At 36.7% G+C, this 72089-nt stretch overlaps 1 protein-coding gene and 1 pseudogene across 1 annotated transcript; one reads left to right on the plus strand and one right to left on the minus strand.

The window, feature by feature from the left end:
• Positions 1–34657: 34657 nt before the first annotated feature.
• LOC107807987 (uncharacterized) lies at positions 34658–41287 on the plus strand (annotated as a pseudogene).
• Positions 40282–41307, minus strand: LOC107832840 (glycine-rich protein 2). Its single transcript, XM_016660734.2, has one exon. It carries the CDS (start codon positions 41220–41222, stop codon positions 40578–40580), a length of 645 nt encoding a protein of 214 aa, XP_016516220.2. The 5' UTR covers positions 41223–41307; the 3' UTR covers positions 40282–40577.
• Between the last annotated feature and the right edge of the window lie 30782 nt (positions 41308–72089).

The following is a 72089-nucleotide window of genomic DNA, read 5'->3' on the forward strand; positions in this document are numbered from 1 at the left end:
TTTTCATGAGGGAATTGGGTGTTTTTGGGTAGTGTCGCACCTCCTTTTTACCGCGCCCGCGGGGCGCGTGGGGAGTTTTCTCCAATTGAAGGATAGTCGAAACAGGATTTATTTAATTACTTCAGAGTCGCCACCTGGGAATTTTAAGGCGTCCCAAGTCACCGGTTTTAATCCCTGAATCGAGGAGAATATGACTCTGTTATTTATTCTGCGAACCAGAAATCCGGAATAAGGAATTCTGTTAATCTGGAAGAAGGTGTTAGGCATTTCCGAATTCCGTGGTTTTAGCACGGTCGCTCAACTGTTTTTATTATTGGCTTAATTATCTTGATTTTACTAAATACGTTTTTATTGCATGATTTTACTACCGCTTTTACTTATTGTTTATGACGAATTACGCGTACGTATATTCGTATTATATATCTTTTAGAATTACAGAGGATCGTGCCACGCATACGTGTATACAATAAAATTGTCCATGTTATAGTTTTTATTAAAAAAAAAATATGTTCGAAATTTAAAATAAAATCAGGAACATCATCACCCTTGTATTTAGACAATGAACTGCACATCTCGGGTTATATGAAATTATTTTAACATCCTTGGAAAAATCCTTTTCTTAAATATTCGCTCGAAATTGCGCGTACGCATAATCCGAATTTGCTTTTAAAAATATAGTCAGGGTACGCGAACGCATCCCTAATTGCACAAAATTTTTGTAATAATATTATGGATTTTTCACAAAATTGTTTATTATATCTACACATTTTTATATGAAATTCCTGAAAAATTCACATTTTAGGGGATGTCTTTAAATTCTTTTAAAAGAATTCACAATATATTAAATATTGCCCTTCGACTATAATTTCCGAGTACAAATTATATTCATCCACACTATTCAAATTCGAAGAAAAAGAATAAAATATGATTTTTAGCAAATAGAAAAGAATAAAAATATGATTTTTATACAACATATATATATATATGCCAAAGAATGAATTGTATATGAAACTAACAAAATGATTTATGAAGGGAAGAAGTATTTTTTTTTTGAACAATTTTTCATTATTTATTTTAGTGCAAATTCTATTTCTAATTGCCATTGATATAAAGTGTTGCAATTTGTACTTGTACATCTCATCTTATTCTCATTATGCTTGCTTTTAATCTAATAGGCCTAATTATTTTGTTAATTCTGCTTATGGTTGAACGTAAGATATATATAATCTAACCGATTTGATTCTCAATTTATGTGAACCGTTGCTAAATACTAAACATTCACATTGTAAAATTCCTAGGCCATTTGTTATTAAGAGAGAGAGAGAGAGCAAATCTACATAATTGACTTAATAAGATGATATTGCATACAACATTATTCGTCATATTTTGGCATTTGCAAACATAGCAGAAGGTACTAATGCAACTTTTGACTATTGATTATAATCATAATCACTACTACGCCATATATGGACAAAATGCAACTAACATCATCTAACCTTACTCCACAACCAAACAATCGAAATACACTAACCATGCACTTTCTTGATATTTCAGAATGCTCTATACCTGACTAACAATGTCATAGGACTTAACTAATAGCCAACTCCATGCCATGTTTCATATCTTAACAATTCAATCATAACTATACTTTAATGAAAATTTAGAAATTAACCTTGTTACAACACTTATTCAGACTTCAATAAAGGACATTTAACTTACAGTCATCCTGTCAACATATACTGCTTATTTGATCAAAAAACAAAACTGAACTTTTAACTAAAGAGCTCAAATGAATAGAAGATAATATTACAACTCAAACTTTATTTATTGTCATGTTGAAACCCATCACAACATAAGTTTAAAAGATATGTACTTGGCAATGAAGGAAGAAGGAGTTAAATTTCAGCAGTAGCAACAGTAATCAAATCAGCAGAATAGCAGTATACAGCAAGTCTGACCAAGACCCGTTAACCCAGATGAACAGTGACAGAAACTTGAGGAAAAATTTCAGATTCAAACTGAACAATATCCACAAACAAACAACGGACAAATTCTAGAACAACATTTTTCAGATTTCAGTTTCTTTCCTATTTCAAATTCAGCTTCCTGATTTTCTGTTTCTGCATTTGTATCTGTGACAGATTGTGTACGTGTGTGAGTGTTCTATTTTCTGTTTCTTTTGCTATTTTTTCTTTCTTCTTCTCAGATTTCTGTTTCTCTCAAATGTATATGTGTTTCTGTGTGCATTTTCTATGCTTTAGAAATCAGCCTCTCTTAAAATTCTCTAAAAAAATGAACTCTAAAATCTCTATCTGAAAACTTATTTCTCTCTCTCAAATTCCTTCTTAAAAATCTGCTCAAAATCTTACTTTTCCCTCTTCTGATCTCTCTTTTCTTTCCGTCTGAAAGTCCTCCTTTTTTCTTCTTCTTTTTTCTTTCTCCTTCAAATCTGATGGTCTCTTGTACTTATACAGGTCTGGTCCTATCTTTTTAAGTGCTGCCTGGACCCCCTTTCTTCTTTAAAAATCAGAAAGTTCCATTAAAACTGCTTTTTAATACTTTAAGTGATCCTATCCTGATTTTAAGCAGCCCCATTATCCCTTGTTTCCCATTATCACTTTAAATAATAGCCAATAGCTTTCCACTTTCAGCCCATTGTGCTATCATATTGCCCTCACTATTCTGTCCCAGAAATACCCTCAGAAATCCTACTGTGATTACTATTATTACTGCTGTCAAACTTAAAATCTAACAATACAGATTTTTAAAATCTGTTCAAACCTGATTATTAATCTGATTTAAGACAGCTACAACCAATCCTAAAGTTTTGGACTGAATCCTAACTAAGAATGTAACCTTCTATCACAATTACATCTAATCAACATTTGTAAAATCACACTGAATTCAAAACTAACATCATAACAACATATCACTGAAATTATTATAACAATTCAGACTGGACTTCAACATTGAACCAAGATCAAACACACACATGAGCATTGTCAATATACTGACAATGCCTTGTTCAGAAAACAATATATACACAACATTCATTTGAATTTACTGATTTGCAAACAAACATGATTTAATTGACGAGTATTAATCAGTTGATTATTTACAACATTTGCCCATAATCAGTCTAAAACAAAAGAAACAGACTGTTTCAATCAGCATTTTCAGAAACAAGATTTATAACACAACTGATCGACGAACTTAATCGAGTCGATCACACACATTGTAATTAATCACAACCAACAGAAACAATTAATTTATTTGACTAATCATACGGGCATGAGACAAAGATGACAAAATTAATCAAATAAAAACATGAAAAATTAACAGGTTATTAAACAAACAATTATTCATGTAAGAAACAAAAAAGAAATAAGGAAAGTACCTCTAAATCTTTAACTTCAACAGGACTCGAACTCAACTTGGATTTGGACTTTGTTTGAAATAAAACAGACCTTAGTCGAAGTATTTTCCACTGAAAATACTTCGACTTAGGTCGATTAAACCTCAATCTTTATTTAATTCGGGCAGAATCCAAAAGTCTGGTATTTCTAGGGTTCCTGAAGATTCGATTTGGGACTTAACCATTTCTGGTCAGATTCGAGGGGAACCAACAATAACACAAGGGTGAGGGAACCCTAAGGGTGATTTGGTGTTGGTTTAGAACAAATCTGGGTAAGTTCTTGTTTGGTACGAACCTTCAAAAGAAGATTCGAAGAGTTCTGAAGGGATTCGAACCAAACCAAAACCAGATCCATAACGAGGCATGCTAGGGGGTACTATGGTGTTAACTAGGGGTTGTTTGGTTTAGATCTAAGCTCGGCTCGAATCTTCAAATGAAGATTCGAGAACCTTCAAGAAGATTCGAGCCAAGTGGCCAGCATATCTGGATAGAGGATGTTCAGGGGGTTCTAGGGTGTTATTTTGGTGACTGGCGGCGTTGTTGCCGCCGGGTTTCAGGCGATGGGATCCTAGGGCGGCTAGGGTTAGGGGTGGGTTTCGGAAGATAATGATGAACAGTGGAGAGGGGGGTGTTAAGTTAGGGGGCCGGGGTAGGGGTTTGGGCTTATATAGGGGTGGGGTGGATTGATCTCATCCGTTGGATCAATTAAGATGCACGGATGAGATCAATCCACTTATCCAAACGACATCGTTTGATTTAAGTTGGGGAAAGGGGTCAACCCGGGGTTGAAACGGATCGGGTTTGGGTGAGTTTTTAAGATCGTGGGATCAAGATGGATGAACGGTTCAGATCTAGTTGCCCTAAACGTCGTCGTTTCATTTATGCAGGGGCTGAACTGGACCGTTTGATTGCAATGAATCAACGGCCCAGATTAAAAATCCAGAAGCGACGTCGTTTGAGTCCTGTATGGGACTGGTTGACATGGACCGGGTCCTTTGAGTATTTGGGCCTATTTTTGTTTAAAAATTTTGGGCCCAGGTCCGTTTCTATCATTTCCCATTCTTTCATTTTCTAATTAAATTCCTAATTATTAAATTCCTAATTAAAATTATAAAAATAAAATTACCCTTACAAAGATAAATTACCTATTAATACATAGACAACACATTAATCATACATTGAAATATTAAAACTAGAACAGACACATATTTTTGTGATTTTATTTTTTGAATCAATTATTAAATGCATAATCAAATCCTAGATATGCATGCAACATATATTTTTATTTTTATTTTCATTTTGTTATGACAAAGTAAACATTTACGGATATAAGACAAATATTTAACAAACATCACGCAAATTCAAAAATTGCATAGTAAAAGAAATTTAATTTATTTTTTGATTTATTTTGGAGTAGTTTTTTCGTAAGGCAAAAATCACGTGCTCACAGGTAGAACTTAGGAATTTCAAAATTTGGGGATTTATACCTTAAATTGAGGTCGGATTCCAAAACCAATTGCATATCCGGGCTCGGGGGTGAATGAGTATTCGAGTTTTGGTCCGAATTTCGAGTTTAGACCAAGCGGGCCCGGGGTCGGGTTTTGACTTTTTGGGGAAAATGTTGGAAAACCTATAATTATGCATTGGAATTGATTTATCTAGCATTTATTGATGTTATTAAGTTAATTATGACTAGATACGAGTGAATTTGTTGTGGAATCGAGAGGTAAAAAGATGATTGAGCTTTGAAATACCCGTTGCGTTTAGGTAAGTGTTTGGTCTAACCTTGACTTGAGGGATTAGAAATTCCCGACTTATTTTCTATTTGAAATTCCATGTGTGTGTCATATAGGTGTGGTGACGAGTACCTATGCGTCACCAAATTATCATTTTTGCGTGTTCCCTTCCCCGTTTCCTAATATATTGTTTCTTGCCTTAATTACTACCTGCTCATAAATGTTTCCATTTCTAATTGCTTCATGTTAACTCTTGTATCCTCTATTGAAGTAATAATTGTTTCATAGTTTAGTTTTATTACCTTGTTGGTTGAAGTTGGTTTGTTGGTGCTTCATGGTACACTTTGGTTGGTCTCGCTATGTAGTATTAACTGTTGAACTTTCGTAATGGCATAGACCTCCCGTTGTTATATGTTGGGATCGGGTTGCGCACCACAACAAGAGGAATAGAGGTGAATGTGATTGTCTGGTGGGATCGGGTTGCATGCTGCAACAAGGAGTAATAAGGGTGGATAGGTGAAATCGGGTTGCATGTCGCAACAGGAGGAATACATGTGATATATTGAGGAGTAATAAGGGTGGACTGGTGGGATCGGGTGTCGCGCCCCCTTTTTCCTCGCGGAATTGAGTTTATGACATTTTGAGAGACAACTCATTCCTTTTGGGAACTGGGTTTGAATTTGAAGAGTCGCCACCTAATGATTAGGGTGAATTAGGACACCAAAAGAATTTGATTTGAACAACTAGAGACTGAGTAAGGCCTTGAAATTATTCCAAGGGGAAGGTGTTAGGCACCTCTCAGAATCCACTAGTGTGGTTCCTGGCCAGATAATTATTGTGAATTTGGTGCAATCAACATGTAGACAAATAAGGCTCAAATAATAGGGGATTTATATTTAAACACATAAAAGTTTGAAAGAACAATTAAAGGACGAGTTTTGCAAAGAAGTTTGCAAATAAAAGGGAAAAGGGGTCCTAGGTTTATTTATAATATGGATCACATCAATGCAATACCCGGTATGACACTCCTCAGAAGAGGGGATACACGTGGTATTAGTGCACCGGTCATCATATCCATATCTACCCTTCCCACCCCGTTGAGGTATTTAAAGTGCGGATTGGTCTCGATTACTATTGCATGCTATTATCTGCCCCAGTCTTATCAATCCCGAAGGCATTTAGGACTACTAATCCTAAAAGGGAGAGTATTAGGCTTATTTATAGTTTCAAAGGTAAAACTCTAAGGCGGCATACAAAAATACATCTTGCAAATTGGGGGAAATCATATAACAAACAGAGGCTCAGATATGCCTCCATAAACAAAGAAGCACGTAATTAGCATGACTTACACATACTGTTTTAGGTCCGATTTTAAAAGGTATTAAAGACGAGTGAGAGGAAATTGTTGAGACAGTTTCAGCTTATCACATAACTCAGATAAGAAGTCTGAATCAGGCCTGTTGGTTATAATTATTAACAGAAGCAGATTCAGTTTATAATTATTACCCTAAGGCTTGCCTAAGTGTTGGACAAGGATCTTATAGGCATGGTATCTACTGGATTCAGAAAACATTGAAACAACAAGGCTCGAAGTAAACTGTTTTGAATGCATACTCGTTAAACTTGCTAAGTGATAAAATCAGATTGTTAAAAGAGAGGCAGGATTTAACGAATTGATTAAAAGTCCTGCGGCTGATAGTAGCCATTATTACTGGGTGAATCGATTTTTTTATTAGAAACCCCTATAGGCATGCTTTCTATACATTATTTTTTTTTCAAACCTTATTGACATAGTATCTAGATGCAAAATTTGTTTTAAACCTATGAGCATGGTATCTAGATGTAATGGAATATGCAGAATTGAACAATCCTATAGGCATAATTTCTATATGAAGTTGAATATGCAGAATTCAGAATGGGCCTATAGGCATGATTTCTATATGCATTTGAATATGCAGAATTCAGAATAGGGATCAGTGCAGTGTAGAAGGGCCAACCCTCAAGTGTCTAAGTTCAGAGGGAGCTCAATGGATCCCAAAGCAAGGCTCACAAGAGGGGGGCAGAATTTAAAGGCTAAGAGATAGTGCAAGTGTAGAAACAGAACTTGAAGAAATGGGGGAGTAAAGGAAAAGGGAAAGGGGTGCTACAGAAATAATAACTTCACAGAAAGGGATTCAGGGGTTGGGAACTGATTGCAGAGAGCCCTTGTGCCTGGGCATTAATTGATTCTGGGCATACACAGCAATAGGGAATGCTTTTATGCTCACAAAACCAATAGAATATACAACATACAATGGTAGCATGAGGTTATGATCCTAGGGGATCAAGTTTGAGTCATAGACAGCAATACTTTAATGTTGTCATGCCTCAAACAACCATCATTGCCTAACACACTTAGAATACACAATAGCGGCAGAATAGGCAGAAGGAGAATGCTAAATAAGTATTGAACTAAACACAAGCAGTAGGCAGACAGGAGGAAAAAATGTTAAACAAACACATTGTTGTGGTGCTGAATCTTAATTAGAACATACCAGTTCAAAGAAAGAAAATAGGGAGAGAAGCAGGTAGCAAGATTTGCAATCAGGCCACAAGTAATAAGAGAGAATACTTTTAAGTGTGAGTATGAGTTTAGAAAACTACAAGTGTTGGTATAGAACTTCAATGGCCTTGGAAGCCATGGATTCTGGTAATTTTAGGGTGAAAGTGGAAGGAGGCGGTTGGGGTTTCTGAGAGAGAATTGGGATAGGGGAATCCAAAGGCAGCTATAGGTGAGAAGTGATTAGGGTTTGGGGGGTATTGGGGAATTAAAAAAGGAAAGGTTAAACATATGTCGTTGATCTAAGTTATCAACGGCTGGGATCAAAAAAGGGTTCGGGCGGATTATTTGAATGGGATGTGGGTCGGGTAGATTTAGGATTTGGGCTCGGTAATTGGATTTGAAATTGGGTTCAAATTGGGGTGCCAAATCTGGCTAAAATTGAAATGCAATGCGCTAACATTTAAATAGCCACTTTTCCCTTGTTTAATTTTATAAACAATAGTAAAATACTTTTTGAAAATAAATTAAAGGTAATAAAATGATTCATAATAAATAATTATCAAATAAAAAATGCTGGAGCAAATTTTATAAATATAATTACAATTAAATCTTAAAAGAGGCTAATATTGCAATTATATGCAATTTAGCTTAAAAATTCTAAATAAATTTGTAAAAATATGAAAAAATTATGTTAGCTATATTTTAGTATAAATATAAGGATACAATAAATTAATCACAAAAAATATAATTTTGGTGATAATTATTGGGTATTTCTTGATGAACTAGGGCAATAAATTGATTTAAAAACCTCTTAAAAATTGGGAAAAATAATGAAACCTTGGGAAATACTTATATATGCATATATATACTATTTTGAAAGTATTTTGCATAATAAAAATATACAGAAAAAAATTGAGTATCAACATCGGGTTGCAAGCCGCAATAAGGAGTAATAAGGGTGAATATTTATACCGTTACTGATTATATGGTGGGATCGGGATGCGCGCCACATCAATTATTGTTTATGTATTCATTTCTGCTGAGGTTAATTATTGTGGTGTTGAAACTCCCTTAAGAATTAGTTATAGTTGAGTATTAGTACAAGACTGGGTTCCGTATTTATTTAATGCAAGTTACTGTTATATTTCATTCTATATTTCATTTCTGTTTTAGTATCAACTGTTGCAGGTTATATATGTTGTTATGCTCTGTCGTAGCCTCGTCATTGCCTCATAGAGGTTAGGCTCGGCACTTACCAGTACATGGGGTCAGTTGTACTGGTACTGCACTCTGCACTTCCTGTGCAGATTTTGGAGCTAGTGGCTGATCGAGAGGTTAGTTGTTGTTACTGCATTCAAGAGACCCAATGTAGTCCTGTAGGTGTTCGTAGGACTTGGCGTCCCCTCCTATCTTTGCTTCATTTCTGTTTTTCTTTCTCCGAGACGGATGTATTTTCTTTCAGACCATTACTTGTAGTAGTCATAGACTGTTCGTAAGTTGTGACACCAGTTTCTGGGTGGCATTTACTTCTGTTTTCGTTAATAGTTTCGCGCCCCCTTTTCTCCCTCCGTGGAGAGAGGTCCAGGTTTCGACATTCATGGAGGTAATAACTCATTTCCTTTTGGTAATTGGGTATTTGAAGAGTCGTCGCCTAACTGATTATGGTGCGTTAGGGCACCTAGATGATTAAACTCTTAGATTGGATTGCATTACCGGAGATTAGGTTAAGGGCTCGAAATAACCTCGAGAGTAAGGTGTTAGGCACCCCTCTTGGTCCAGAACTATGGGTCCCAGCAGAACTTATATTTATGAATTAGTCCATTAACCAAATAAATAGTTGAATCAAATAGGTTGCAAGTAAAGCACGTTGGATAACTCAAATAAGATAAAGATTTTGAACAAGTTGTGTAAAACAAAGTTTTAAACAGAAAAAGGAATTTTGGAAAAGGAGGAGTCCTAGGTTGGTTAGCCTATAGGATCACCCCACACAATGTCCAATAAATACTCCTCAATGAGGAGCTACACGTGACATTAGCGCGTAGTCATTATATCCCACATCTACCCTTCTCATCCTCTTAGTGGTCATTTAAAGTGAGTGTTAGTCAGCGGCCTCTATTGCGTGCTGTTACCCGTCCCTTCTTAATGATCCTGGAGGGATTTAGGACATCTACCTATAGGTGGTTCTAGACAGACCCCTAAAGTTTTAAAGGTGAAAATACTAAGGCAACAAGCAATAACACATAGAACTTTTAGCAAACAAGAGCAGGAAGGAGCAAATAAGAGGCTCAGTTTACCTCCACAGAAAAGGCATATAAATAGCACGACTCAAGCACAAATAAGGGCCTTTGGTTAAACAGTATCCTAAGGTATGATGCCTAAGTGAATGTACAGAAAACAGGCAGTTTGTTTTATAAACTGAGAAGTAATGACCGTATCAGTTGCCTACTAATTTTAAAGCTTGTTTGAACCAGAACAACATTAAGTCACATAAACAATTTCAGAATTGCAAGTTTTGAAAATGCCCTACAGGCTTGCCTATACGCGAAATACTGATGACTACATTTTATATAGTGAAACAAGGAAGGTTTTGAAATGAACTCTTTAGTACCTATAAGCATGCTGTCTAATAATATATTGAGGCAGTTTTTGAAAGAACTCGTTTCAGGAAAATAAACCATTAATTAAACCAGTTTAGAAGTGAGCTAATCGTTAACCAGATTAATTTATTTAAAATCAAACTAGTTTAGATCAATAGGCAGAATTTCTGGTATTGTTCCTTATAAGCATGATATCTACTTGTTTAATACTGATTTTAAAGACTTGCAGGCATGATGACAAGTGAAAACACACATAAAAACTTGTTATAACAGAAGTCGGATTTGGATTATATCCTATAGGCATGGCATCTACTTGTGAAGCTGATTTTAAGACTTATAAACATGATTTCTATTATGGAATCCCTTGAAACCTATAGGCATGATTTCTAACATAGTGAGACAAATATGACAAGATGTAAAAGTCATATAGGCATGCTTTCTACCCGTATTACCTCACAAATATGTAGCTACCCCCTTTTCACTAATTACCCCAATATTCGTTTATAAGTTATTACAGACCATATGAATGAATTACATAAGTAAATAAGAAAATAAGAAGTTATTCTATAGGGAGCCTACAGATAGGCCCAGGTTTCCAAAGCCTCCAATAGCCTCAAATGCCTCAATTCCATAGACAATGTCATAGTCTAGGTACATAAAAATTCCCTAAGGATCTCAAGGATCCCGGGCAGTGCTTACACCTAGACTTAGTAACCAAATTGAATGAGTGTAGTGTGGAAGGGCCAGCCTCAGTATGCCAGAGTTCAGAGGGTTCTCAAGAGGATCCCAAGGCAGTACACATATTGGAGGGGGCAGAACCTATTGACTTAGGAGTAGAGTGAAAGTGCTTGACACAATTTGAAAGGTTTTAGTGGGAAAACATTATAAAAATGAGGTTTGTTTGAAATAATTTGTGGAGTAAAAGAGGGAGTCATGCAGTAAAACTACTTTGAAAATAGAGAGTTACATGATTAGACAACAGCAGATCAAACAGGGAGTCCAAAACCATATCAACAATACTCACAGGACCAAAACAAACTTACACACAGGGGTAATGGGTATTAGGGATACATAGAGCACATGATTGTAAGCACATAACAGACAAAGGTCTTAGGAATTGGTACAGACATGCTCAGCCACAACTGATCAGGCATAGTCACAGAACCAGCAATGCTCAAGGGGCTTTAGTAGGATCCATATGATTTAAGATCAATCCCAGAACCATACAAGTTCAGGAGTGTAGACTACTTTTATAGTTAGCCTTGGCTTACAGCCGGCTAACTCAAAATAGTAGCAAGTAGCACAAAAGAGAAAGAGAGCAGAAAGTTTAAGTGTGAGTGAGAGAGCTTTTGAACCAAAGTGTTCGTGTGTTTGTGTTAATGAGAGTGTGTGTATATATAGTAGTTCGAAATTAGATAAAAATAAGATAAGAATCATAGTAGCATAGTAATTATGGAACTCAGAATCAATTAGAGCAAAATTAGGACAAGTACTCCCTTAAGTTAAGGGAATTAATTCAAACAGTAGGAACAAGTAACATATAAGGAAAGAAATCAGTGTATGACTAATAAGGAAAGAATCAAATTCAGTAAGTATAGGGTAAACAATTAGGGCAAAATTCAGAATACTCTTAATTAAGGAAATAGTCGGTAAGAATAAAGTACCACAACAGACAAGGTAGGCGAATCAGTTAATTTGAATAGAAGAGGTAGAGATTGAGGGCTTAAAGGAAGGTCTTTCAATCAAACCATAAAATAAGATATCTAGAATCAATCAAAGGGGAAGTCATGATTCAGTATTCAGCATATAAATAGAATAAAAATAAGAATAACCAGTCATAGCAAACATGCAGGTTAAACAGTATCGATAGAAAGAGGCAAGTCTGAACAATCAAGATGAACATAAGCACATAGAGGTGATATAAATTAGGCTAAAACCTCAGTAAGAACACACATTCGGAGTGAAATAGTCACAGAAACTCAAACAAGAAAACGCTAGTCACAAAATCAAATGAAAAACCTAGAAAAATTAAGGCTTTCAACATAGGCAAGTTGAAGAGGTAGTAAAATCATAGAATCAGTCTAAATATGCAAGAAATAGAAGTTTAAACATAAAGAATCGGTTTAAACAAGGTTTTAGAAGAAGTTCTGAAAACCCTAATTTTAGAAGAAGGTAAAAACACTTTGAAATCGATGATTCTTGTAAAGAGTTATAAGGATAGTGTAAAACATCAAAGAAACAGACTCAAATCGCTTAAAAATCATACAAATCTAGGAGATATAAGCAAAAATTAGGGTTTCAGAAGAAACCCAAGTACAGATGAAAGAACCTGTCTAAAATCTCAAGGATCGTAATAAGCACATCATGATTTTGCTTGAAATTACACTGAAGTAGTCAAGAACAGACAAATAGCAAACCCTAGATTCAAGTCGGTGTGACCCAGGGCCCTTGAAGACCTTAGAGAAGGAGAGCATAGCATTAGAGGAGCCATTGGAGGCTTAGGAGTTGAAGGGAGATCACCGGAGAAGACCGGAGAAGAAGGTCGGTAGTTGAAGGATCTAGGGTTAGGTTGAGTGGTTGAGAGAGGAGAGGAGATGAGAGAATATAGAGGCGGCGGTATCTGAACAATGAGCTAGGGTTAGGGGTCGTTGGAATTAAAAATGGTAAGAAAGGACGAGGGCTATTGATCTTTTAGATTAACGGCCAGGATTTAATATCGCTTTGGGTCGGGTAGGTGGGTTTAGGCCTTGGGTCGGGTGTTTTTAATCTGAAATTGGGTTGGGGTTGGGTTTAAATTGGGCTACAATTGAAATGCAAATCTGGCTATATTTTAAATAGCCAATTTTTCCTATATAATTTATAATAAATGATAATTAATTTTATGTACTAAAATGATTTAAAATAGATATTTAATATTTTAAAAATATAGGAGATCAATTTCACGCATATAAATGTAATTATACATTAATACGACTAATATTACAATTATATGCAATTTAGCTTTAAAAATACAGAAAAAGCAATTATAAAAATGCATAAAAATATTATAACCATATTTTGGCATAAATATAGAAATTAAATGACTAAATTACCACAACAATAATTTGAGAGATATTATTGGAGATTTTATGAATAAAAGGGAAGGAAATAAATCAATTTAAATCCTTAAAATTATGGAAAAATTATAAAAACCTTGTGCATGCTTATATATGCATATATATGCTATTTTGAAGGTATTTATGCATATTAAAAATATTTAAGAAAAAATTGGGTATCAACAAATAGTATAAGAGTAATTAGTTAAATCATGCACTTTCGCGTTTATTTCCGCTGATTTAGTTTTATTAGACCTTAATTATAAAAGGTTAAAGGAAAGAGGTGTAATAATCTGTAACGTTGTCTTGCCTAGGGAGTACAATGTTAGGCGCCACCACGGTCCCGAAGGTGAAAAATTTGGATCGTGACAATAATATTGTTTACATGTCTATAATATACATCATGATATATATGTCCTACACAAATTAATGTATTGACCTCGACCAACTAAATTAATGATACATTTTGATATACATAGGAAAATACAACCTCTAATAAATTAAAACTTGTATATACAAGTGCAAATTTAAATAACTTGAGTGTACTTGAACATGAATAATATTTCAATCATTTAATGAATTTGATATATACATAAATCATTTATCTTTAAGGTCATTCAGTGGTGATTACGAATATTTCTACATGTTCTTCTATTGTGGCCCCCACGTGCACATTGTCCGCATGAACTCTTTGCCCTCTTAGCTTGTGATTCTGAAACCTTCTTGTATATTAGTTTCTTAGGTCTTCCAGGTATCTTATTCCCAACTGGTGGCAACACAACTTGTTCTAATACCTCTATAGGTATTGTCCATGTACTTTCATCTGGAAGAGAATAAATTGGAATGTCGTATGCTTTCAACATGTATTCATTGTTGTAGTACATAGAGTAGTAATCTTCACCCTCCAAGTTTTTTGACCTCAAAACCGCCCACGCGTGCGGACAAGGGATTTGATCTAACAGGAACCTTCTACAACTACATGTCCTTTCCCTAAGGCAAACAATGAACAACCTCCCATTGTCAATAATTGAATGTAAGTTTTCAGTTGATGGTCTCACCTATATTTTGTAGAAAAGCAAGATTAGTCAAGACTTTATGTAACTAATCCAAAAGACTAACCCTATTGAGTGTTTCTGTAGATAAACATGAATTTGAAATAAGGAACATGTTATATAATATAAACATACCATCATATGCTGTGATGCATCAAGATTTTCATCCAGTATAGCATTGTATTTACGGTATGCTTTGTAAATGTTGCTTGTGCAATGTTTCGTTTTGTGTAGTTTCACCTGTTGATCAACATTCGAATTTCTTCCAATAATTGTTGTATCGGAAGTTCCCTCGCTTTCTTAGTTGCTGAATTTAATGACTCTGCAATGTTGGAAGTTATTGTCATCGTCCTGTTGACTTTTGCATGCGCTCTACACCACATATGATACCCAATATCAAATAAGCAATCCTTCACTCTTCCATCTATTTGTTCCATCTCTGTCATATGGTGATTAAACTCTTGAATGGTATATGCTCTTGCTGTAGCAAAAAATATCTCTCTTAGCTCCTCTTATATCTGTCTTTTATGTTACTCCATAGATGTTATATACAAACACAATGAGAAACTTGAGGATACACTATTGAAGCTGCCTTTGTTATGCTCTCATTTATATCTGATAAAATGCACATGTCATCTCTGTCCCCGAATTCTTCTTTGAATCTTTCGAAGAATCACCCCCATGAGGCATCATTCTCCTTATCAATAATTTCATATGCAAGTGGTAAAATCTTGCCTGTTTACGATATACTAATTATATTTATTCAACAAAGTGCTTATTATAAATATATTCTATTTATTAAGTGTATAGTATATGCACACATCAAGATGGAATATTTTACAGTAATATACATGCGTTGGATGGGGTAGGGGTGGGGGAGATTAAATACCTATAGATGTTTAATCGATATGCACAAATTTAAATAAATATATAAGTATAAATGGCTATGCACAGAATATTTATACATATACGTATACTCTGATATACAAAGAGATACATGGATATACACAAATATGTTAATGAAATACAGTAGAGTTTTTCTAGAACAAACCTCTAGCATCTTGCGAGCAAGCTGTGAGTCACATTCCTATGTACGTTTCTTTAAGGAAGCTTCCATCAACCACAACAATAGGTTTGCAAAATTCTCATTCCCTTGGAATGCATCAACATATATAAGTAGATCGGCAACTTTGCATATGACTCACTTGGGTCTCCTCTCAAAACCTAAAGGGCCTTTTGCTTTGATCTATTTGCCTTCCAGTAGCTTAAGTCAATACCATGATGTTTTTTCATGTCTTTCATTATGTCCTTTGCAGTGTATATTGTTCTTGGATTATCATATTTATCACAAATAATTCTTCTAATAATAGGGCAGTAGCTACACGTTGTGTAAACAATCTATCCCTCACCGAACATGTGTGATCCTTACAGAATTTTCTAATCCTAAATATTTTTGACTTGTTTAGAGATGAAGACTTGAAACCACGTGCAACGGTCATTGAAACATACCAGGCAGTATCTAATAACATCCAAATTTACACAATAGTAAATAAATTAAGATAAACTATTGTGCATCATTACTATAAAAAAATTGACGATTATCTATAATTATTAAAGTTAGATATACATTCATACCTTGATGGACTTGATCGATCAACCTTAAACTGAAATATTTTCCGAATAGCATAGTTTTTAAACACCATTATCAGTGTGCCCTTGTCCTTGTAAAGTTGGCCTTCCGAAACAACACTATTTAGAGGATCATCTATTATTGGAGTTTCATCAAAATCTACAACTTCAGGATCATCTACTGTAACGACCCGGCCGGTTGTTTCCTGAGTTACCGCTCTGTTTCTCCCATTTCTGCTTCTTATTGTCTCGTCAACTGTATTATGTGATATCGGGTTGGTTGGTTCGGGTTCGGATATGTTTTGGAAAGGAATGAACTTAGTGAAAAAGGGCTCGGATATGAATTCCGATGGTTCGGATAGTTTTAGGAGGTGATTTGGGACTTAGGAATGTGCTCGGAAAGTGTTTTGGAGGCCCAGAGTAGATTTAGGCTTGAATTGGCGAAATTGGAATTTTGGCATTTTCCGGTTTATAGGTGAGATTTTGATATAGGGGACGGAATGGAATTTCGGAAGTCGGAGTAGGTCCGTTGTGTCATTTGTGACGTGTGTGAAAAATTCTAGGTCATTCGGACGCGGTTTGATAGACTTTTTGATCGAAAGGGAAATTTGGAAGTTTTGGAATTCTTTGGCTTGAATCCAATGATGATTTGGTGTTTTGATATTGTTTTGAGCATTCTGAGGCTTGGAACAAGTTTGAATGATGTTATGTGATATGTTGGTATGTTTGGTTGAGGTCCCGAGGGCTTCGGGTGAGTTTCGGGTGGTGAAACGGATCAAATCTTGTTGAGGGAAGTTGCAGATTTCTGCTGTTGGTGTTGCAGACATTTGGCCTTCGCGCTCGCGAGCTAGAGGTCGCGTTCGTGATGGGTTGAGGATCTGAAGCTTTGCATTTGCATTCAGGATGTCGCATTTGCGAAGAAGGATTAAGTGGTCAACAAATTTTGTGCTTTGCGAACGCGAGGCATTGACCGCGAACACGATGAAGGAATTTTAAATCGCTTGACAGAATGTTTAAAAGGCCATTTTCGCGATTTTGGCCATAGTTCACCATTGTTGAGTCGGTTTTGGAGCTTCTTGAGGGAGATTGAAGAGGGGATTCAAGAGAACTTCTAGGAGGTAAGATTTATGGACTTAATACTCGATCCTATTGTGATGTCTACCTAATTAAACATGAAATTTGGGGGATTTGAAGCCGAAAATTGAGGAGTTAGAGCTTGGAAATTGGAGACCTTAATTTAGGGATTTGAGGGGCCATTTATGGTCGAATTTTGGTATTTTTGGTATGTATGAACTCGTGGGAGGATAAGGATTCCATTGATGTGACTTTTATCGAATTTCGAGATGTGGGCCCGGGGGTCGGGTTGGACCAATTTCGGGATTTTTTATATAATTTGATTATTTTCGCATGTGCTTCGTTCCCTTAGCATATATTGATATTGTAATTCTGAATTTTGGATAGATTCGACGTGAGTTGAGGCCGATTCGAGAGGCAAGGGCATCGCGGAGTAGTATTTCATCCGGTTTGAGGTAAGTAACCATTGTAAATCTGGACATGAGGGTATGAAACCCCGGTATTTCTTATTGTTTTGATAAATGAGGTGGCGCACATGTTAGGTGACGAGCGTGTGAGCATGCACCGGTAGGAATTTGTGACTTAGTCCGCCCCGTAGCGGCTATTAAGCCGCGTACTTGATTTGAAATCTTATGATATCCTATATTTTAGAGATTGATACTATATTTTGGGATGTACGCCATGTTTGGGGCCTTGTGCCGACCTGTTTAGGCCCTTAGGGGTATTTTTATTACTTTCATCGCTCTATTTGTTTTGAAAGCATATCCTTAGTCATGTTTTACCTATTTATTGTTTAAATCTGATTTCATCGCTCTACTTCTTAATATATCAAAACTGTTTGGGCTGAGTTCCCTGATTTTCACTGATATGCCCGAGTGACTGTGAGGCTAATAACTGAGAGAGGTTGAGGACCTAATGGTGAGGATTACATATATATTATGGATCGAGCTTCACACCGCAACGATATATATATTATGGATCGGGTTGCACGCCGCAACGATACATATATGGATCGGGTTGCACGCCGCAACGATACATATATGGATCGGGCTGCACGCCGCAACAATATATATATTGGATCGGGCTACGCGCCGCAGCAATATGACGATTGGGTTGTAGGAGCCCGTCCGGAGTCTGTACACCCCCAACAAGTGTAGTCGATTATAAACTATGGATCGGGCTGTACGCAGCAACAGTTATTATGATTATTATTATTATTAGATATTATTGAGCCGGAGTGCTGAGTGTGAATATTGTTTGACGAGAGATGAGTCACGAGTGACTGAGAGGCTTGCCCGAGAGGCTACACTTATGAGTGATACCTTGCCCGAGGGGCCCGTTTATGATATTTTGCTGCTTTCACTCTTATTTTTATACAAAGATTGTTGAAAAATGTTGAATAAATGATTTCAAAGTATTTTAATTGAATTTGAAGTTTTACGAGATAACTGACTATGGCACTGTTGGTTTTGACTTGATATTTCTGTTGAAAACTCTTACTTCCTCCATTTCATATTAGATGAGGTTGTTTGACTCAGCATGAAGTTTAAAAAAAAAGACTTTTAAAACTTGTGGTCTTAAAAGCTTAAGAGGTAAAGTGTTTGTGGGGCCATGATATTTGTGTGGCTATAAAAAGATCTCATTAAGGGTAAATGGGTAAAATGAAAGAGTTTAAAGTTGAATTATTTCCAAATTTAAAATGTGTCATTTCTTTTGGAACAGACTAAAAAGGAAAGTACCTCATCTAATATGAAACAGAGGGAGTATACGGTTTTAAATTGCTCGTCACTGCACTCAGACCTTATTTACTGAGTTGGCGTACTCACGTTACTCCCTGCACCTTGTGTGCAGATCCAGGTACCCGAGCAGCAGAGTGAGAGCTTCTAGCATTCTCATAGCTTTACCGGAGACTGCAAGGTAAATTCATGGCGTTCACGGCCTTGCTTTCCTCCTTCCTATCTTAGTATTCTGCTATTTCAGACTTATGATGTATTATTCAGTCAGTTTGAGTTGTATTTAGAGGCTCTTGACTAGTGACACTGGATTGTTGGGCTGTGTTGGTATATTTTGTACTGATTTTCGCATATTCTATTTTATTAATCTATTTCACATGATGAATTTGAGACTTAATCAGTTCTAGAAAAATAATTTTTATAAAAGATTTCGTTGTGGTAAATATTTGGTTGGCTTACCTAGTACTGCGATAGACGCCATCACGAACGGAGTATTTGGGGTCGTGACATCTACGTTATCAAACCCAATCAACTACAGTGTATCACCATTATGTATATCATATGTAGTGGCAATTTGTAGGCATACAGATGAATTTTTCTCGTTTCGATTAAAAGCGTCCATATCTTTCTCTTTCACTATTAAACACAGTGGACATTCATTAAACGCATAATTTTTCTTCTTCAACTCGATATATACATGCAATCCCATATCATTGTGTATCATCATTGGTGGCGAATCATCATCGCATTTGTACTGGATTTCAAGCAAATTAATTGTGGTGTCAGCCATCAACTGTTTTAAAATTGTAGAAACAAAAACCACCAAATTTAGTTTCTGTACTAATTACCACGCCTTCAACTGGGTAATCCACAAGTCGATTGTTGCTATCCCAGTGTTCCTCGTGTTGTATCAAAAACGGCAAAGTAGCCATTGAATCTGTATTCTATATAGAGAGATTGAAACCCTTCTTCAGCTGATTTCTTAGAACTTCAAAAATAAAGAAATTGTTCTTCAAGAAAGCACTAATTATTGCATAAGAATTCTGAAATTTGATATTGAACTACACTTATTGCCGAAAAAACTTCGCACCTTTTTTGATTTGTGAAGGGAATATAGTTTCTGCATTTCTTTTATTTTGGTCGAGTGAGTAGTTACGCTTCTAAAGGAATACATCGTGCAAGTGTGGGGGGGGGGGGGGACAAAATCTTAAAAATCCCCCTAGTTTTGAGGGGTTATATAATCGTGTCTGTTGGGATTAGGCTATTTTACGCTAGTTTTTTGGGCCTACTAGTGCCAACCTAAATTTATGGCCAATAAAATGCCAATTATACTTAAGCATTGTTATACGATTTCAATTCCTCTATTAGCAAACCAACATTGGAAGAGAAAAACGAGCATCCCTTCCATCTATTTTTATTTGACAAAGTGTGATTGAAGACGAAGTTTAAGATGTTACTTTGGGTGTGTTTGATACGAAGGAAAATATTTTTATTTTTCTGTAAAATAAGTGGGTTTATCGCTTACTTTCTCTTGTTTGGTTGGTGAGTGAAAAACTTTTTCCGAAAAATATTTTTTAATATTTAGTTAGAGAGTATAAAATATTTTTAGGAGAATAATTTTTTATGCTATTCTCCTCAACCCATCTTTTGGAAGAAAGTACTCGTTTTGTGAAATAAAAGAAATTACTTTTTCTACATCATAAAAAAAAGGATTCATTTTTTGAGAAAAAATACCTTTTCTATTCCAAAAAAAAATACTTAGTTTGTTGAAATGAAAGGAAATACTTTTTCTACATCATAAAAAGAAAGTACTCGTTTAGTTGAAATGAAAGAAAATATTTTTACTACATTATGAAAAGAATATACTCATTTTGTTGTAATAAAAATAAGTACTCTATCTACAACATAAAAAAAAATATTCTTAACAATAATTATATTTAGGGTGAGTGGTGACGGAAGTTGGGGTGGGTGGGGTGTGGTGGGGGGAGGGGGTTGGGATCGGGGGGTGGGTGGGGTGTAGTCGGGGTGATTTGGAGTAGGGTGGGTTGGTGGGGATGAGGAATGAGATGGATAAGGTTGAAAAAGAGTTTTGGAAAATATTTTCCCTCCTTTTGATAGGGAAAATATTTTTCTCCAATTAAAGGAAAATGAGTTGACGAAGAAGCCAACCAGACATAAAAAAAGTTTTAAAATTTTTAGAAAAATATTTTTCTTCGTACCAAATATACTTTTTTTGTTAAGAAGTGTTTTCTTGGAAGAAACGTTAGATAGTCGATCCAATGAGTCTAAATTATTGGAAATTGTCAAAGTTTGTTAAGGAAAATACGACATCTACAACATCTACCGGCATCATTTTCAAGTTCCTGTTTCAAATTTTTTGACACCCATTGCGCCACTGAAGTTTGACCGCTGCTAGTGTATAGATCGTTTTGTGCAGATTAAAATCTGAACATAACAAAAGCTTTGAACTGCCACACAACAAATTAAATAACCAAATGTTGCAGATAGATTCCAACTATCACGGGGGTATGATTCCAACAGACAGCTAAATGACATGTCACTTACTTTTTAAAATTTGACCTTATCCACATTATTTTACACCTTTGTTGGTCAGCATTGGCCCACAAAACTAGAACTTGATCAGCGCTAGACCACAAACACCATTTCAAGAACACAGTTAAGTCAAAACACTACTTTAACACTGCACAAATTCATCTAACAAAATGTAATTAAATTTTTCTCTTTACCACCCCCCCCCTTCCCCAATACAATATTGTCATTGTATGAGTTGTTAGGAATTCCTATGACTGCAAATACAGTCATCCAGATGTTGTGGCCAGTGGCCTTTCCTAAAAAAGAAATATCAGCAACTGAGTTTATGAAGATTCATTCAGCTTATGTCACTTTGTCTGATCCTGACAAGAGAGCTTATTATGATTGCCAATATTCCCGGCAGCCTTCAGTGACAGTGACATCATCAAACACCGCTAGCTTCGTATGTGAACCGGTCTATAGTTGCGGGCAGAAGTGGGAAACCGATCAATGCTGGTAGTAAAATTAGGACTTGAGAGTGTAGTGTTTAAGTATTACATGTCGAGGGAATCTGGACTCTTCACTTCATAAGCTAGCTTTTGATATTGATTTAGACGCTAGATATATTTTCTTGACATAGTTTCTTAGCGATACTCATCCAATTCTTGGGTCATCCATGTTAGGATCGTATATTAGGTTATCCATGCTCTAGATATTCAATCGTACGCGTGGTGAGAGTGTTAAGTACCATTAATTATTTGAGAAATATATGTATACAGTTGTCTCTTTATTTGATTTTGTATATTTCTCCTCATGAGTTAGTGTTCGGATATTAATTAGGTCCAAACACTATGTATGGGTCAAAATCTGACCATAAGATGGTTGTTCTTAAAAGGGACGATAAGGGGTCGACCGAGCCGTAGTCGTGCCCACGGGGCGTGATAGCAAAAAGCACCTCGGCCATTGCCGTGGTCAAGCCATCAGAAAGCTTACATCGCAGAATAAGTGTAATGTTCGGGCAAGTAATGAAGGGTACAGTCATGACAAAGTATGCCGGTTAAAGACCATTGGATAAAAGGAAAAATTGTTAATATATATAGATGGGAGGAGATCACCAACACGGGACCTCAGCCCAGATCTGGCTACAACATTTATAGTCATCGTTATGGAATTAACAAAGAGCGGTCTCTTAGTCATCAACAACTTTCTCTCTTCTCCTTATGTGCTCTTACGAGTATGGTGCAAGCCTGTCATAGATGTAAGTTTTTCATTTACATTTGATGTATGATAATCATCTTAAGAAATATTACACAAGCTTGTTCTTCTTTGACTTTTGTACTCAATATGTTTGGATCTAGAGTTAATTATGTTTGGCTAAGATTTACCTTCTATCTCTCTATTAATTAGTTTAACTAAAAGGTTTAACACTTTTTTTTGGTCAAACACACTATTGGGGCTCACCCCGACGTATGCATAAGCAGTACGACGACATGTAATGTTCTCCCAAAAGAAAGGTTCGACCTCGCTCGAATCACAACTGGTTACGATTTCGACCTTGCTCGAAACAACACCCCTATGGCCAAGGGCCATCGCCAAAAGAAAAGGTCGACCTCGCTCGAATTACTACGGGTTACTATTTTGACCTTGCACGAAACAACACCCCTAAGGCCAACGGCCATCGTCAAAGGAAATAGGTCACAATTTGATCTCGCTCGAATTAACACCTTTACGACCACTAGCCATCGTCAAAGCAAATAGGTCACAATTCAATCTCGCTCGAATTAACACCTTTACGGCCACTGTCCATCGTCAAAGTAAATAGATCACAATTCGATCTCGCTCGAATTAATACCTTTATGGCCATTAACCATCGTCAAAATCAAATAAAATAAAGAGTTCAAACTCGCTCAAATATGAGTTAGAACTTGACTTCGCCCAAGACGACGACTCTAAGTTCGACCTCGTTCGAACATATAAGTCAGAAACTAATTTCGCCCAAGATGGCGATTCCAAGTTGACTTCGCCTAAATCGGTAAGTCTGAATTCAATCACACTCGAATGTTTAAGTTGAAACCGACTTCGCCCAAAATGACGAGTCTGAATTCAACCTCGTTTGAATTAAGGATGATTCTACCTAAGTCGGCAAATCGGAAGCCAACCTCGCCCAGATTTTAAGATCCAAAGTGACTTCATTCGGACTCACGCGACGAGACCCTACTCGATCCGAGCAGGGTCGAACTCCCAACCGGAAAGATCAAGGACTCGTCACAAAAAAAATATCCAAAGGTCTACGCCAAAACAAGAAGATATGTAACAAACGAGGAAAAGAAAAAGAAAATCAAAAGATACACAAAGGCGAAGCAACTATTTTATTTATATATATGTGCGCAACAGTCGCACCTTACAAGAGGCCGAAACAGGCCCTAAAAAAAAGACGAAAATGAACAACAAGAAAAAAAAAGACAAAAATGAACAAAAAAAAGATTATAAAAGCTGCAACAACTTTTCACTCGGCATCATCACCGTCGTTCTCTCTGTCATTGTTTTCAGGCATCCCATCCTTAACATTAGCATCCTCGCCGGCCTCCGATGTCGCGGGGTCGTAGGCGCAATTGACACGAGCCTCGCGCACCTTCGCTCGAGCTTTTTCAAAGGCAGCCTCAGAAACTTTACCCGCTTCCCACAAACCCTTGTATATGTCTCGTTAGGCCACAACATGGACCCACAGTTCATGCAAGTGACGAGGAACGGCGGTAGAGGCCGATTCAACTCGAGCCAACAACTACGCCCTCTCAGCCTCGAGCGCCACAACCCGGGCCCTAGGCTCGAAGCCTCACGGTCAATCTCATCAATGTGCTCCACGAGCCGCGCCTCCCTCAGCATAGCCATTGCCTTTTCAGATTCCCGCTTAGATTGGAGGATGCGGATAGTGTCCTCTAGCGCCGCCGCTCTCGCCAAAATATTTTAATTTTTAATTTTTTTACAAAACGACCAACTTCGGTCGATTTCTTTTGGCGCAAAAAGCAGGAAACTATTTTAGCATCCTGCAAAATTTATTTTTAAGAAACCAACCGAAATTGGTCGGTTTTTCATATAAAATAAATTAAAATTAATATTCAAAACCGACCAAAATTGGTCAGTTATTTCAGTCAGCCATTTAAAAAAACCGACCTACTTCGGTCGATAATCTTATTTTTTTAATAAAACCGACCGAAATTGGTCGGTTATTTTCGTGCGAAAATGCTATTAAAGAGCACAAATAAAATAAAAGAAAGTCTTAAACCAAAATGTACCAATGGTCTAGTGGTAAAATAGTATCCTGCCACAGTATATACCTTGGTTCGATTCCGAGGCGATGCATTTTTTAATTGCATAATTAAAAATGCTGATTGTTTTCGGTCGATTTTTTCTTTTTGGGTCGTTTGTGAAATTTAATTAACCGACCGAAATCGGTCGGAAATTGCGACCGACTTCGGCCGCTATTTATTACCGACCAACCTAATTTCGACGGTTTAAAGTCGGTCGAAAATAGGTCGGCTTTTTTAGTTTTTCGTTCGATTTAGGTCAACATTTCTGGACGATTTTAGGCAATTTTCTAGTAGTGAAAGTTGATATTTTTATGTGCAGATTTTTTCACGGAGGGTGTTAAGTATATTTTGTCATTATTTTCTTCTCTAGGGAAAGGCAGTCGATGGTCTACGTGCGGGTTAGCTATGTTTAGCTTATCCAATTGAGAAAAACAATTATATATTGCCTTTTCTCCGACAAAGATAAAAGAAAAAAAGAAAGTGGAACAATATTAAACAGAAGACATAATGAAACTGAAAATGAGACAAATATATCTATTGGGAGGCCTATATAATGCCAAACCATGAGTTTGACTCTTTCATTTTTCAGGAAACAACTGTTTTTACAGTCTTCTGAGTAACAATTGTTTTGTTCTTCGAAAGCAAAATACAATGAAGTCTTGTTAAATAATTCTTTCGGTACAGATGAAAGCAAAATTTGTAATATTCCTTTTAAATTTGTATAGTTATGAAAAGTTCCCTTAATTATAGCTAGGATGGCATGTGAGAAAGGAGTCGTGAAATCAGAGGCGGATCTAGGATTTAATGGTTATTAGTGCCACTGTATTTAATATAAACTTATCAGTCGCCAAGGATATTGAATAAAGGTGTATATTTGGTCGGTTTGTTCTATTTTGAATTAATTTGATTGGTCGGTTCAATCTATTTTGAATTGATTTGGTTTGTTTTACAAGAGTTTTTAGTGCATAAATAAATACTCGATAACCAAACTGGAAATGTTTGGTCTCCATTCAAGAAAAAATAACATTAGCTAGAGAAAAAATGATTAAAAACCTATTCAAATAAAAATTTGAGATTTAGAACAAGAAAACATAAGCAAATATCCTTTTATAATCTAAAAAATTAATAAAATTGGGATTACATAAAGATGAAGATTTAAAAAATTAAGAAAAAAAGAAGAAAAGAAAACAATCTGGAAAAGGAAAATTGAATAGTAAAATAGGCTTTGCATTATAGGTGGCACCTTGACCGTGGCACCTCGACCATGGCACCTATGGCCATTTTGTTATTTAGGGTGCCATCCTTTACTTATATAGATTTTTTACGTGAAATACTAGTGAAGTATCAGTATGTATATGAAATTTTATCCGAGCGACCAGGTACTGTATCACCCCCTCTCCTCTACCTAGATCCACTCCTGTGAAATAAAACTCATCAAATAGTAGTGAAATCAATTGCATGCGTCGAAGATTTTGGAAATCTTTGCCATGCTAGTATCTGCGTAGCTTAGACGTTGATATGCGTCGGATATGGGCGAGTCAAAAATAAGTAACCCAAAAAAGATTAAATTATCCTGACCCGACCCATATTTAATACGAATATGGAATAGGCTAACTGACGGATAATTCCTAGTTTCCCAAACTCAAAGACCCTTAATTTGGGTCTTTTGCTATTTAAAAAATTAAAGTCATTGGTTATCCATTGATTATTCATTTTTTAAATTGGATAATATGGATCTTATCCATATTTGACATTTTTTTTAAAAATTCATTATTCAACCCCATTTTTAATAAATTATATGGATGGATAACTGTTTTTTTGATCCATCTGCTACCACTAGTTGGGGGTAATCTGTTAAAAAAACACCGATTTAAAAGAAATCTACACTATCAATCAATACATATAAGTTAAATGCTTCACAAAATAAAGAAAATAACAAAATAGGGGTATTGTTGACAATGATAATGGAACCAAATTCCGAATCCTTACGCTCGATGTTTCTTTTTCGAATTGCACCTAAATGTTTGAACCATGAATCTCATAATGTGATATGTCCTGAACCTTGATACACCTAAAAACACCTAGTTTCATTACTACATCAATTATTAAAGAAAGAGTACCATTAATATCAGTACAAGTAATCATGGTGATCCCAACAAAAATAGTACGTATGTTTTTTGTTTCTGGTTTTATTGCGAATGTATACATGGAATATGACGATAGCCCGAAGAATTATACGAAGGGTTCATACTTTTGCATAGAGTTTTTTTTACTAAATTGCTACACAATATCATGCACCATATCTATACTTTATAACTCATGTCGCTAATAATTCCAAGCAAAAAGTTGAAACATCACACGATATGGTTCTGCATGTGTTGTTGCCATCCAGTAACAAATGCTTTTGCTTTACGTTTTCTCTCTTTTCTTTTTTAAAAGAATGCTCTCCAAATTTTAGAGTTCATTTTAAGTTGGGTCGATTGCATCGGCGGAGGCAAGATTTCAAGTTTATGGATTCGGGAGTATGACCCTTTTAAGTTACTGGATTCTAAACTAACAATTTATACATATTCAGTGAACTTTTTAAGATAAATACATGATTTGAATCAAAGTTATTGGGTTCGACCGAATTACGTAGTCGGCACTCTAGCTCCGCCCCTCTATTGCATAACTTACCATCTGTATTTACTAGTATGATTTATCACTTTCAATAGCTGAATAACTCAACTAACGTTTTTGCATATATTCCGCATATATGTGGTTGTGGGAGCAAAGATATTTCACAATTCCATGTCTCGTTGTTTTAAGAATATTGTACGTAGTGGGATAATATGTGTTGATTGAGAGGGCATAAACATTGATACCAGGTCCCTAAGCATGGATAATTAAGGATTATTTAAAATTTAGGGGTGGTCTTCTGCCAATGAAATTTTTTAATAAAAAACAATCTAGTCAAATTCTGATTTTCTATGGATAGCAATGTATTTTGTTCAAGTGACGTGCTAGGCAGCATCATCATCATCACCATTATTATTATTATTATTATTATTATTATTATGCTACCTCAGATTTACAATTTTGAGATGTCCTTCTAACGAATTAAAGTAGTCGTATCGTGGTAGCCAATGCGCTGCCAAGTTCAGCCCATATTGCCTTCGGGACAGGGTTGGATTGAAAATATTACTCCACTTAGCATTTTGTGGTGGTTTTCTCCGTTTCGTGAGATTTTAATTATCCTTTCACAGTTGAACTTCTTTAAATATTTCTATGAACTGCATCAAAAGCTTCTATATTTTGTCTAGAATAATTTCACTTATGACTATTGAAATTTACTTTTGTGGTAAAACAGTCGCAATATTATTATATTTCTGTCATATCAAAGTAAGTGACTGTACTCACTATAATAATAAAGTCAACAATACTATTTATTGTCACATAAAAATTATTAAATTTTGCTCATAATAGAGGTAAGTCACAAGATTTTACCCACCTATCTTTATTGGTGGGTTTTGTCGTTATAGCTAGTAGTTAAATGTAGTTGTAAGTTTGATGTGTCAAAATATATGACTAGTGTGTGAAGTATAGCGACTTTACTATTATAGTTGGTGAAGTTCATATACTTTATAATGTGGCAAAAAAATAGTTTTATGATTTTTAGGTGCTGATAATGCCACTCTGCTTGATCATTTTAAGCTGCTGTTCTTGGTTTTGCAGTATGGTTGCATCGCCAAATCTTGTAAAAGTCTTGTTCCTCTTACATCAGCATTAAATTAGGTGTTCACTGGTAGACTTACTCGCACTTCGCGCGGAGTTTTAAAAACATCAATAAAATTTAAAAAAAAATCTATCGAGTTAATAACAAATGTAGATATTATCCATCTTTTATGAGAAAGAAAATTGCCAATAATAAAATATGTTTGGTTTAATTCATAAATTTACTTTATTTATAGCAAATAAATTAAATGATGTATAGTTAATTGTATATTATCTATGAATATTACTTAAGTTTTATCTAATTAAGAAATTTAAAGACCAAGAAAAATAAAAATAAAAGTCGCATAGATTCTTAAAGCTATCAATTACACAAATAAAATAAATTAAATTATTGTTAGTTGTATATTGAGAAGCTGAAAATTTCTATGAGAAAAAATATGTACTTTTTAACAAAAGATCATTAGGAAGACATTCTCCTCTTAGTTTGCAACATATGTTAAAAACTTTTATTGCATTAATTTATTGTATTATTCTGGTAGTTAAAACATGATTTTATGTGATACATTTAATTGAGTAACTGCAATAATAAATTAGAGATAATGTTATACTTTAAAGAATAAAATTCACCAAGCATTCACATGAACAATTAATTTTTTAATAAAAAAATCTCTCAAAATAACCCACTTAATAAGATAAGAATAAAAACTAATTGTGTGTAAATCCTAATATTAGAATAATGAGTATTGTTTGCAACTTGATTATAAACTTCACTAAGTTTTCAATCATCGATAGTATATCCCGAAAATAAAAAATACATTATTTCATAAAGTTAATAACTCGTTGTCTAGTGATTTTTAAACTACCGAAAGCTTGCCCCATTCACATTGTTAAATTTTTGATCGGTAATAACCTATTATTACATGTGATTTCTTAATTAATTAGATTACATTGTATGTTAACTTAAAGTTATCTACAAATTGTCAATGTCATAGATTAATGCCTAATTCAAAAAAGTTCATTGAAAAAAAATAGAGGCAAAAGAATTATGAACAAATAGAAAAATATATTTATAAAATAAATTTATATATAATAGGAAAAGAAAAATACATTAGAATCTCATTTCGACATCGGATAAAATCACGAGTCAAGTTATTGCAATTGTAGAGTACAAATATATACAACAAAAAACAGATATCAAAATCTTTATGTATATATTATTTGGAAAAAAATCACTACTTCAACTTATACAACATCAACCTAAATATGACAAAATCAAATACCAGTAATGAGAATTGTGAAATACTTCAATCTTCACCTCATTATTTGACACTTCTTCTTAAACATTCTTAAGATTCAAACATGCATAGAATATCTTCGTGCATTTACCTTAAACCAAAAACAAAGAATAGAAATTATATCATATCTTAGTATAATATTTCTTTCCCACTACAACCTTTGACATAGAGATAGCTCAAACCACTATAAGCAAAATATAAAGTTAGTGTCAATCATATTTGTTCAACACATACAAGTCCTTATATAGGTACATATGTAGGAACATATAATAATTAGTCATAAAATTACACATTAAATATTTAGAGGTTATGAATATGAAAGACATGAGAGTTATTGAGATAATTAAAAAAATATAGGTTATGAAGATAAAGAGGTGTGAGTTATGGTGGTTGAATTTATAAGACTAAATAAATGGAAAAAATGATGAAAAATCCAAAAAAAAGAGAAAAAAGATAAATATGTTTCTTGGCTAAAGAGAGGTGCCACCTCACTTTCTTATTGTCCACTTATATATATATAAATATATATATATATATATATATATATATATATATATATATATATATATATATATATATATATATATATATATATATATATATATATATATATATTAATGTTGAGTTAATGAATTTGTGATGGTCAAAAGGTGATGGTTGGAACCTTTTTACTTTTTACAACACAACATTACTATAAGTTAGAAAAACTCATATATATATATATAGCTTAACGTTAACTTTTTCACTTGTACAGTTATTACTTTTTTTAATAAAAAGTTAACAGAAATACTACTAGTTGTTAGCTGATGTTTGATACCAAATGTAGGATCAGGAAAAGGAGTACAACCAATGGCGTATTGGGATCGAAAACTACTAATCGTGTGACTCGGTGAGAAAAAGGTAATTGTACTAATTACAGTATGTCCATCGTACGCATATAGTTTACAATAGGCTTATGAAGCGTTTAGGTAAAAAGATTGTATGAGAAAAACATATAATCTTTCAAAATCGATGTGGACTTAGCACCCAAAGGTGTAACCTAGTGGTCAACGAAATGGACGTGAATCATGAGATCTTAGGTTCAATTCCTAACAAAGAAAAAAAATACTAGGTGATTTCTTCCTATCTATTCAAGTTTTGGTGTATAAAATTACATGATAAATAGATTAAAGTTCAATTATTATTGTCGACTCTTATATTCAGAAATTGTATGTTTGAGAAAGTATAATATGAGATAATACATAATAATAAAAATCTATGAGTTTAGATAACCTCTAAGTGCATTAAAAAGAAATTTATTTATAGGCATCGAATGAATGAGCTCATTAAAATAGAAACACAGTTAAACTTATCTATAATAACATCCATATATAATAGTCATCTATATATATAATAAAGCTGGGAATAAAAAAGCTGATGTGGCATCTCTCCTAATTCAGGAAATATATTTATCTGTTTTCTCAATTTTTTGGGGTTTTCTTCTCATTTTAATACAATATATTTAATTTTTGAACCCAAAGAAATAAAATTTTAATTATAGCTCCATAATAAATACAGGAAGAGAGAAAACAATAATACCATAACTGAAAGACATCCGTTTTTAGCTACCAGATAAATCTTGATCAATTATAATATCTGTTTCAATTGGTTATTATGATCCTATTATTACTAATTAATACACTAACATTAATTCTATTACAATTGCTCTGTCTAATTTACGTTACAATTTATTCCTATTATACTCGATGAAAGTTACAAATTGAATTGGTTTACTATAAATATTTAAGCAAATCTTTTCCATCACATAACTTTTGTTTATTGTTCCTCATCAATCCTTCACTCTCTATACAAAATCTTTTTTTAAAGAAAAACTCTTTTTCCAGTTATTCGCATTCTTACCCCAGTTATTCTTTTGACACAAATTGTGTGCATAACTTTTATTGACTAGGGAGTGGAGTGGGAGAGTGAGGAAGAGAAGAGCATTGATATTATTTCGGGAGTATGGGATTCAAATTCAAGTTTTCTACACAGGTTATATTACTTTAATGGTTTGTTGCATAGTTTGCTACCGAGGTTATATTTTCTCAACCAGAAAAATTGAGAAAATATGTTTAATCTATATGCTCTCAAAAGCAAATGAGAACCTCAAAAAATGTGATTATTTCTCCCAGTTCAAAACAAATAATATGATTTGTGTGCATATGCAAATAGGAGATAGAAGGAACTTAAAAGGCACTCAATTCAACTAGGCTTATGTTCGGTAATTTATTCAAATTATCCATGCTTCTCCGTGTGGTTGCGGCATATTTATCTTAAATTGTGGTTTCTTTATTTCTCTCTATTGAATTTATGGAGTAAGTGGTAGTGTGTATTGGAATGAAAGGAGCAACTAATCAAAAATTTAATTTTTAAAGCTTTTCCATAAGATTAGTAGGAGGAGGAAGGGGAATTGATTTGGTTATTTAAGGATAAGTTTTATTTTACGGCGTAATTAAAGGGTATTTATATGAGAAAAAAGTAAACAAAAAAATTTTAAAGTGTGTATTATGCTTTACAACTTATAAAATATTTTATTATATATGTAAAAATATATAAGTATATTTAAGAACAGAGTAATATATATATAGGTCATAAAGTAGTAAAAGACTACGATATTTGGATGAAAAGGCTAATAAAACCTAGAATAATAATTGGCGCCACTTGGATCATCGCAAATGTTTACAAGGAGGACGATAGAATTTTGGCATTTTGAGCTATCTAATTTTTTGGTCTCTCTAAATTCAAAAGGATAAATTTGAACGAGGCATAACACATTATAAGTGCAAGATCAATAAGGACAAGAGAATAATTCTAGAGAAATATTTAAGTGCTGATGCACTCTGTGAGAAGGAAAAAAAGGAGGAAAAGAGGAGGTATACTAATATATGTTAGAAAGTGATATTTGAATTTTTTAAATATGGTACATAAATAAAGGAAAGTATAAGGGAAAAAAATAGAGAGAGAAATTAATTTTTTGGATTTTTCATGAGTTAGTAGGAGGAAATCGGTAATAGAAATGATAGAAGGGTGTAAATACAAGAAAGAAAAACAAAAAAAAAATAAATAGAAAAGATAAGCAAAGGTAAGTAAATAAAGAGGGCCACAAATTGTGGGAAGTGGAAGATAATATTGGAATGAATATAAGATCGTGAAAAGAATAATAGATAAACAAGAAAAATAATGAAAGGAGAAAAATAAAATCTCAAAATGTCAAAACTGTAATGAGAATATAGTAAAAAACTTTTTTGCCTTTTCTTTATTCCTTAAAATAGAATAAAGTCTCTTTTATTTTTTTATTTTTATGAAAGTAAGGAGAAGAAAAGCAACACTTGGACATAGATTTATTCACTTCCTAAAATTTTGAAAATATAAGTTTCTAACTTAAATATATTTATTAGAAATCTTAAGAAAATAATCATGATAGGTGGTCAAATTAATATAAGTGCCTCCAAGAAGTAGAGAAAATAAATTTTGACCACACCATTTATTGGATATAACTATTTATGAAAAGAAAATAAGACTAAATCGATTGACTACTTTTGTTATTTTTTTATTCGGATATTAGAAATTGATCATATCGTTAATTTAACTACGCGAAGTGCGGTCAGTTCACTAGTTTATTATAAAAGTCAAGTTATTTTTGGAATCGATCTTTATGTTATGTTATAATAGATGTTTTCTATAACAACACTTCACTATAGCAGTCAAAAAATATCAGAGCAAACGAAGCTGTTATAAAAATGTTTGACTGTACTTAGAGGGTATTTGGCTAAGCTTATAAGCTGGTCAAACTAGTTTAGAAGTACTTTTCGGCTTATCTACGCTTTTGGTAAAGTTAAAAGTGCTTATAAGCCATGTGCTTATAAGCCAAAAGCCATAAGCTGGTCACCCCCAACTTATGAATTTTTAGCTTATAAGCACTTTAAGTTTGACCAAGATTTTTACTATTTTATCCCTAAAATATTTCTTTTCAGAACAAAACTCCTGCTTCGATACTCACCGCCTCAAGTATTTTTTCAACCTAACCCCTCCCCCCACCCTCTTCATGTCTACAATTTTCACAGACTATTTGAAGTAAGCAAATTCTCTATTTCTTTGCATATTTGTATCTATGTGATTGTGTATTAATCTTTGAACTGTATCTAATAAACGAGGACATATCAAATTTTTGATGTATTGCTTTCTAAGGGTTGTGTTGATGAATACAGTGTTTCTTTTCAAATATTTTATTCTATTTAGGTTTGTTTTTTTACTGAGAAATTTTTGTCAATTTATTAATTATTACAACTTATGATTATATACTTATCATAAAATAAATTATATTTATCATAAAAATTATTTTATCTAATCACAATTGTATTTAAAATAAAATGACAAATAGAATATTTTGTGTTTGAATCGATCTGGAATCTAAAATTTTGAAGAAATTACGTCCTTATAAGTGTAAACAATTCTAAGGTTATTCAAGTCATTTTAATAGGAAAAAGAGCTTATCAGTATTTTTTTATCAAATACTGTAGCAGCTTATTATCAATTTCAGCACGTGTATTCAAACACGTAATTGCTTATTTATTAAATCAGTTTCATCACTTAAAAGTGATTTTCAGTACCTAATGTTTATCAGCTACTTCAAGTCAACTAATCCAAACGGGCTCTTACACACTTATAGGCAACTTTTCATTTCATAGTACGTTAAATGGGGTAGTAGCTATAGAGCTAGATATAAATGTTTCCTCCCGTTACTTTCCTGTTAACCAACCTTTAACATTCCCATCCACTTAAACTGAAAATTGACATATGATATCCAATGGTTTATAGAATGGCTTTTATATATTAGCTGCTTGCTTAATTTCTTTGGTTAGTACAAACATATGTTTCCTATAAATAAGGTTGTAACGTCCATGCATGAGTGTTTGTTCTCAATTTTCATGGAAAGTTAAAAGAGACATTTGCGTTTGACCATTCCAAAACCCATACTGAATCCATCCTCCCTCCATCACAACCCCTGCCGTCAGCCTATCGCAACCCTCCTCTTGTCCTCCTCCGTTTATGGCTAATATCATCATTTCCCTAAACCCCCCTTAGAATAAAAAATCAAGAACTCAAACCTACAATTACGAAACAAGCAAAAAAAAAGAAAAGACCTTTCATGTTTTTTCATTTCTTGTTTTCTTACCATTTTTTAATATAAAGTTTAACGCAATTCCCCCGTCTTTTTTTTCTTTCTTTGTATCCCTTTTACTCATATTCTTCTTCCACATCATGTGGTTTCATTTTTCCTTGTGAAAAAACTTTGATTTGTGGTATTTAAGGAAATATTAATAGTCCGCTATTACGATGGCGGACATAGTGAAACAAATACTAGCAAGGCCAATACAATTGGCAGACCAGGTAACAAAAGCAGCTGACGAGGTTTGCAATTTCAAAGCAGATTGTCTTGAAATCAAAGCCAAAACAGAGCGGCTCGCGGCTCTCCTCCGACAAGCCGCGCGCGCTAGCAACGACTTATACGAACGTCCAACACGTCGAATCATCGATGACACGGAACAAGTTTTGGACAAGGCACTCACCCTCGTATTCAAATGTTGTGCCAGAGGATTGAGTCGTGTTTTTACGATCATTCCAACTGCTGCTTTAAAGAAAACGGCACAACAGCTTGAGAATTCAATAGGGGATGTTCAATGGCTGCTACGTGTCTCAACGCCAGCGGACGATCGCGACGATGAGTATCTCGGGCTTCCTCCAATTGCAGCTAACGAGCCAATTTTATGTCTCATATGGGAACAAATTGCTATTTTGTGTACAGGGTCGTTAGAGGACCGTTCTGATGCGGCCGCGTCGCTTGTGTCATTGGCTCGAGACAACGAGCGATATGGCAAGTTGATTATAGAAGAAGGCGGGGTCGCGCCATTGTTGAAATTGGCTAAAGAAGGACGAATGGAGGGTCAGGAGAACGCGTCGAGGGCTATTGGATTACTTGGTAGAGACCCTGAGAGTGTTGAACAGATTGTGAATGCTGGTGTTTGTTCTGTCTTTGCTAAAATTCTCAAAGATGGACCTATGAAAGTTCAGATAGTGGTGGCTTGGGCTATTGCAGAATTGGCTTAAGAATCACCACAAATGTCAAGATCATTTTGCTCAAACTAATACTATTAGGTTATTGGTTAGTCATCTTGCTTTTGAAACAATTCAAGAACATAGTAAGTATGCTATTGCTGCAAACAAACATCATATGTGTATACACGCAGCTGCAATGGCTCATTCTAATTCTTCTAGTACTAGCAAATTCAGTGATATTCACCCTGGAGGCAAGGTTGACGATGATGATAATAGAACTCAGAGTAAAATTCCTCACCCTATGGATAATCAAACAACTGACCAAATGCATAATTTGGTTACAAGTGCAATGGCCGTGAAAAACCAGACACAAAATCAGCCCAACAATCCTATAGCAAATCCGAATCAGCAGCAGCGACAACACGCTAATCAGCAGAGGCAACACCATGTTGGATTGACTGGGACTAGCATTAAAGGGAGGGAATATGAAGATCCAGCTACAAAGGCTGAAATGAAAGCAATGGCTGCGAGAGCACTTAGACATCTTTGTGCTGAAAATGTTAGCATTTGTAGTAGTATTACAGAATCCAGAGCTCTATTATGCTTTGCAGTTTTGCTTGAGAAAGGCCCTGATGAAGTACAATATCATTCAGCCTATGCACTGATGGAGATCACAGGTAGGTGTATCACGTTTAGTTCATAAAAATATGGCACGTGAAATTAGGCTGAGTATACAATCATTGGCAGATTTTCTTGAACATAACCAAAATTAGTCCATTTGAAAGCTTGAGCAGATTTGGACAACTTATGAAACCCAAACAGACCTCTAAAATACTTATCAAAATATAGAGATAAAAAATATTTTGGGTTGTTTGTTTAGATATACTTTGTATAATATAGGTCGAAGATGAACTTAATTGGAGTAACATATTCGGTGAAGATTCATATAGGGCATTTATTAGTTTTGTTTGTTTGGTTGGTCGGATATAATCATGACAATAAAAGCGAAGTGGTTTATGGCCCATTGTTTAGCCCAAGTTGACTCGCCCCTCTTGGCCCTAACAAACTGTTGACAGTTTATTGATTCAACACATTTTAACTTGCCTAGATTTAGTCCAACTGCTCATTTGACACTCCTAAATTCACAGGTGTTGCTGAGAAAAATGCAGACTTGAGACGTTCTGCCTTTAAGCCCACAGCACCAGCTGCCAAAGCCGTGGTAGATCAATTCTTGAGAATTATCAACAAGGAAGACTCAGAATTGCTTATTCCAAGCATCCAATCTATAGGGCATTTAGCTAGAACTTTTCGAGCAACGGAGACAAGAATCATTAGTCCATTGGTGGCTCTATTAGATGATAGAGAACCAGAAGTAACTATTGAGGCTGCAAATGCACTCAACAAATTTGCTTGTACAGAAAATTTCCTAAGAGTCAATCATTGCAAGGCAATAATTCAGGCAGGAGGAACAAAGCACTTAGTTCCATTGATTTATTTTGGAGAACAAATGGTTCAGATTCCTTGTTTGAAACTCTTGAGTTACATAGCAACACATGTTCCTGATAGTGAAGCATTAGCTGATGATAATGCACACATAGTGTTGGAATGGGCTACAAAGCAAGGGCACCTAATGCAAGATCCTATAGTTGAAGAATTAGTGAACAAAGGCAGAGAAACTATGGAACTTTATCAATCCAGAGGCTCACGGCTGTGAACCTATCAAGTTGTATAATACTTCCACAGTATGTGAAAAATTAGATACTTTTTAGTTTTCCTTTTTAAATTTCTTTTTTCAGTAATCTTGGATCGTATACAAGATTAGCTTCATGTACCTTGCTAATACATATGTTCAAATCACCAGCATTGTCTATTCGATTTTCTTGTTAGTTGAGCTCAAGGGCGAAGCTATGTATGGCCAAGATTATACTATGTATAGGGTAAAATACATGTTCAAATTATACTACGTATAGGGTAAAATATTACGTGTTGTTGATAAAAAAATAGACTTTAAACACCCTTGCATAACCCACTGGCAAACGGATTGCTACCAGAGAGAGGAATGACTAAGGCACGGAACTGACTTTTGGCCCTCTCGTTGCCCCTTGGTTCGCTAGCTGGCTTGCCAGCGCTTGGATTCTCGAACTCTAAGAGTGGATTTCAGGAATTTCTTCACATCCGATTCGATGATATCTGTCCGCTTTCCACCTTTGCAAGTGTGCTACTGACTCGATGGACAAACTCAAGGAACTGCTTTGCCTCTAAGGTTGACTTGGATCACACCATCCCGAACTTTTGATCGTATGTCATCCAGCTTTGTTCCTTGCTTTGCCACTGGTTGAGCTTTACCCTCGAATTACTGAGTGTTATTTTATATCTGTTCCTAAAGCTGGAAGGGCTAAGTTTTCAACCAAGATTTGGCTGTTATGACTTCCTAGTGTACATCATCTGCAATCTCTCGTCTTTTCACATCTTGTGAGTTAGGATAGTTGCAGCCTTCGTAAGAAAATCATTGAGTTATTGATCCGTTTGGATTAGCTTATTTTAAGTGTTTTTAAGCCATTTTGTAGTGTTTGGATAAAGTAATAAAAGTGCTTTTAAGCACTTGGTTTTAAGCTAAAATGACAAGCCAAAAGTTAGAAATCCTAACTTATGGCTTAAAAGCTATAGGAATTCAGTTCTTATAGTTCTACATTTCCCATGCCACCAAATTGGATATGGCAGGCATTCTGCCCCAAAGTATGGATTGGAGAAATTTTATTAGGCCTAGACATTTTGTTTTGTAGGATTCAATGTGCTTTTGCCTTTACCTTGAGTTCATATCAATCATGCTATTGTTATCATGGTTTAGGTTGAATTTTGACGCCTTCTTCATGTTGGACCAAAGCTGATATCAAAGTGTGATGGAGCAAAGATCACAATGGCAAATGGCGATAGTGTAGAACTCTTTGTGCAGTCCAAAAGACCAGTAGAGGTAGGTAATCAAGACACAAGTGGCTGACAACAAAAACAAATTAAGACTGGTAGGTACTGAATATTCAATATTGATTATGAATTCAATTTCCAGCGGTCAATATCTACTTGATTTTCCTCCTCTTTTTTTACACAAAGTAAACACGAGGAGTACAGAGCAATGGTCAGGATGGTTCGAGTTACTTCTTGTCGAATAAGCTGTTACCTCGAGATTTTTCGACTTTATACTATGTTGTCATTCATCCCCACTTTGTAACTTCCAACGCGTTGTGAATTATGGAAAGCATGTATAGAGAAAATTAAGTTACGAAATGGAAAGAGCCATTAGAATATCATTATTTGGTTTATAGTCTTCTACTTCCTGAGAATTTCCCCCCTATAAGAATGCGCTATATTTAAGTAAATGACACTGGAAAAACTCATCCATTAAAGATCGAAATCTCACACTTCAGCTTACTGCTAACTAAAGTAAATACTTTTAACGGTGCTGGAAATCAAGGAATCCAGCTAAAGGCGGAAAATGCCATCAAGTAAATGGTGCACGAATCAAATCAAAAGCAATCCCGTAAAAACTAAGCACACCATAGAAAAAATCAGGTATCAAGACACTCAACTTTCTCAAATGGCAAATAATTGGAGAGATCAGGAACGATAATGATCCACTTTACTGTGTTAGCAACTACAATCAACATCTTTAAATTGTAATCATAGACATTTACTTTTGAGTACCTAATATTGATCTCATATTTCAAATCTTTAGTGCTAGAAGTAGAATTCTCCCTAATAGATAACCCGCATGTTCTACAACTCAGAAGGAAACAAGAGTTAGGGTATCATGCATATGCATTAGATTTTGTTTCACTTTGAAAGATTATATTGTTTAAAAAGTTTCAAAACACTAGTACTGATCATTGTGATACTTTTTCAAGCAAACATCCTCTGTTTTTTTGGCTAAGTAGTATTTGGAAGCAAAAAAAGGATGAGAAAGATGGTATCTTTCTTTGCAAGTAGAGCATTTAGTCAGAGTAAATATCTAAAAGGCCAAAAAGATGCATAGATTATTTGATGCTTGACAATAGGTGGCATCCGGTTGAGCATTATAGCTAGACCAATAGATGAGAAAAACCCAAGTCAAAAGTTATTCCTTCAATAATAACAAAGAGAACCACTCAATTAAACACAGAATAAGCATCACTTGTGACTTAAACTTGTCCTTTTCAAGGACCTCATTTACACAAACACCATAAAAATCTAAAAGACATTTGCATCAACATTTAAAGCATAACCAAACACTAATAACCATACAAACAGGTCAAGTTCAAACAAATACCCATTAATTAACAACGAATAAAGCATCCCATATATCATCCTTTCCCCACAAGAAGCATTCAATCAAAATGTAAATAATTATCAAATCCCATTAAATAAAACCTCAGAACACAAGATATTTAGCGAAAAGGGAGTGGATGATCTATGCAGTAAAGAAACTATAGGGATACAAATATTGTCAGTTGATTAATTGATATTTCTTCAGAAACATGTATGTAAACATGTACAGAGAGTATTCAATGCAGCACCACAAAATATCAGACTCCCCATTACCAAATGTTTCAAACTGAACTAAACCGTATAACGGATACTACTAATAAGCAGAAGAAAAAAATAAGCAAACAACCATAGTCGAAGAAACAGTAGCAAAGACCCATACGAAAGGTTACCATAGGCACCACATTTAGACAAAAACATAACAGGTTAAAAGAAAAAGTGAACAAAGGGTTTCAACCCATGTTCAACGACCTCCACTGGTACATTCACGGGCAAAGTGACCATCCTCACCACACTTGTAGCAGCCACCGCCGCCGCCTCCACCGCCGCCACCACCGAACCTGCCACCGACACCGCCGCCTCCACTCTGGCTACAGTCCCTAGCGAAGTGACCAGATTCACCACACTTGAAGCAACCGCTTCCTCCACCACTTCCACCACCTCCGTAGCCACCGCCTCCACCGTAGCCACCTCCACCGCCGCCATAACGGCTACCTCCACCGTAGCCGCCTCCACCACCATAGCCTCCGTCACCGCCACCATATCCACGGCTACCACCACGGCCACCTCCACCGTATCCACCACTGCCGCCTCCATAACCACCACCACCGCGACCGCCGCCGCCACCGCCGCCGCCACGACCACCTTGAACGGCCGCACCATCAGGGCCGGTAACATCAACAGCCTTTGTACGGCCGTCACCTCCAGACTCAACTTCGAACTCAACGGTTTCCCCTTCAGCTAGGCTACGGAAACCCTCAGATCTGATACCTGACTGGTGAACGAACAGATCTTCGCCGCCGTCATCGGGAGTGATGAAACCAAAACCTTTTTGGTCACTGAACCACTTGACGGTTCCCTTAGCCCTCTGTCCACTCTCCTCAGCCATTCTCACAGAAACCCTAAAAAGCTTAAAACCCTAAAACCCTTTTGTGTTCTCTTGGTTATGTCACCGTGTATTTTCCTCTAAGAAACAGCTGATTATATAGTGGAGCGCAGTGCCACGTTTTCGGGGTGAATTAGTGGGCCCAGAAGACTGTGGGCCATGTTTATTTATGGGGAATTCAATCGACGGCTGGAAATTCTCGAGGAAATTAAACGGTCAGGGTCATAAGTTTGAACCGAGGGTAAGACCAATGGTCAAATTTCATTTGAACTGGCGATTTTATCCTCCTTGTTCAATGAATGGAATGGGACTGCTTTGTTGGTTATTGGGGATAGTTTAGTCATTTTAATAGATCATGCAGAAAATGTTGCTGTTATATCTGTATAGCAGTCAAAGAGTTTTGTCTGTCAAAATGTTCAGGTAAAAAATAGGCCTGTAAAGTAGAGTATAGAGGCTAGCGAGTTTATTCCATTTTTATCCTTATCCAACTACCTCTTCCACTCAGTCTCACTATTATTAATTTAATTACAGAAATAATTAATTTCGAAATTGCTAATTTCAGATTAAAAAATTCAACAAAATGCGAAATAGAACAATCTCGCATTTAATCATATCTCACATGCCAAACGATACCTTAATGTTTTTATCAGTGAACTAAATTATTGACGTACAAGGCCTTGTTGAATGTGATAAAATTGGGGTTTCCATTTAAATGTAAGTGCATTAATATTTTTATTAATTTTGTATTTAAGGTGATGGTGTCAAGACCATAGAATAATAGTAGTAGGAATAATGGTATCATATGTCTTCAAACAGGAGTAGAATTCCTATCTTCCACTACATAATCTTCAATTGTTATCCTTTGCAGTTGCATATTTTATTTGTCTATGGAACTTCTTTATTTCAATTATAAATGAACAAATTAGTAATATTTTATAGTATCAAAATATGTTATGAATGGCTAAGTGGGCACGGTCATGCACATGTTTCGAAAGCTAGCAAATTAAGAGTCTGTTTGGATTGGATGAAAAAGTGATTTTTCAACATAAATAGTGTCACACCTCCTTTTTGCGCGCCCGCCCCGAATGGTTAAATGCGCGAGCGAGTTTTTCCAATTTAAGTGACAATATTCGAAATGGAATTATTTATTTAATTCAGAATCGCCACTTGGGAAAGGTTTGGCTTTTGGTGTCCCAAGTCACCGGTTTATCTTGAATCCCAAATCGAGGAAATTTTCGACTTTCCAAATGAAGTCTGCGAACCAGAAATTCTAAGTAAGGAATTCTGTTGACCCGAAGGAAGGTGTTAGGCACCCTCGAATCCCGTGGTTCTAGCACGGTCGCTTAAATTATAATGGCTAAATATCTGATTTAAATACATGTTGTGACTTATGTGCTTTTATTAAGTTTAAACCGCTTTTATTATTATCATTTATTTTTTATAGAATTGCAACGTCGTGAAAATGCATCTCGAACCACGTCACAATCAATGCACCCGTAGTTGTTAATACATTTCGACTCCGTTGAGATTTGAATTTGGGTCACATAAATGCGCACCCGAATTTAAGAATGTAATTTAATTAAGTCGCGCCTAAAGAGTCTAACGCGTTATTATCTTTGGGGAAGGCAGTGAAATTCACTAAACAGTCCATCCCAAATTCTAAGTATTTATTATGATCAATTATTGAGGGCCCCGCAATTTGCATTTTTATTTGGCGAGGCTCGTCTCATTATTTTTTAAAAGGGATAATCTTAGCATGACTACATTTTCTATTTTTTTTTTGTTTTCTAAAATAAATGAAGATAAGGTCCTACTTTATTTACATACTTTCGAGTTATTATGGTTAAGTTTCAAAAGTGAGTTGTTTAAGGAGTTTGCATGGCAACGCTTAGAACATTCTACATACAGACAGTAAAAGAAGGAAAAGACTACATTAAATTACAACTTAAAATCTTTCTCATTTGTTTGCATTCATGCCTCGAGTGACTTACAAGATGAACCAGTGTATCAGTTTGTGTACCTGGTATTTGGGAAAGCAAGGAAAGAAGATGAAGATCAGTAGAAGCAGCAGTAGTGTAAATACACAGCAACAACAACAACCCAACATCAACAAATTCGAATCAGATTCAAGGCCCAGAAAACTTTGAGGAAAAACCGAACAACTCAATAGAATAAACCCAAAAGTTTGTAAGCAAACTAAACAGCAACAAACCAGGCGTGTATTAAACCCGAGACTAAACTCGCTTCTCCCTTTGTTTTTGTTTTCTTTTTTTTTTAACTCTCTAACACTCTTGGGATTTTCGGAATGTCTTCCTCTCTCAAATTAATACTCAAAAATCTTTCAAGTTCAGTCTAAGTTTTTTTCTCTCAAGTCTTAGTTCTCTTTGAATGTTCAAGTCTCTATTTATAACAAGAATCTTGTCTTGAATCCCCAACCCCAAATATTCCCCCAATTGCATGTTTTGTCCCCACTACTTAATGTTTTCTTTATTTTAAACTCTTGTCCCCCATGCTTAGCATAAATAATTACATTATTCTCACCCCACTACATTATGTCTTGTCCTCCACTATATTAAACAATTATATCAAAACCCCACCCCATTACATCTTGTCCCCCATGCTTAACATAAAGAATTACATTATTCACCCACTAATTTATGTCTTGTCCCCCATTATATTAAACAATTATATCAACCTCATCTCATTACATCTTGCCCCCCATGCTTAACTTAAATAAATGTTCAAATGTTCAATTCCAAAAGTACCCCTCCGACTTTACTGCAATTACCATTTTACCCCTGAACGTACTGAAATTTACCAAACTACCGCCATCAGCTATAATCAAATCACCTAATCAATCTCAACCAAAATACAGCAAATATGACCAATTTCTAAACAAATTTCAACAACAAATCTCATGAACATATATAGAACCATTCAACTTCAAATTAATGGGAATAAGTTAACCATATTGGGAACCAATCCTGGTTAACTTAGACCAAAAAATGAATGAGAAAAGAGACAACAATATCAACAACAAAAATACATGATTCAAACTAATCAACAAATCAAAAACCAAAACAAACTCACATTAAATCACTGGATTAAAAACGAACTTCAAACAAAGAATGAACATGCATTAAATCTATTTTAAACAACAAACGTGACGGATTCAAATTATTTAAACTAACATTAACAATTTCTGAAAAAATACATAACACATAAAACAAACTGAAGAAATAATTAATTAAACTTCAATTTGAATCTACCAAACATTAAACTAACAATTTCACATGAACAAACTGAAAAATTAACAAAACAATGAACACGAACAAAACAAACATTTACCGATTTTAGATTTGAGAATATCAAAAATAAAATACGGACAAAAGTGAAACTCAAAACCCACTAACCGGATTGAAACGACGAACAACGACTGACCAACGACGAACTCGAACTATGTATGGACTGTTTCAACAAACCTCGACCAAAGCTTGAACAAACGAGATGGTTGAGTCTCGTTTTTGGACTGGACTGAAAGCGACGAACCCAAATGTGAAGCAGCAGCGATGGAGTTTGGTCTTTAGTCAGATGCTCGATGAGGCTGGATGCAGCAGGAGCAGCAGAAGAAACAGCAACGCAGCAGCCATGCTGATAGTTAATGGCGGACGGGGTAGTCGTTTGACGTGAGGTTGAGGAAGAAGAAAGGGGCAGCCACGGTCGAAGTTGGACGAAGCAGCAGCAGCCATGGTTGCTTGGGGTCGTTCATGGCTGTCGTTGGACGATGGTGAAGCTGGAGTTCATGTTGTGCATGCGTGTGTGTGTTGAAGGAGAAGAGGCGGGCAACTATGGGAGCTGGAGTCTCGAGGGTTTGTTTGGACGGAGAAGAAAACGAAGCAGCGGCAACAACTGGTCGTAAGGAGGAGGCTGATGGACTGGAGGGTGGTCGACGATGAAGATGAAGCCATGGCTGCTAGGGAGGGGAACTTGGGGAAGCTTTTGGAGAGGAAGAAGAAAGAGAGGGGGGCGGGTAGGTTCTTTAGGGTTTGGGGGATACAAAAAATGAAAATGAAGAAAAAGGGTTGGGCGGGTGGTTTAGTTATGGGGCGGACCGGGTTGACCCAGGTTGAAATGGACCGGGTCATGGGGAAGGTTGAGTATTTTTTGGGCTTGTGGCTTGAATTTGAAGAAGAGCCCAATTCCGATTTTCTTTATATTTTTGCTCTTTTTTCTTCTTTTATTTTTCTAAACTAAATTCTAAAAATCCTTAAATTATTATTAAGTTATAAAAGCGCATATTAACTCCCAATAACAACTAACGCATAATTAAGTAATAATTAAGCATAAAATTGTATATTTGGACATTAAATGCTAAAAATGCAAAAGATGCCTATTTTTGTATTTTTTAATTTTTTGTAAAACAAACTTAATTACTAACAATTGTAGAATTAAATCCTACATGCAAAGTGTAACATATTTTTGTATTTTTTATTAATTTAACAAATAAACATGCACAGACAAATACAAATAATTATCCAAAAATGTCACAAAAATTTTCAAAATTGCACACCAAGGAAAATCATTTTATTTTGAATTTTTTGGGAGTAATTCTTTCATAGGGCAAAAATCACGTGCTTACAGCTGCCCCTCTTTGCCCGAAGACACGAAGGGTTTTCGTACAAAGATAAGGTGAGCGATTTTTGCCCATCCGAGTACTCCGTGTGAAGCGTTTTTTGAAAAATATTTAACCGAACCTTTGTTTCAAAGGTTTCCTACATATCCCTGGCTAAAGGGGAATCAGGTTAATGTAGTTCGGGAAATTTTGGTAGCTGGGACTACCATGGGATTGCAATGCTTGCAGTTACTGCTATTGTTGTTGCCACTACTGCTTTACTGGCCTCCTTATTACAACCAAAGAAAATTGAAACTGAACTAACTACGTACGCCTGTCAACCGCTAGTTACAAGATTCCTATCTATAATTCTTTTGCAACTTGATCTTGGGTCTTAGCTGATTCTGCTTGTAGACTTCGATCTGAATCCTGATGCTCGCAAGTTGTAGGCGCTTGTTTATTTCTGCAGTATTGAGTGAAACGGGATTGGCGGAGCTCGGGAATTTGATCAAATTTTGAGCGACCTGCCCTTTGTTTGTTCCAATATTTGGGAACATCTTCTTTTTGTTCTTTTCTTCTTTTCTTTATTCTGGATTGAGACTCAAACCGTAGGTCATCTCGATCCATGCGTCTCGAGGTCAGACCTGCTGAGACAAACAAAACAAACGAACGAAATTTTTCTGCCCCAGTTTCACTAGGAAAATTTCGTGAGTTAATCGCCATAATAATCTATAGGATTGATGAGGGGATGGGACAACTTTAGTCTAAAAAGCGCAACTCAGGGATTGGAGCCCTAATGTCGCAAAAGGTAAAAATGCGCAACTAAGGGATTGGAGCCCTAATGTTGGCTAAATGGAAAAGTGCTCAACTCAGGGATTGGAGCCCTAATGTCGGCTAACAGAAAAATGCTTAGTTCAGGGATTGGAGCCCTAATGCTGGCTAACAGAAAAAATGCTCAGTTCAGGGGTTGGAGCCCTAATGCTGGCTAACAGAAAAACGCTCAGTTCAGGGATTGGAGCCCTAATGCTGGCTACAAAAATGCTCAACTCAGGGATCGGAGCCCTAATGTCGGCTAACAGAAAAATGCTCAGTTCAGGGGTTGGAGCCCTAATGCTGGCTAAATGGAAAAGTGCTCAACTCAGGGATTGGAGCCCTAATGTCGGCTAACAGAAAAACACTCAATTCAGGGATTGGAGCCCTAATGCTGGCTAAATGGAAAAGTGCTCAAATCAGGGATTGGAACCCTAATGTCGGCTAGCAGAAAAAATGCTCAGTTCAGGGGTTGGAGCCCTAATGCTGGCTAGCAAAAAAAATGCTCAGTTCAGGGATTGGAGCCTAATGTCGGCTAAATGGAAAAGCGCTCAACTCAGGGATTGGAGCCCTAATGTCGGCTAACAGGAAAACGCTTAACTCAGGGATTGGAGCCCTAATGTCGGCTAGCAGAAAAAATGCTCAGTTCAGGGGTTGGAGCCCTAATGCTGGCTAACAGAAAAACACTCAGTTCAGGGATTGGAGCCCTAATGGTAGCTACAAAATGCTCAACTCAGGGATTGGAGCCCTAATGTCGGCTAACAAAAAAATGCTCAGTTCAGGGATTGGAGCCCTAATGCTGGCTAAATGGAAAAGTGCTCAACTCAGGGATTGGAGCCCTAATGTCGGCTAACAGGAAAAATGCTCAACTCAGGGATTGGAGCCCTAATGCTGGCTAACAGCAAAACGCTCAACTCAGGGATTGGAGACTTAATGCTGGCTAAATGGAAAAACGCTCAACTCAGGGATTGGAGCCCTAATGCTGGCTAACAGGAAAAACGCTCAACTCAGGGATTGGAACCCTAATTCTGGCTAAATGGAAAAGCTCTCAATTCGGGGATTGGAGCCCTAATGCTGGCTAAAAGCAAAACGCTCAACTCAGGGATTGGAGCCCTAATGCTGGCTAAATGGAAAAGCGCTCAACTCAAGGATTGGAGCCCTAATGCTGGCTAAACAAACGCTCAACTCAGGGATTTGAGCCCTAATGTTGGCTAACAGGAAAAGCGCTCAACTCAGGGATTGGATCCCTAATGTTGGCTAAACAAACGCTCAACTCAGGGACTGAAGCCCTAATGCTGGCTAACAAAAATGCTCAACTCAGGGACTGGAGCCCTAATGTTGGCTAACAAACGCTCAACTCAGGGATTGGAGCCCTAATGCTGGCTAAAGGAAAAATGCTCAACTCAGGGATTGGAGCCCTAATGCTGGCCAACCAAAATGCTCAACTCAGGGATTGGAGCCCTAATGTCGGCTAACAGGAAAAACGCCGGGGATTCTAACTGACCCTCTTTTTTTTAGTTTTCTTCTTACTTCTTTTTTATTATTATTTTTGTTTAGTAAAATGTAAGAGAGAATTTTGGGGAAACTTCTCTTTTGGGTAGATTCCTTATTGCAAAGCTGTTTCTTGCATTCACGTATTTCCTTTCTTTTTGGCCAACACCTGCTTCTTGCACGGTTGCTTTGGATCACACCTATTTCAATTTTCCAAACAAAGAACAATTGTCAGTTTGAAAAATGGTGGTTGGTTCGGTGACCATGATTGTTCCAATTGCCTTGTCACGTCCTTATTCCTGTTGAGAAACTCTGTCATTGATTGGATTCACAGGCAACACCCTTTTAAACTGTTCAGACTCGCATTCCCGGATTTTGTGATGATTTGCCCGTGTAAGGCTTTAGTTCTTCCATCCCATTCTGCTTGGGGATTTTTACCGAGGTAGACTCAGTGGGGATTTTTATTGGGGAGATTCTGTGGGGATTTGTACAAGGCAGACTCGTTGGGGATTAGCTGGGGCAGACTCTTTGGGGGATTTTTACAAACGGAGACTCTGTGGGGATTTTTACAAAGGGAGACCCTGTTGGGATTTGTACAAAGGGAGACCCTGTGGGGATTTGTCGGTTTTTTTTTGGGTGTGGTGTGGCTTTACTTTGAAAGCAATCAGCATCATGATCAATCGGGATTGGACAGACGTACCATTGAAGTAGGGTATTTTCTTTACTTCCTACTAAACGGAGCTCCGTGAAACCGGTCCTGCCACCTTTCTTTCCAACACATTCGGAATTTAGGGTTAAAACGAAAAGGATTTAAGGAAAGGGTAAACAAAGAGAGGAGAAAACGAATTTTAAAAGAGAAGCGTCCCTTTCAGGACAAGAAAAACTTATCTGAGGCAAACATGTTGACTTTAAATTGACATGACGTACTTTTTGGACTGGATGTCCGACCTTCATGAACTTGCATTTCCTCATGAACCAAAACAGATTTATATTCCCAAACCAGGGAACCTTGCCAAACCTTTCTGAGGTGGAATCATCTTTTCGGCCGACAGCGCCCTTTGTGGGTTTTCGCTAGTCGACCTCTCTCATTTCTCTCCTTGTTGTCGCTTGATAGCACTCTTTGCGAGTTTTTACTAAACCAGCTCTCTCATTTTCGATTTCTCTACTCCCGTCGCCTCACGGTGCCCGAAGATTTTCACCAACAAGACTCTCATTTTATTTCTCTCAATTTAGAATGTACCGGCTTCCCATCATGATCTTTCTTGGTTTCCCCTGCCTTTAGAAATTGATTCGAAGGACTTGTACTTGGTAAAAGAATTGTGGGTGAAATTACAACTTCGGAACCATTTGGTGTGCCCCAGTTTCAACTTCAGGGTAAATTGGATTTTATTTTTGGTGTGACTGAACCCCAGAGAGAGGCTACCTACGTATCCTTTCGGAATCAAGTCAGACGTAGTTCAGGCTCAATCAACGTTGGTTTTTTTTTTTCGGAGCATCAGGGATTTTTTGATTCTCAAACCTAAATGCAATGGCTAATCGCGTGGGACTTAACCTTTCCAACTTTATTTTTTTTATATATTTTTTTTCTTTGTAGGCCTTTCTTTTTTGTCTTCTTTCTTCAATTTTAGAGCATTTGGGGGTACCTTGGTTTCTTCGACTTTGCTGAGGCGATTAGCCATGTGAAGCTCAACCCTTTCAGCTTCAATTGTCTTTATAGGTGCTTTAATTCTATCTTCTCCTTCCAAGAGTGTTGATTCCTGAGCATCGGCCGCCATGGCCAGTCGAGGTTGACTTGATGCACCTGCTGAGGGCGGGTGCCTTTTGCACATTAGCGTGTATCAAACGAAAGCCCTGTAAATCAGTTTTGCCATCCTTTCTTTGTCTTGGTTTTGGAACAGTGTTAGACCAAAAGGGATTCAAAGAGAAACAAATAATTGAACGGAGAATGAGTTTAAAACTAGAAGTATCCCTTTCGGGGAAATGAGAGAAGGACTTATCTGGAGTACATGCGGACTTCAATGAACATGACATGCCTTTTGGACTGGATGCCTGATCTGTGTAAACCGTCTGACTCTCAAAAATTCATCACAACTTTGCCTTGAATACTGAGGAACCTTGCTAGGACTCTGTTGATGCCGATGACTGTGAGGATCTTATTTTCGATCATGGGCACCCTTTGTGGGTTTTCACGAGCTGGAATTTTTCATTTCATTTCTTACCATCTCCTTATAGTGTCCGTGTGGGTTTTCACTAAAAAGATTCTCATTTGATTTCCTCTGCTTACCGTCGCCTTACGGTGCCCGTGTGGGTTTTCACCAATAAATCTCTCTCATTTTATTCCTCTCATTTTGTTGTATCAGACCCAAATAACTCCATCCTCCCATTTTGAACCGCTTTGCCGATTGATCAGAAGGACTTGAACAAGGTTTGGGGTGAAAAGAATTTGGATTGAACTACAACTTTGGAACCTTTTGGGTGGGATCATTGCCGAACCATTATAACTTCTGCCCCAATTTCACCTTTGGGGGACTTCTTGGATTTTTGTTTTTTTTTGGGATTTTTTGTTTTTCTGATTTGCTTTGTTTTTCACTTCCCTTCCTTTTTTTTCATTTTCATTGTCTTTTCCTTTTTTGTATATATATTTTCTCATTTTTCCAATTCTTTCTTCTTCTTTTTTCTTTCTTTTTCATTTCAATTTCTTTCTTTCTTTCTTTTTTTTCATTTTATTTTCAATAATACTTTCAGGTTCCAAAGAGGGTAATCAAAGAAGAGTAACCAGCTCAAATGGGTTTGCAAAGGGTTGATAGTGTTTGGGTAGCGAGAATGAAAGCCTTCGTCATCTCAACCGGAAAATATTAGAACTATATGTAGGATCCAACATAGTACCTTTTGAATGCATTTGCATTGACAGTTATTTCAAGGGCATTTCCTTCGATGTGTCCCAAGTACAATGCACTCTTTTTGGTAGTACTCTTGTTGTAATGTATGGACCTTTCCAATTTCGGGAACCAATTTTTCTTCAGTTGTTCCAACTCTTTGTCTTGTTTCCTTAAGCTATTCTTCATTGTGACCCAATTCTTGATTCATTATTTCAAGGTCTTACAGAGTTTTAAGATCTGGGCATGAAGTCCGCAAGCATGTCATATTATTGAAATCCGCATTTAACAGAACTAAAAGAGAATGAGAAAATTGACAAGATTTAAGAAAAAAGACATTCCGGAAAAATGAAATATCAATTTCATTTGATTTTTTTTTTGATTTTTTTTTTGATTTTTTTTTTCTTTTTTTTTTGAAGGTAGAAGGGTTTACATCGGAAAGTAAGACAATAAAGTAAAACATCTGGATCACACCCTGAGACAATCCAGATGCAGAAAGGATAGCAAAACTGGCTACCGAGACTCCCGTCTGATGGGGAACTTTCAGGCCTGACAATCGTTTTTTTTTGGCTTTTCTTCTGTCTCGGCAATAGCTGCAATAGCCTTCAGTGCCGGATCAAATTCCTTAGCTTCACAGATCATTCCATCTATTGGCCCGTTTGTGAGAGTAGGCAGGGGAATGTTCATCATATTAGGAACCTTTTCGTCCCGGAGAACGATTCTTTTAGCTTCAATCAAGTCTTCAACTGCCATTTTGAGGGTCCAATGACCAACAGTCCTTTGTACCGTGCCTCACTGCTCCAGAGTGGTATTAACATCTAGTATCAGCTCGATGCGGGGAGGGGGGACTCAGTGTTTGGCCGATTTGGGGCCACTGGCTGCAGCAGACTTCGCATGACTAGCTTTTGGAACAAACCTGAGTATGATTCACCAATAGTGGTGAACTGATTCCTTTTGAAAGACTCTTGGGTGAGGATTGTACTGAGGAACATTTGATTGGGGACTAATGGAGCTTGGTAATGATGGACATTTCTGGGAGGTGGAGCTCAGTTTTGTGTATAATGTTGTGGCCGCGTGCAAGGCTGCATGTTCATTACCGCATACCAACAAAACTAATCACTTGAACAGAACCTGGCTAATTTACTCACACACACAACTTTGTTAGTTTTGAGGCATTTAACATATAGGAAATCGCACGTTGGGATGCAATTGCACCTAAACAGTTAAACGCTTCTACCATATGTTTGAACGGGTTGCATGTTTCATCCCGGTCTTAAACTAGCCCTCTTCACTATGTACCTCTTTTCTTTTATTCCTGCCTCTCTTTAACCACTCTTGATCTTGTTTTTGCCGCTCTTTTATTTATTTATTTTTTGCACTCTTTTTTTTTTCTTTCTTTTTTTTTATATTGTCACTCTTTTTCTCTTTTTTTCACTATTTTTTTTCCTCTTTTTCACTCAATTTTCTTTCTCCTTTTCTTTCAGTTTATTTTTTCACTCAATTTATTTTATAGCTATGATCGAATCCGATGGAGATTGCCTACGTATCATGACCCCGCATGAATCAGATCTTGCGTAATTCGGGACTAACAAGTGCAAAACTAAAGAAACAAGTGTTCATTTTGCATTGTGTTTATTCTGCACATTTATTAAGGTGATTTAAGCAAAAATGATTTGACTATATTTTAGAAAGAAAGAACCGATTTTCGAACACGGCCTTTCAGCACTTCGGGGATGAAGATTTTAAGGCTGTGAGGGTCAACCGATCAAAACTCTAAAAGATGATCGAAAGTGGCCGTTTATGCAAAGTCAGCCTTCCGCCGTCCCTTTCGGAAACATTGGGTTGTTTTTGACAAAACAACATCACTTGATTTATTTATGACTCTTTCTTCAGAATGGTGGCCCGACATTGGGAACATGGCCTCGCAGAGCCTCGGGGACGAGGATCCTAAGACCATTGGGCAATTTGGTCAAAATTTTAAAAAATGACCAAAAATGGCTGTTTATGCAAAGTCAGCCTTCCGACGTCCCTTTCGGGAACATTAGGCTATTCTTGACAAAACGGCATCACCTGACTTCATAAATTAAAATTCTGACATTTTGGCTATTTCTGAAAAAGGGGAGGTTGGACCCGATGAGGGTTGCCTACGTATCTCATACCCTGTGAGAATCAAACCGGCGTAGTTCGGGCTGATCAGAAATAGGGGGAACAAACTAAATCCTCTTTTTTTTAAATAGAATCTTTAAAAGAAAATGAGGAAAACTATTTCCTGGATTTTTATATATATATATATTTTTATTTTTTTTGAAAAGAGACGAAGACTAAGGAAATATTTTGAATTTTAAACTTCTTTTCACTTTTTTTTGAAATTTCGAAAATCTTTTAAAGAGATACTACAAATGAAACAATATTTTTTTTTAATTTTGAATTTTCCCCTTTTTTTCTACTTTTAAATAAATACTTTTTTTTTGGATTTTGAAAGTGATTAAAAGGAAATATTTTTTTTATATGTTTTTTTTAATAAATCAAACTAAAAGATAAATTTGTTTTCATTTTTTTTAGAAAATTCCGGCGAGGTTTTGACACTACTTGGACATTGGTTTTATTTTTCCAAAAAATAAGTAATTATCTCCCTACGTTGCTATTTTCTTTTTCTTTTTTTTTTTTAAGTTTTTTTTAGAAACCGATCAGCATGCAGAACTGAAGCAAATAAATGCGCAAAACAAACGGGATGCAGTAGGATGGTCTTTTCATTTCAGGTTGCCTGTCCTAGACGGACCCAACCCCTGTGTTGAGTCCCCTATGTCAAATGCAACATGATGCAAATAAGCGTTCCTACTAGGGATCCGGCATGAAGTTTCGTTATTTTATGTTCAAAGCCTGAGTCGGTGTTCTAGACTGTGTACCCGAGCAGACAACTCAAGTCGAGGAGGGGGCAACTTACCGGGAACCAAAAGGCCATCCGGCTTCGTAACTTGTCCGAGCCTCTTTTTTATTTCAGGGTATGACACTAACAGAATAGGGAGTCTCAACCAGTAAGCACATCCCCGGAGGTAAAGAGAGAAGGGTTTCAGACACAATTTATATACAGTTCAGGTAATATCAAAGCGGTAAAAGACAATATTTAGCACGTTATGCCAAAACATGTAATAAAGATCAGATAATAAAGCCAAATATAACAATTATAATCAGATTCAAGGCCCCGAAAACTTTGAGGAAAAACCGAACAACTCAATAGAATAAACCCAAAAGTTTGTAAGCAAACTAAACAGCAACAAACCACGCGTGTATTAAACCCGAAACTAAACTCGCTTCTCCCTTTGTTTTTTTTTAACTCTCTAACACTCTTGGGATTTTCGGAATGTCTTCCTCTCTCAAATTAATACTCAAAAATCTTGCAAGTTCAGTCTAAGTTTTTTTCTCTCAAGTCTTAGTTCTCTTTGAATGTTCAAGTCTCTATTTATAACAAGACTCTTGTCTTGAATTCCCAACCCCAAATATTCCCCCAATTGCATGCTTTGTCCCCACTACTTAATGTTTTCTTTATTTTAAACCCTTGTCCCCCATGCTTAGCATAAATAATTACATTATTACCACCCCACTATATTATGTCTTGTCCTCCACTATATTAAATAATTATATCAAAACCCCACCCCATTACATCTTGTCCCCCATGCTTAACATAAAGAATTACATTATTCCCCCACTAATTTATGTCTTGTCCCCTATTATATTAAACAATTATATCAACCCCATCCCATTACATCTTGTCCCCCATGCTTAACTTAAATAAATGTTCAAATGTTCAATTCCAAAAGTACCCCTCCGACCTTACTGCAATTACCATTTTACCCCTGAACGTACTGAAATTTACCAAACTACCTCCATCAGCTATAATCAAATCACTTAATCAATCTCAACCAAAATACAACAAATATGACCAATTTCTAAACAAATTTCAACAACAAATCTCATGAACACATATTGAACCATGCAGCTTCAAATTAATGTGAATAAGTTAACCATATTGGGAACCAATCCTGGTTAACTTAGACCAAAAAATGAATGAGAAAAGAGACAACAATATCAACAACAAAAATACATGATTCAAACTAAATCAACAAATCAAAAACCAAAACAAACTCACATTATATTACTGGATTAAAAACGAACTTCAAACAAAGAATGAACATGCATTAAATCTATTTTAAACAACAAACATGACGGATTCAAATGATTTAAACTAACATTAACAATTTCTGAAAAAATACATAACACATAAAACAAACTGAAGAAATAATTAATTAAACTTCAATTTGAATCTATCAAACATTAAACTAACAATTTCACATGAACAAACTGAAAAATTAACAAAACAATGAACACGAACAAAACAAACATTTACCGATTTTAGATTTGAGAATATCAAAAACAAAATACGGACAAAAGTGAAACTCAAAACCCACTAACCGGATCGAAACGACGAACAATGACTGACCAACGACGAACTCGAACTATGTATGGACTGTTTCGACAAACCTCGACCAAAGCTCGAACAAACGAGATGGTTGAGTTTTGTTTTTGGACTGGACTGAAAGCGACGAACCCAAATGTGAAGCAGCAGCGATGGAGTTTGGTCTTGAGCCAGATGCTCGATGAGGCTGGATGCAGCAGGAGCAACAGAAGAAACAGCAACGCAACAGCCATGCTGCTCGTTAATGGCGGACGGGGTGGTCGTTTGGACGTGAGGTTGTAAAGAAAAAAGGGGCAGCCATGGTCGAAGCTGGACGAAGCAGCAACAACCATGGTTGCTTGGGGTCGTTCATGGCTGTCGTTGGACGATGGTGGAGCTGGAGTTCATGTTGTGCATGCGTGTATGTGTTGAAGGAGAAGAGGCGGGCAGCTATGGGAGCTGGAGTCTCGAGGGTTTGTTTGGACGGAGAAGAAAACGAAGCAGCGACAACAGCTAGTCGTGAGGAGGAGGCTGGTGGACTGGAGGGTGGTCGACGATAAGGAGGCAACCATGGCTGCTAGGGAGGGGAGCTTGGGGAAGCTTTTGGAGAGGAAGAAGAAAGAGAGGGGGGCGGGTAGGTTCTTTAGGGTTTGGGGGATACAAAAAATGAAAATGAAGAAAAGGGGTTGGGCGGGTGGTTTAGTTATGGGGCGGACCAGGTCGACTCGGGTTGAAATGGACTGGGTCATGGGGAATGTTGGGTATTTTTTGGGCTTGTGGCTTGAATTTGAAGAAGAGCCCAATTCTGATTTTCTTTATATTTTAGCTCTTTTTTCTTCTTTTATTTTTCTAAACTAAATTCTAAAAATCCTTAAATTATTATTAAGTTATAAAAGCGCAAATTAACTCCCAATAACAATTAACGCACAATTAAGTAATAATTAAGCATAAAATTGTATATTTGGATATTAAATGCTAAAAATGCAAAAGATGCCTATTTTTGTAATTTTTAATTTTTTGTAAAACAAACTTAATTACTAACAATTGTAGAATTAAATCCTACATGCAAAATGCGACATATTTTTGTATTTTTTATTAATTTAACAAATAAACATGCACAGACAAATACAAATAATTATCCAAAAATGTCACAAAAATTCTCAAAATTGCACACCAAGGAAAATCATTTTATTTTGAATTTTTTGGGAGTAATTCTTTCATAGGGCAAAAATCACGTGCTTACAAATAGCTTTTAAGCAAAAAAAAATAATAAGTTGGGAATGCACTGTGTATTGTTTTTAAGTAATTTTTAATTTATTTTAAGCACTTTTTTACTTTGTCAAATACCGAATAAAGTTAAAAAAAAAAACTTAAAAGCTGATTTGACTAGTTTAAAAGCCAACTCAAACACCCACTAAGTTTAGGACAGGAGTTAGGTGCATATTATATATTGAATTATGAGGAAGGAAGCAGTTAAATTGTAGAATGATAGGTAAAATTTGTAGCACCTTTAATTTGGTTTTGTAATTCTTCATTTTGTTGGTGACGTTGTTCTGAGTCCATTGAATTGTTTGATAGAGTTACAAATATCAGTACAAATTTCAAACGAATCAAATGCTTTGAGCATATTTTGACTATTCGGTGGACATATATTTGCATAACTCTATTGTAATAAATCTGTTAAGTAATAAGTTTCACTCATTGGTTTACTAAAATCTGAATCATCTAACTTGATATAAAGATGGTGCTAGCTAGATTATAAAGTCGAGTCTGAGATATTAATTGCTTATATATCGGATAGTCTTCACTGAGATGTATATTTGTTTTTCTTTTTTAAGGGTGAGAATGGGCTTTGATTAATGGAAAAGTAAAATATCGATGATGAAATTAATATTCGAAAGAATTATGACCCTTGTCACTTGACCTAAACCGAAAATGCTTTAGAGTTGAAACTCTTACCCTATTTAGCTCATGTTGTACATAACTTGAAAGAAACTTTTTAGCCTTTAGCCCATTATTAAAGACACACTTTTAGGGTTTTTATTATTTTCTTCTTTCTTCATTCTCAGCATACCAAATTCTCTCTCACCGCCTCCGCTTCTTTCTTTCCAACCCACATGGATCCTTCATCCTCTTTTAACCTAGCCCCCGCTATTCTCCTTCCCCTACCCCCTACGTAGTTCTGCCATTAATGGCTCGAAGAAGGCTCGGGCTCCTACTCCGTCGTCTATGGTGACAAGCAGAAGAATATTGAAGATTTTTGAAATTGGGTCTGACTCTTTGCAGTTTGAAACTTTTATTTTCAATGTCTGGTCGAGCTTTGAGGAGAAAAGATCGGAAGCTAAATCAATCTACACGATGAAGCAGAAAGCTCCAGACTTGCTTGTTCTTAAGCTTGTTGACCTTCTTGGCTCATCGCAAGTTATTGATTCCCGTGATATGTGTGTTGTCCTCCTTGAAGTCTCGAATCTGAAATTGGGTGTATCGTATTTGTGCGTTGAATTCCGAATCGTTGGCGCAAAATTGCTAACCTATAGACGAGTTGAATCATCAAACGAGGCTTGGACAAAAATCATAACTATGTAGTAGTTTGTATAAACACTATATAATTGTGTATATGAATATACAAACACCTCTTATACACTATTATACATGTTTGTACAAGTTATACAGTATTGTATAATTGTGTATAATATTGTATAATTATATATTTTTCAGTTTATAAGGATGTATATACATTGTTAGTGTGTAAGAGGCCCCTACGGAAGTTTGACATTTCCTTCTCTTTTTTGTTTATGTGTTGTATAAAAAAAAATTGTACGCGTTGGAGGGATTCTACAATTCATTTACCAAGTTTTTATTTTTATTTTATCATGTTGGATTGCTTCAGCAATTGCACATAATAGTGTATGAAAATAACTGGTTGTATAAAGAGGAAACAATAACCGTAGTTGATTGTATGAAATAAGCTGTCTTTCGGAAATTAGCCTATTATTTTTGGGCTATAGATTTGCAAAGTGGTATCTAGGTTATTATGTTGCAAGTCAGGTGTGTGAGTTGTATTTATGTGAAATTATCCCTTAATATTCTACACCAATTCAAAATTGAAGATAGACACCATGTAAAACTGGAGCCTATAATAGTATTACAACAATCTCAATTAATTATATACACATAGAAGATAATTCATTGAATTTGTCTTTTCCAAAAATGTACACAAAAATATGTTACTGAATAGTCAAACTGCACATTAGTCATTAGATGCGACGTCTCGCGGTGAACTCACTCGACATTTATATTCTTCACAATTGTCTGATTCCATTTCACCGTGGTATACTTTGCGACGTACCTTCGAATAAAATACAAATAATATCTTGACAGTCTCAGGTCTTAATTGTTGCAAATTTTGTTTTTATCAAAGCAAGAAAAGTTTTTTAAAGTTTAAAATTTTAATAATGATTAATAATCTAAAAGAAGCCTTGACTAATGACATATCCTTGTATACAGATTTGATAAGCAACACGTTAGATTAAAGGAAACAAATCCTACTCAACGGCTATGTATTTTGATCTTTGCTTTACATGAAAAATGAATCAATCAATCAAGGAACAAAAAAGAAAAGTCAACCATTCAGCCTTGTCAAGGATTCTCAAGCGCGCAAGAATAGGAAGAGAGCTAATCAAGGCTAGAGATCAAATCCAGAAGATTCTGCAGAAGCTCAAATCAAGGAGGAATGAAGGAAGCAATTCGTCAGGATTAAAAATGAATCTAGCTACCATTTCAAGCAACATTCATGAGGCTACCCTTGGGTCTTTCTCTCAGATGTATATGCCTCACAAGGAAAGGACTCCTAGAATTGGTGCAATACAATCTCAGAAGACAAGGAAACAGAAGACTCATCAAGCTATAAAGGAAGAAGCAGAAAGACATTCAAATTGACGCAACTACATCATCTGTTTCTAAGCCTTTCTAGTTCTTAGTACAAACACTGTATTTTTGAGTCTAAAAGTGTCATAAAAGATAGGAAGAGTTAGAACAAAAAACAAGAGTTGTGTCGACATTGGAAAGAATCACTACTGTTGTCTATCGCTGGTTGTGAACATATTAAAATTATCACTGTTGTAAACATTCATCAAAGATCTAAAAAACTCAAGAAAACTGAACATAGGTACCACACCGATATTGAACCAGTATAAAAATTTGTGTCTTCTTTACCTTTCTGTTCCTTTAGTTTATCTCTACTGAAATCAATCACTGTGTAAAGTCTAGTCGACTAAACTTATACTTAGTCAACTAAGATTTTTAAATAGGTTACAATTCACTCACCCTCCCATGTAATTTCAATTGGTATTAGAGCAAGGCTCACGAACTTTGCTTAAAAGCAAGTGAGGAAAATATCATGGGATCAAATACAGTCTTTGGAGCGCTATTCCAAGAAGGAACTTCTCAGGTACGACCTTCATACTTCAACAGCCAGCACTTTTCTCACTAGAAAGTACGTATGGAGACCTACACTATGTCATATGACATTAGAGTTTGACGCGTGATCAAAAAGGAAAATCTTCCAATTCCGCCAAAGTAAGAGGACAATGGTCAAGTCATAGTATCATTTGATCCTCTTGATTTAGATGATTACACTGAAGAACAATCGGCTGTCATAACAATGAATGTTAAGGCAAAAAAGTCTGTTGTACAATGCTATCAATGGAAAAGAATATGAAAAGATATCAAGCTATGAAACTATAAAGGAAATGTAGGATAAATCAGAGGTCATATATGAAGGAACCAACAAAGTAAAAGAAACAAAGATCAATCTCCTAGTTCGAGACTATGAATTATTTGGATGGAGAATCAGTAGAGGAAATGTTTTCCAAGTTCAGCAAAATCCTTGGACACTTAAAATTATTTGGTAGACCAATCAAAAGTGGAGAATATGTCAGAAAAATTCTGAAAAATCTTCCCACAATCTGGCAACCCAAAGTTATTGCACTATTATGTTAGGATCTTGGCAAAATGTCCTATGATGAGCTTAGGGGTGATCTAATTGCATTTGAGAAGACACACCTAGACAGACATGTTCAACAAGAAAGGAAGAAGACAGTTCCACTCAAAGAAACTGTAGCTGAATCAAAAAATGAAGAAGAAAAGGAAGGAGGAGAACAAGATGAAAACATAGCTATGCTCTCCAAATTGTAACAAGCATGATGAGAAAGAACAAAAATAGCAGCAAAGGCAAATCAAACTTTAGAAAAAGGAAGATGAACAATGATAATGATAAAATGATGGAAGATGCTACGAGTATGGAAACATGGACACATTCAAGCCGAATGCCCTAAACTGAAAAAGAAACTAACCAGAAATTTTCAACAAAAGAAGTCCTTTGGAGCTTGAAGTGATGAAGAAGAATTTGATCACGAAGAAATTGCCAACATGTATTTCATGGCCATGAAAGAAGATAGCAATGAGGACTCAGGTGAACTTGGTCTCATGGCAGACGAAGGAACAAGTGAGGAAGAGGACTCAGGTCTCATGGCAGACGAAGGAACTAATGAGGTACATCTTCCTACATGTCCTAACTGTTATGAACTCCAAGAACTAGGCTTTAAAGTTGGAAGCGTGTGAAATTGAGCTAGATATGCTTCAATATGAAGTTAATGAACTTCAACTTCAACTGAATGGATTGCGAAAATCCACCAGTCATAGTTCTGTTAGATCGAATCAGATTGTTCCTCATACATCTTTGACTAGAATAAGAAATCTTTTTGCATGTACTTATTGTGGCAAAAATGACCACAACACTAACCAATGCAGGATTCGAATCAGAGGAGAAAAAGACTGAAAATCCCAGTAATCCCTTTTGTTTTTATTGCGGAAAACTTTGTCATACCTCTAACCATTGCAGGTTCAAGAAAAACAGAAGTTGGGTCTGGTGACCCAAGACTTCTACTCAAGCTAATACTCAGAGCTCTAACCATTCAAGACCCAAGCAGGCTTGGGTATCTAAAAACAAGTAAATTTTTTTTGCAGGAACACCGCAAGAAGAATCGAAAATGAAAATGGTACCTTGATAGCGCGTTTTATAGACATATGACTGGAGACAAATAACTATTCAAAACGGTCACCAAACTAGATGGAGGAACAGTCACTTTTGGATATAAATCAAAAGAAAATGTAATTGGAGTTGGAAGAGTTCTCCTCGGCTCAACATGTGATGTAGACAAAGTGTATATGGTTGATGAACTTGGTTATAATCTTCTCAGTATTAGTCAACTATGTGATAATGTGGTTACTTTTAAAAAACATAGTTGGTTCATTAAAGATGAATCAGGTAAAGTTATTCTCTCTGGAAATAGGGACAAGAATATCTATACTATCAGTAACTTTGATAGTCTTGGTAATCAAATCTGTTTAACTTCTATGATTGATGATACTTGGGTATGGAATAGAAAACTTGATCATGCCAGCATGCATACTATTCGTAAACTTTCCATAAATGATTTTGTCATTGGTCTGCCAAAATTAAATTTTTCAAAAGATCAAATTTGTGATGCGTGTCAACTAGGAAAACAAACCAGGTCCTCTTTTAAAGTTAAAAATATTGTTTCTACTTCAAAGCCTCTTTAACTTTTGCATATGGACCTTTTTTGTCCCACTAGAACTGCTAGCATAGGTGGTAGAAAGTATGACTTTGTTATAGTAGATGATTTTTCTCAATTCACCTCGGTTATCTTTCTAAGTCATAAGATGAGGAATTAAGGAATTTTCAAGTCTTCTGCAAGAAGGCGCAGTGGGAAAAAGGTTACTACATATCCTCCATAAGAAGTGATCATGGAGAAGAATTTGAAAGCAAAGTTTTTGAGAACTTCTGCAATAGTCAATGGATCTCTCATAATGTTTCATCTCCAAGATCACCGCAACAAAATGGAGTGGTGGAACGTAAAAATAGAACCTTGCAAGATATGGTATGAACCATGATTGTGAAAAATTTTCTTCCACACCACTTCTGGGCAGAAGTTGTAAGCACAGTATGTCACATCTTCAACAGATGTCTATGGAGAGGAAAAAGACCCAACATCAGTTATTTTCATCTTTTTGGCTAAAATGCTTCATACACAACAATGGAAAAGACAATCTTGTAAAGTTTGATCCCAAAAACGTGTGGCATCACTTGTTTTAGAAATAAATTATGTGATCTGAGACCTTAAAAACCTATTTCTGTCCCACCTCGATTTGTGTGCATAGTTTGGGCGCGTAGCCAGAAAGCCATTATATGAGAATCTGTGGAAAATGATGAATTTTACCTTTAAAATAAATTTAAGTTGACTTCGGTCAATATTTTGGGTAAACAGACCCAGACCTGTGATTTGACGATCCCGGAGGGTCCGTAGGAAAATATGGGACTCGAACGTATGCCCGAAATTGAATTCCGAGGTCTCAAGCCCGAGAAATGAATTTTTAAAGAAAATTATTTTCTGGAATATATATATTAGTTTTTAGAAATGAAAAATATTTGGAAGTTGATGGTATCGGGCCCGTATTTTGGTTCCGGAGCCCAGTACAGGTCTTATATGTGACTTAAGTCGAGCCTGTAAAATTTGGTAAGAAATGGACTTGAAATGACTTGAATCGGACCGTCGGTTGTGAAATTTGGAACTTAAATGTTCTTGAGATTTTTATTTCATTTTGATGTTAAATTCATTTTTAAAGGTGTTAGTTTGGCGATTTGATCGCACAAATAAGTTCATATGATGTTTTTGGGGTAGTATGCATGTTTGGTTTGGAGCTCCTACGGCTCGGGTAAGTTTCGAGTAGGTTCCGAGGTGTTTAGACTTAGGAAAAACACTGTTGTTGCATCAGTTCTGGTGTAACCGCATCTGCGAGTCAAGCACCGTAGGTGCGAGTTCGCAAATGCACATATAGGGTCGCAAGTACGGTCTAGCCCTCTCGCAGATGTGGACAAGCTTCCGCAGAAGTGGTTCCGCAAGAGCGGATCCCCTATCGCAGGTGCATCCCCAGCGGGCCTAGTCATTTCCGCAGAAGCGGTCAACCTTCCGCACGTGCGCGGCAGTGAAGTTTTTTTTAAATAAACTTCAGCGTTTTCTCTTTCAAATTTTCACCAAAATAGAAGACCTAGGGCGATTTTCTCAAGAGATTTCCTTCACAAATCATAAGTAAGTGTCCACTAACTGATTTGTTTCAACTCTCCAATGTATTTCATCAACTTTTATCCAAAAACCTAGGATTTTCATGGTAGAAATTAGGAAATTTGGGTAGCGTTAGGGCTTTTTGATTAATTGGGATTTAGACCTCGTTTTGGGGTCGGATTTCGAAACTAATTGCATATTCGGGCTGGTAGATGAATGGGTAATCGAATTTTGGTCCGAATCTCGAGTTTTGACCAAGCGGGCCCGGGGTCAATTTTTAACTTTTTGGAAAAAATGATAGAAAACTTATAATTAAGCATTGGGTATGAATTCTTTAGCATTTATTGATATTGTGAAATCAATTTGGACTAGATACGAGTTATTTGGAGGTGAATTCTAAAGGAAAAGCGATGTTTGAGGCTTGAGTTGGCCGTGGAAGTTCGAGGTAAGTGTTTGGCTTAACCTTAGCTTGAGGGATTAGGAGTTGTGTCCTATTTGTTATGTGTTATTTGTTGAGTACGACGTATAGGCATGGCGACGAGTATCTATACGTTGGTGTCAAGCATGCCCGTAAGTTTTGAATTGAAATCGTTGTATTCTTAATAAGTGCTACGAATGCCTAAGTTGTTGATTTCCTGTATTGGGAAAGAATTATGATTACTCTCGCGGAGATTACTTATGATTGAGTATTGGTACTAGTTGAGGTTTCTTTTGTGAAGTTAAATGTTGGAACAACTTTGGTTATAGCTAACTCCCTTGCTGGGACATATTTACTTATATTGTCGATTCCCTTCCCGGGATAGTGTTGTTTCCTTACTGTTCCCTTGTCGGGACTCTTTTTGTGATTGGTGTTGAATTTTCTATTGGGATCGGGTTGCACGCTGCAACAATATTATATTTGGATCGGGTTGCACGCCGCGACAATATTATATATGGATCGGGTTGCACGCCGCAACAGTGATAAATGATATGGATTGGGTTGCACGCTGCAATAGTATTTTTATGATTTGGATCGAGTTGCGCGCCGCAATAATAAATGATAAAAGTGGTTATTGATTGATTTCGGTTTCCTTATTCTTTTTGCCGCAAATTTTATATTGTTCTTTATGCTTTTCCTCTAAGTTACTGTTGGTAAATGATATTTCCCCTATAGCATGTCTCCCCATCCATAATTGTATATTTCGATTTTATTTTTCGCTAATAGCACAGGTTTATTAGGTAGTCTGGTCCTAGCCATGCTAAGCACTTACCAGCACATGTGGTTGGTTGTGTTGATACTACACTCTGCACTGTATGTAGATCCCGGAGCAACAACATTCAGACCTTAGCTTGGGTGGCTGCCTTCAGTCCAGTCGGAGATTTCGAGGTAGTCCTGTAGGCGTCCGCAAGCCCTGGCGTCTCCCTCTATCCCTTTATCCTGTTTCATTTACATATTTCAGAAACAGTGTATTATCTACTTTTCAGACCTTGTTTGTAGTAATTCTAGACTGTCTGTGAAACGTGACACCAGTTCTTGGTAGATTTTATTTAAGAATCATGTTGGAACTATTTAAATGGTTTTATTGTTTCTTCCGCTTGTTTTAAATTTTCGCTATTTATAACTGTTTTTTCACACTTAAAGAATTAAAATAAGAAAAAGATAATTTGTGCAAATGGTCGGCTTGTGTAGCTTTCACTAGTAGGCGCCATCACGACTCTCAACGGTGGGAAATTCGGGTCGTGACAAGTTGGTATCAGAGCTCTAGGTTACATGGGTCTCACAATTCACAAACAAGCTTAGTAGTGTCTGAGGGATCGGTACGGAGACGTTTGTATTTATCCCCTAGAGGCTACAGAGTTAGGAAAAACTTCACATCTATTTTTCCCTGTCGTGATAATTGGTTTCTCAATGCTAATTGAATTTCTACTATGTTCTTTCACAGATGGAGAGAACACGCACTTCCTCATCCACCGATCAGCAGCCCGAGCCCCCAGCATCAGCTCCCACAAGGAGCAGAGGGCGAGGTCGAGGCCGTGCTAGAGGTCGAGGTAAGGGCAGAGCTCATCCCCGAGCAGCAGCACCAGCGGCGGAGCCTCAGGTTGACTTTGATGATGAAGTTCCGACCCAGACAGTTCCAGTGGGCCCAGCTCAGGTCTTAGAGGGGTTTATTGCTACCCTAGTACTCCAGGATGCTATGGTCCGTCTAGTGGGTCTTATGGAGCGTGTCACCCGGGCAGGCTTGCTTCCTGTAGCACTAGCCGTCTCTTAGGCTGAAAGAGGAGCCCAAACTCCTGCTACTCGCACTCCGGAGTAGATGGATCCCCAGTTTCAAACTCCAGCAGCACAGCCCGTTGGAGCAGTTCAGCCGGGTATGGTAGCCTCATACCGATGATGGAGCAGCTATGTATGTTGGTGCTTTGTGGAGATTGGACAGGTTCACCAAGCTCTTCACTACTACTTTCAGCGGTGCATCTTCTAAGGATCCCCAGGATTATCTAGATAACTGTCATGAAGTTCTCAGGAACATGGGGATAGTGGAGACCAATGGGGTCGACTTTGCTACTTTCTGCTTGTCTGGATTCTCCAAGACTTTGTGGAGAGATTATTGTTTGGCTAGACTAGCCGGATTACCAGCTTTGACTTGGGAGCAGTTTACTCAGCTATTTCTGGAGAAGTTTATCCCTATCACTCAGAGAGATCTATCGGAGGCAGTTTGAGCGCCTCCAGCAGGGTTCTATGACTGTCACTCAGTTCGAGACCAGATTCATCAACTTGGCCTGTCATGCTCTTATCATACTTCCCACTGAGAGAGAGAGGGTGAGGATGTTCAAGAGGGACTCATTCAGCCTATTCGTCTTCAGATGGATAAGGAGACGGGGAGTGAGATTTCTTTTCAAGAGGAGACCAATGTGGCCAGGAGAGTTGAGATGGTTCTATCGCAGGGGGTGGTCAAGGGTCTGACAAGAGGCCTCGTCATTCAGGCAAATTCAGTGGTGCCTCGTCTGGAGGCAGGGATTTGTATAGTAGAGGCCATACTCCTAGGCCTTTTCAGTCAACACTTCAGGTTTCTCACGGCGCTTCAGGTGGCTGTAGTTCTCATATGCAATATACTGATCAGAAGCCCTACAGTGCACCACCAGCTCTTATCAGTGTACCACCGCTCTAGAGTTTTTGGGGTGGTCATTCAGGTCACTAGGGTCAGTCTCAGTTTCCTCAGTCGTAGCACTCAGGTGGATGCTTTAAGTGCGGTGAGTATGGTCATATCCGGAGGGCTTGTTCGAGATTGGCGGGTATTCAGTCGCAGCAGTAGGGTTCCCGTGCTATGGTTCAGGCTCCAGGTGTTCCACCGCCCGTTCCGCCAGCTAAGGGTGAGGGTATAGGTGCTAGAGGTGGAGGTAGAGGTATTAGAGGTGGAGGTCAGACAGCTAGAGGTGGAGACCGCCAGCAGCAGGCCGTCCCAGAGATGTAGTTCAGGGTGAAGGGGCTCAACCCTGATGTTATGCTCTTCCATCCAGGCCTGAGGCTGAGGCTTCCGATGCAGTTATCACAGGTACTATTCTGGTTTGTAGTAGAGATGCTTCAGTTCTATTTGATCTAGGGTCTACATACTCCTATGTGTCATCTTATTTTGCACCGTATCTGGTAATGCCTAGTGATTCTTTGAGTGCTCCTATATATGTGTCTACACCGGTGAGTGATTATATTGTGGTAGATCGAGTCCATCGTTTGTGTATAATTATGATTGGGGGTCTTGAGACTCGTGTAGATTTGTTACTTCTGGACATGGTTGATTTTGATATCATATTGGGGATAGACTGGTTATCGCCTTACCATGCTATCTTGGTCTGTTATGCCAAGATTGTGACCATAGCCTTGCCGGGTTTACCTCGTTTAGAGTGGAGAGGGACTCCTAGTCATTCTACTCGTAGTGTTATCTCGTATATGAAGGCTCGACGTATGGTCGAGAAGGGGTGTTTGGCCTATTTGGCATATGTTCGTAATTCTAGTACTGAGTTTTCTTCTATTGATTCTGTTCCTGTTATTCGTAAGTTTCCTGAGGTATTTCCTTCAGACTTGCCGGGTATGCCACCCGACAGGGATATTGACTTTTGTATTGATTTGGCTCCGGGCACTCAGCCCATTTCTATTCCGTCGTATCGTATGGCCTCGCCTGAGTTGAAAGAGTTGAATGAGAAGTTACAAGACTTGCTTGACAATGGTTTCACTAGACCCGGCGTTTCACCTTGGGGGCGCCGATGTTGTTTGTTAAGAAAAATGACGGATCGATGAGAATGTGTATAGATTATTCAGGGTGCCAAGGTATTTTCAAAGATTGACTTGAGATTTGGCTACCGTCAGTTGAGGATTAGGGCATCCGATGTCCCTAAGACAGCTTTCCGCACTCGGTACGAACATTATGAGTTCTTGGTGATGTTATTTGGGTTGACTAATGCCCCAACAACTTTTATGGATTTGATGAACCGAGTGTTCAGGCCTTACTTGGATTCGTTCATGATAGTCTTCATTGATGATATTTTGATCTATTCCCGCAACCGGGAGGAGCACGAGCAACATCTTAGAGTGGTTCTTCATACTTTGAGGGACAGTCAGTTGTATGCCAAGTTTACGAAGTGTGAGTTCTGGTTGAGTTCAGTTGCATTCTTGGATCATGTTGTATCAGTAGAGGGTATTCAGGTAGATCCAAAGAAGATTGAGGAAGTCAAGAACTGGCCTAGACCAGCATCAGCTATAGAGATATGGAGTTTCTTAGGTCTGGCAGGCTACTATCGTCGGTTTGTGGAGGGGTTTTCGTCTATTGCAGCCCCGATGACCAGGTTGACCCAAAATGGTGCCCAGTTCAGGTGGTCAGACGAGTGTGAGGCGACCTTTCAGAAGCTTAAGACAGCTTTGACTATGGCACCAGTATTGGTTTTGCCCACAGGTTCAGGGCTATATACAATTTATTGTGATACATCTCGTATTGGACTTGGTGCGGTGTTGATGCAAGATGGAAAGATCATTGCCTATGCTTCGCGGCAGTTGAAGATTCATGAAAGAACTATCTGGTTCATGATTTGGAGTTAGCAACCATTGTTCACGCGTTGAAGATTTGGAGGCATTATCTGTATGGCGTGTCATGTGAGGTGTTCACGGATCACAAGAGTCTGCATTACTTGTTTTGAGGCAGATGAGGTGGTTGGAGCTGTTGAAAGACTATGATATCACCATCTTATATCATTCGGGAAATGCCAATGTGGTGGCCGATGCTTTGAGTAGGAAGTCAGCCAGTATGGGTAGTCTTGCTTATATTCCGGTCGGTAAGAGATCGCTTGCTTTGGATGTTCAGGCTTTGTCCAATCAGTTTGTGAGGCTGTATGTTTCTGAGCCCAGCTGTGTTATCTTGTACAGTCGATAGTTCTTCTTTATTAGAGCGTATCCGAGATCGACAATATGATGATCCTCATTTGTGTGTCCTGAGAGACACGGTGCAACACGGAGGTGCCAAGCAGGTTACCTTAGGAGATGATGGAGTTTTGAGATTGCAGGGTCGAGTTTGCATGCCTAATGTGGATGGACTCCGAGAGTTGATTTTAGAGGAGGCCCATAGTTCCCGGTACTCTATTCATCCGGACGCCGCTAAGATGTATCAGGATTTGCAGCAATATTATTGATAGCGGAGAATGAAGAAGGACATTGTTGCATATGTGGATTTGTGTTTGAACTATCAGTAGGTCAAGTACGAGAATCAGAGGCCCCTTGGTTTGTTTCAGAAGATTGAGATTCCTGAGTGGAAGTGGGAGCGTATCACTATGAACTTCGTTGTTGGACTCCCACGGACTCAGATGAAGTTCGATGCAGTGTGGGTTATTGTTGATATTTTGACCAACTCAGCACATTTCATTCCTGTGGCAGTCTCCTATTCTTCCGAGAGTTAGGCACACGGGTTGAGTTGAGCACAGCGTTTCATCCTCAGACGGACGGGCAGCCGAGCAGACCATTCAGATTTTGGATAATATGCTCCGAGATTGTGTCATTGACTTTGGAGGCTCGTGTGATCAGTTTTTGCCTTTAGCAGAGTTTGCCTACAACAACAACTACCAGTCAAGCATCTAGATGGATCCTTATGAGGCTTTGTATGGTAGGCGGTGTCGGTAGTCAGTTGGATGGTTTGAGCCGGAAGAAGCTCGGTTGTTGGGTACGGATCTAGTGCAGGATGCCTTGGACAAGGTAAGGATTATTCAGGATAGGCTCCGTACAGCTCAGTCCAGGCAAAAGAGTTATGCCGACTGTCACACCTCCTTTTTCCTACTCCGAAAGGGGGTATAGGGGAGTTTTTCCAATTAAAGTGACAATAATCAAAACGGGATTATTTATTCAAATTTAGAGTCGCCACTTGGAATAATTTATGGTGTCTCAAGTTACCGGTTTAAAATTCCAAATTGAGGAAGTTTGACTCTTATTTACGGTCTGCGAACATAGAAATCCGGGTAAGGAATTTTGTTAACCCGAGAGAAGGTGTTAGGAATTTTCGGGTTCTGTAGTTTTAGCACGGTCGCTCAACTATTAATATTGGCCTAATTATCTGATTAATTACATATTTGAACCTATTGTGCATTTTATTCCTCCTACCGCCTTTAATTAATTATTTAACCACTTTTAGGATTTATGAAAATTATTTGAACGAGTCACGATTGTCTTGCACTCGTTTATTTTTGTACACGTGTATTTTATTAGTTTGGGTCTTTCAGGTTATATTTTGTTTTAGGAGACACACTTTCTAAATTAGGATTTCACCCGTAGGAGATTCACTTCCTAGTTTGGTTCATTCAAGTTTCACCCCTAGGAGACACACTTACTAGTCTGGGTCTTTCAGGTTATATTTTTATTTTAGGAGACGCACTTCTTAGTCAAAGTTTGCTAGTTTTACTCTTAGGAAACACACTTCCTAGTATAAGTTTGTCAGTTTTAATCACAGGAGACGCACATCCTAGTAGATTCTTTAATTTACTCTCATCATTACATCAATAACACAAGTGGTTTACAATTTTGCTAATAACTCACAAATCTTCCGAGTGCAAACTGTGGCAGAAAATTTTGTTTGTTTTGATTGCATGCACCAACCTGGAGAACAAGGGAATTCATTTAGGAATTATTTCAAGTTTCAAGTCAGTAGCAAGCACCCACCTAGAGAATAAGGGAATACAGTTCAAGTTTTGGCAATCACCCACCTGGAGAACACGGGAATACAGTTCAAGTTTTGGCAATCAGGCGCCCACCTGGAGAACAAGGGAATACAATTCAAGTGTTGGCAATCAGGCGCCCATATGGAGAACAAGGAAAGTCATTTCAGAATTCAATTCAAGTTAGAAGTAGAAGAAGCTCGCGGCAAGAATGCAAGTCAATAGTCCGAGATGATCAACAGAAGTTAGTCACAATCCAGAATAAAAAAAAGACAAGCAAGAAGTGAATCCAAATACAGAAGTAGATGAAAAATGTGAGATGCTCAAGACATGGCTGAGGCCACAAGCACTACATGTCCGGTCTTGATCCGAAAAGTTGAAGAAGAACGAGCAAGCACTTGCAGCTAACAAACATCAATGTTCAAATCTAAAGTCTGCATGAAGAACCATTCAAGACTCAAGATCAAGCTTCAGAAGACTTATAGATAGGAATCTTGTAATTCATAGTTGACAGGCTTAGTTAGTCTTTTTCATTTTGATTTTTGATGTAATAACAGGAACCGCGGACCGGAACCTCAGAACAACACCTCGATCGACTTTCCACCTCGGCATACTCCATCATCTCATTCACCTCTAAACTATACGTGGCCTGATTCCTTTATAGCCAAGGATATGTAGGCAGCTCAGATACCAGGGCTTGGTCACATTCTCCTTCCTCTTAGTTTTTGGTCTCCTTAAATAAGGGTCGGGTCAAAAAACCTGTCTAGTCGTTCTTTGTCTAAAAATACTTCGTATTTTCAGTCAAAAGGGGCAACTGTAGACATGTAATTTTTGACGATCCCCAAGATTTTTTATATTTTAGCATGTAAATATATAGTTTAGGCCTAATATATTTATTTCAACTAATTTTGACTCTTTTACTTTATTTTATCAGAAAAATAAAAATTACAAAAATAGTTTCGTTAATGTTTTGTAGTCATACTATTTTACTAGGATTTTTATTTTTTATATAATCTTGAAAAAATACCAAAATAGTCTCACAACGTAATACTGTCTATTTTAATTAATTAATCTTAGTCTTATATTTTCATGTTATAAATTGTATATAATTTTTAGAAGGAAGAAGTAGTTTTGGGTTGGTTTATCCCATTTTTATGAATTTTGTACTTCATTTTTAGTCTTTGGCCCAATTTTAAGGCCCAATAAGATCAAACCCATATTCCCTTAACCTAAAAAAACCCTATACATATACGCATTCTAAGATCTTGATCCCTAGACAATAGGATCCGCCGTTTTTCTTCTTGGAAAATCAAAGAAAAGCCA

The sequence above is a fragment of the Nicotiana tabacum genome, chromosome 7, assembly GCF_000715075.1.
Source record: "Nicotiana tabacum cultivar K326 chromosome 7, ASM71507v2, whole genome shotgun sequence".
Taxonomy (NCBI): Eukaryota; Viridiplantae; Streptophyta; class Magnoliopsida; order Solanales; family Solanaceae; genus Nicotiana; species Nicotiana tabacum.

Coding starts and splice junctions, on each gene's coding strand:
- LOC107832840 (XM_016660734.2), bottom strand. CDS start 41,222: ATGGCTGAGGAGAGTGGACAGAGGGCTAAGGGAACCGTCAAGTGGTTC.